The sequence below is a fragment of the Pristiophorus japonicus genome, chromosome 12, assembly GCF_044704955.1.
Source record: "Pristiophorus japonicus isolate sPriJap1 chromosome 12, sPriJap1.hap1, whole genome shotgun sequence".
NCBI lineage: Eukaryota > Metazoa > Chordata > Chondrichthyes > Pristiophoridae > Pristiophorus > Pristiophorus japonicus.
In genome coordinates this window covers 116,641,357-116,713,445 of record NC_091988.1, presented here as the reverse complement: position 1 = coordinate 116,713,445, position 72,089 = coordinate 116,641,357, and positions in this window count along the sequence as shown.

Genomic DNA, 72,089 nt, shown 5'->3' with positions numbered 1-72,089 from the left:
ACTCGCATACTAACCTTGGTTTCTTTCTCTTATCACATTTACATCTTAATTATTGCTACCACATCAATTGAAACATTGGTACACAGACAGATGTATTTTTATCGTTTTCCCTCCCCTGAAGGTGCTGACTCTTCCCCCTCCCCTGAAGATGCTGACTCTCCCCCCCCCTCCCCTGAAGGTGCTGACTCTCCCTCCTCCCCTGAAGGTGCTGACTCTCCCCACTCCCCTGAAGGTGCTGACTCTAACACATGATACCATGATTGTCAGCTGCCATTATACCTTGCCCAACTCAGTGATGCCAACTCTCGCAAATTAATGCTGAGCCACATGATTTTTAATAAAATATTGGCCCAACTCGCGATCGCATGAGCCAACTGTAAAAATTCATGAATTTCTTTTAGAATTTCTCACACCTGCGCTATTCCATGTTTGAGTTTAATGTTGTGACGTCATATTCAGAGAATTTAGACTCTTCCAAGCCAAGCAAACATCCTGCGATTTTAGAAGTGGGGTGAGGGAGCTAGCCTGGATGTTGTACCGGGAGAGGGGTGTTCAGATCCCCCGCCCCTACTGCTGAGAGGTCCCGCATCGTGCCGACGGTGGGGGCTGAGCTCACTTGGCAGTTGGACGGCATGGTGCCCAAAGGAATTGGGGGTGTGGAGGGCTGTGGGGGGTGTGGGTGGGTATTGGGGGTGGGGGTGGGTATTGGGGGCGTGGGGTGTGTGGGTATTGGGGGGTATTGGGGTGTGGGGGGTATTGGGGGTGTGGGTGGGTATTGAGGGTGTGGAGGGTGTGGGTATTGGGGGGTATTGGGGATGTAGGGGGTATTAGGGGTGTGCGGGGTGTGTGGGGTATTGGGGGCATGGGGGTTTTGGGGTGTGGGGGTGTGGGTAGGTATTGGGGTGTGGGGGGGAATTGGGGTGTGGGGTTATTGGGGTGTGAGGGTGTGGGTGGCTAATGGGGTGTGGGGGTATTGGGGTGTGGGTGGCTATTGGGGTGTGGGGGTATTGGGGTGTGGGGGGTATTGGTGTGTGGGGGTGTGGGTGGGAATTGGGGGTGTGGGTGGTATTGGGAGTGTGGGTGGATATTGGGGCTGTGGGGGGTATTGTGGGTGTAGGTGGGTATTGGGGGTGTGGAGGTATTGGGGGTGTGGGGGATGTGGAGGGGTATTGGGGGTGTGGGTGGGTATTGGGGGTGTGGGCGGTATTGGGGGTGTGGGTGGATATTGGGGTGTGGGGGTTGTGGGGGGTGTGGTGGGTATTGGGGGTATGGGTGGGTAGTGGGGGTGTGGGTGGATAGTGGGGGTGTGGGGGTTGTGGGGGGTGTGGGGGGTATTGGGGGTTTAGTGGGTATTGGGGGTGTGGGGGGTATTGGGGGTGTGTAGGTATTGGGGATGTGGGTGGATAGTGGGGGTGTGGGTGGGTATTGGGGCGTGGGGGTTGTGGGGTGTGTGGGGGCTATTGGGGGTGTGGGGGCTATTGGGGGTGTGGTGGTTGTTGGGGGTGTGGGGGGTATTGGTGTGTGGGGTTTATTGGGGTGTGGGGGCTATTGGGGGGTGTGGGGTATTGGGGGTGTGTGGGGTATTGGGGGTGTGGGGGGTATTGGGGTGTGAGGTGTGGGGTTTTGGGGGGTATTGGGGGTGTGGGGGGTATTGGGGGTGTGGGGGTTGTGGGGGGCGTGGGGGGTATTGGGGGTGTGGGGGGTATTGGGGTGTGAGGTGTGGGGTTGTGGGGGGTATTGGGGGTGTGGGGGGTATTGGGGGTGTGGGGGTTGTGGGGGGCGTGGGGGGTATTGGGGGTGTGGGGGGTATTGGGGATATTGGGGGTGTGGGGGTATTGGGGGTGTGGCCGGTATTGGGGGTATTGGGGGTGTGGGGGTCAGGGGGGAGAGTCACACTGGAGCAAAGGGAGGATTTTAAACCGTGCTAAGCTACTCCATCGAAAAAAGCTTCAGATTTGAACCCAATGGACCCCCATCTCGGCCCATTTTAATTTACATTGAACTCAACAGGAGCGATGGTAAATGGATTCCCGATTCACCATCACCATTTCAGACCATTGCACAAAACCAAAAATCAACCCCAGTGAACTCGAACTACCCTGTGGCTGTGGATGGGAGGGAGGTGATCCACCTTCTCTCTCGCTCTCTCTCTCTGGCAAGTACTTGCCCTACGAGTGAGATTGGGGACGTGTTGCCTGGGGTTTATTGGCCATGGACTTGTGCCAAAACACTTGTGGGACCTCTGTACTCCAGGCACTGGACGAGATGCCACTCCATGCTCCATGTGGGAATGCTTCACCAGTATCTGCATCCTGATGCTGGCAAAAAAATTGTAAAGTATTTTCAGATGCAGTTAAAAAGTTCTTGTAAAGAGCTGTGACCTTTTAGAGGTTAAATAAAGTCACTAATGAGATTTATAAGGCAAAAAATACCAACTCATGATTTCTTACCAAATCTCATGATATTTAAGAGTTTGTCTCATGATTTATGAGATGGTGATGTTGTTATTACTGGAAATAAACAGAAAATGCTGGAAATACTCAGCAGGTCAGGCAGCATCTGTGGAGACAAACAGAGTTAACGTTTCGGGTCGATGACCGTTCTGATAAAAGGTCACCAACCTGAAACACTAACTCTGTTTCTCTCTCCACCACAATAATTTGCATTTATGTAGTGTTTTTAACGCAGCAAAATGTAGCTTAACATCATCATCATAGGCAGTCCCTCGAGTCGAGAATGACCTGCTTCCAGGTGTTCACAGGTGTTTCAATGCTCCATCGACCTGAGCACATAGAAAAAAAAATCTAGGCTGACACTCCCAGTGCAGTGAGGGAGTGCGGCCGTCTTTCGGATGAGACGTTAAACCGAGGCCCTGTCTGCTCCCTCAGGTGGATGCAAAAGATCCCATGGCACTATTTCGCAGAAGAGCAGGGGAGTTATCCCGGGTGTTCTGACCAATATTTATCCCTCAACCAACATAACAAAAAAAAATTATCTGTTCATTATCACGTTGCTGTTTGTGGGAGCTTGCTGTGTGCAAATTGGCTGCTGTGTTTCCCTCATTACAACAGTGGCTACACTCCAAAAACACTTCATTGGCTGTAAGGCACAGCGAAATGTCCAGTGGTTGTGAAAGGCGCGATATAAATGCAAGTCTTTCATCGCTGGTCATCATCATCATCATCATAGGCAGTTCCTCATATCGAGGATGACTTGCTTCCACACCAAAAAAGGGATGTGTTCACAGGTGTTTCAATGAAGGACCTAATATTCCAGATCCAGAACTACATCCTGAAGGGTGGAAGATGCTTGTGCGTGGATTTTTTTAACGTGGGGTGGCCATTGCACACCAGCCACCACACGGGCTTGACAGAACTAGGTCTTGGTCCAGTGGCAAGGGTTAACCAGGACGACTGGAGACCAGCTCTGCTGCACGGACCGAGTATCATCTCAGTGAATGTGTGACTCTTCCATAATGGTATGCCCGAGGTCACATCATCAACCAAACCAGTCCAGGACACCGAGATCATATCCATGACAAAAGGCAGAGAAGCACCTCTGAAATTGGCTGTAGATTTATGAGAAACAAGTTGGATAATATCTATCTATTTAAAATAAATGTATTACACCCTCCAGTTAAAATAGCAGCCACATGAGCATCCTATGAATATGTTAAACATCTGCAAGCTGGCATGTCAATGATTTTAAGGCCAATTTTTTGTTTGTCATCTCGCTCCCTTCATTTAGTTAAATATTTCAGAAACAAAAATGTATTTGTGACTAATTCTGCTTACAGTTTCAAAGGATAAAACTAAGGTTTGTCAAGGTTGAATGCTCCACATGCAGGTACCTAACTTAACTTGCATGGGAAAATGAATGGAGACGGGTAAAACCAACAGGTAACAGACACCATCCTATTGAACAGCACTCTTGCTCAGATACATCTTTAAACAAATTGTTCCCTTTTTTATGTCTAACATAACCAAGAGAGAGAGAGAGAGAGCATGATTCCCACACTGTGGGGGAAAATGCGCTTCTGTTCAGTCTTTCGTATTGTTTAAATTTGGCCAACTGCATTGATCAGGATTCAACTGGACACCCTTTATTAGGGTCTGCAACTCTGCGAGTATTCCTGGAGGTTTCATCACATGACCTCCCGCCTCCAATCGACACCTCGCTCCCAGTCAAACAGCCTTAATCTGTTCCCCATCCCCCTCATCTCCAATATTTATTTAACTACAGCATCAGCTGCGGCTCAATGCATCGCACTCTCGCCTCTGAGACAGAAGGTTGTGGGTTCAAGTCCCACTCCAGGAACTTGAGCACATAATCCAGGCTGACACTCCAGTGCAGTGCTGAGGGAGTGCTGCACTGTCAGAGGTGCCGTCTTTTGGATGAGACGTTAAACCGAGGCTCCATCTGCTCTCTTAAGTGGATGGAAAAGATCCCATGGTACTATTTCGAAGAAGAGCAGGCGGGGGACTTCTCCCCAGTGTCCTGGCCAACATCTATTCCTCAATCAACGCAACAAAAAAAAAGATTATCTGGTCATTATCACATTGCTGTTTGTGGGAGCTTGCTGTGCGCAAATTGGCTGCCGCGTTTTCCACATTACAACAGTAACGACACTCCAAAATTATTTCATTGGCTGTAAAGCGCTTTGAGACATCCGGTGATCATGAAAGGTGCTTCTTTGCAAGCAAGTCTTTTTGTAACCGTACCAACTCTCTGAATGCAGTAAACAGGATTTAATGTTGTACTAAACATCAAACTCAACCAAAAAAGGTTTAGTCTCCTTGTTGCACTGGGTGGTTCTCACTCTCAGTCTGCTATCAGCCTTTCCTCGAAGCTGAATGCTGTTATAAAACAAAGTGGTAAATCTTTTAAAGTCACTGTCTTCACTCACATTTGATTGACAGGACCTTTTGTTTTTTTTCGTTCCAAACACAATTATGCAAGAGAACATTGCAGTGACTGTTGCCTGCAGCTGTCTTGGGTTTTCTGTTTGTCACAACAAAATAAGATGTTTAAACATTTTTCTTTTATTAAATGAAAGTCTTCAAAGAAAATGGAAAAAAAAAACAATCTTTTAATGAGCCTATAATTTTACACAAAATATACGGCACAGAAACAGTGCATTCAGCCCAACGCCTTCCCGATCTTAACCCTTTGGGTGAAGAACTTTTTCTCATTTCCTCTCTAGTTTTTTTGCCAAATATTTTAAATCTGTGATCTCTGGTTACCGGCCCACACACCAGAGTTTCTCCCTACTTGCTTGGTCAAAACCCCTCATTATTTTGAATTAGGTCTCTTAACCTACTCTGTTCCAAGGAAAACAATCCCGGCTTCTCCATCCCTGGTGTCATCCCGGTAAACCTCAATCTTTGTGAGGAGGAAAGGAAGCTCCTTGCACTTGGTGTTTGGGGTGAGGGCGAAGGGGCTTAAGGAAGGGGCTGGTTGTAGAAGAATAGAGGCTCAGATTATCTTTGCCCTCCAGTTTAATGCTGGAAGCTAGTGTTTGAGGAGAGTGAAGTCCCATAGAGCTGGGCATAGCTGGTGGCAGATGGCTCAACCTTCCATGTAATAGGAACGAGAGTCGTCCATTCAGCCTCCCGAGTCTGTTCCATCATTCAATCAAAAACTGACATTTATATAGTGCCTTTAACTTATTAAAACATCCCAAAGTGCTTCACAGTAGCATTATCAGAGAAAATGTGACAGTGAGCCACATAAGGAGATATTGGGGCAGCTGACCAGTAGCTTGGCCAAAGACATAGTTTGCAAACAGCGTCTTAAAGGAGGGTAGAGAGGCAGAGAGGCAGCGGGTCTCGGGAGGGAGTTCTAGGCAGCTGAAGGCACGACCGCCCGTGGTGGAACGATTAATATTAGAGATGCTCACGAGGCCGGAATTGGAGGAATGCAGAGATGTCGGAGGGTTGAAGGGCTGGAGGTTACAGAGATAGGATGGGGCAAGGCCATGGAGGGATTTGAAAACAAGGAGAATTTTAAAATTGGGGTATTGGGAGCAAATGTAGGTCAGTGGGCACAGGGATGATGGGGAATCATGGCCGATCTGTGCCTTATTCCATTATTCCTTGATACCCTTACCCGACAAAATCTCGGTCTTGATAGCTTCAATTGACCCCCAACATCCACTGCCTTTTGGGGGAGAGAATTCCTGATTTCTGCTACCCTGCTTCCTGATGTCACTCCTGAACGGCCTGGCTCTAATTTAAAGATTGTGCTGCCTTATTCTGGACTCCTCCACCAGAGGAAATAGTTTCTCTATCCACCCTGTCCAATCCCTTCATCAATTTAAACGCCTCCATTAGATCACCCCTCAAACTTCTAAACTCAAACGAATACAAGCCACATTCTCATAATTTAACCCTTTGAGTCCAGCATCATCCTGGTGAATCTGTGCTGTCCCCTCCCTCCAAGGCCAATATACGCTCCCTGAGGGGTGTTGCCCAGAACGGAATGTAGTGTCCAGGAGGGCTCTGACCGAGGTTCTATATAACTGAAGCTTCACTTCCTACCCTCTGTATTTCAATCCCTTGAGGTAAAGGCCAACATTTCAACAGTCTTTTTGATTACTATTTCTTCATGTGTACGAGCTTTTTGGGATTTCTGTGCATGGACGCGCATATCTCTTTGCTCTTCCACAGTTCCAACTTTCTCACCATTAAGAAAATGTTCTGGCTTGTCTTTCTTGGATCCAAAGTGGATGACTTTCCAATCTTCCAATCTTCCTCAGTTATGGAAGCACTGGGGATTGCAAATGCTACACATGGGTATGGTAGCATAGAGGTAATGTTACTGAACTAGTACCAGAGGTCTGGACCAATAAAAAGGAGATATGAGTGCAAATCCCCACCACAGCAGCTGGGGAATTTAAATTCAGTTAATTAAAATAAATTTGGAATTAAAAAGCTAGCATCAGTACTGGTGACCATGAAACTACTGGATTGTCGGAAAAACCCATCTGGTTTACGAATGTACTTGAGGGAAGGAAATCTGCCGTCCTTACCGGGTCTACATGTGACTCCAGACCCAACTGCCCTCTGACATGGCTCAGCGAGCCACTCAGTTGCATTCAAGGCGGTGGCTCACCACCACCTTCTCGAGGGTGATTAGGGATGGGCAATAAATGCCAGCATTGCCGGCGACGCCCACATCCCGTGAACGAATAAATAATTTAAAAAAACACCCCATTCAAAAAAAAGGGAGAGGGATAAACCCAGCAACTACAGCCCATCAGCCCAACATTGGTGGTGCGGAAGCTTGAAGAGCCATTGGGGGCTAAATTTGTTTGCCCCTGAAAGGAGGCGCAGATATCGCGATTCGCAATTAGCCCACATCTGTTGAGGCCGATGCGGGCTGTAAGTAAACTTCATGCTACCTGGTCATTTTCAGGGCATTAGCGTGCAGCCCAACACCGAGCGGCTGCATTCCTCAGCAGGGGGCCCAAGTTCGTGCCAGGCTTGCACCACTTAAAGACAGCCTGCACCTCTTAAATGGGAGGTGGCTGGGGAAGACATTCAAGGCAGGAGGAAGACCTACTAATGGCACAACAGGGGAGAAAGCAGGCTCCAAGATTTTCCAACTAGAGGTCTTCGTGTAGGAGGTGGACAGGAGGAGAGAGGTCTTCTATGCACAGGGGACCAGGAGGCCCTTCAGCCAAACTGTGAGGAGGCAATGGGAGCAGATAGCCGTCGCGGTCAATGCCAGCAGTGTAGCCCCGAGGAGGTGGATGCAGTGCCGCAAGAAGTTCAATGACGAGTGGTGAAGGTCGGTGAATTCATCTTCAAATGCCATGTCCCACCAACTGCATCGCCAGCCTCACACATTGCTCAATGCACCGCACCCATTCAGTAATCTACCAACAATCTCGATCAACCATGATGCGTACCTCACATTCATAGCTTCAACCCACTCTCTCATATCGAGCCTCACACCCACAGCAGGGGCTTCTCGCAGGGAGAAAGGCACATCTCCTGATCTAGCGCTGGGAGCAGACAGTGCCAGAGAGAATTGGAGCGGCCCATCGCTGAGCCTGTGCATGTGGTGTATCACATCACGTGCTGAAACAGTGCAAAATGATTCTATTCTCAGACCGAATCTTCCTTCTCACACCCCACTTATCCCACAATCTCTTCTGATTTACAGGTGTAAGCATTCACCTCCTGCTTCCTCCCCTCCCTCACTCACAACCCTACCCCCGTGCCTTTCTCCTTTCAGATCGCCAAAAACTCCAAGCTGGCCGGGCAGTGGAGGAGAGATGGAAGAAGACGAGGCAGTGAGGCTGAGGACACAGCACCAGCACTCGATCTCACACTCGCCGCCACTAGCTCAGATTGTGATACCACCATGTACTTTCCAGGTTAGACGCGGGATCTGCACATGGTGAGACACCGGGCACAAGGGCAGGGAGCAAGGATAGCGCAGGTACCAGCTCAACGGAGGGCGAGGTCGCACATGAATTCTGCTGCACAGGACACATATGAGGACTTTGATGGGCGGTCTACAGAAGAATACTGAGGGGTGTGCACAATGAGATGCTTGGTGCAGTGGCAGGCCTGTCAGAAATGTCAGGGAGCGTGGAAAAGTCCGGCACCAACCTTGCTCAGGAGCTTAGAGCCGGTCCTTTGCAGTATGGCGATAGTAGCTAACTCCATTTGCACACTTGTGGACCCAATGGTGCAGGGTCGAATGGCCGATGTCCCAGCTTCCATTGCAGTGCAAGTAGAAGCCAGCCAATGTCTGAGTGCTGCAGTGGGAGCTCCGGGGCCAAATTGCCCCTTCCGATAAGGCCTCGGGCCGCCTGAAAGAGACGGCCACGGGGCGGCGCGCAATGGCTGCTGACTCGCCGCGGAGGCGCCGCCACTTTGGAAATTGACCTTCGTGAGTTTTGGAGCAGTGCCCGGGACAGCCCCGCCCTGTTTTTCCCACCGTGGCACACACACACCGACCCCTTACCGACTGGCAGAGACCCCTTCACGAAATTGCCCCAGGGAAATTTCCCCTATCCCGGTATTGCCCCACGGGAGTGGTGCCCCACCGTCGGTCGGTGCCACTGACGGGTTTTACTGTTGGTACACTCTCTGTGGCTTGGCGGCACAGCCATCCTTAAAGGGGAGGGCGCACTGCCGCAGCCGCCATGTGAATGTTTTTTGTTGGCCGACTGCCAGGTCGGTCCGATGATTATGGCCATGAGTTCGGCCTGGTGGGCCAGTGTTTGCCACCAAAGTGACTGCAGAGCTCACAACGGATCTCCCCTTTAACGGACGGGCCAGCGCGATGACATCATCAGCACGGAGTTGATGACTGACAGCCTCGGCCACTCTGCCCAGCCCCCATTATGAGACTACTTCCACCCCGCTTGAAAAAAACCCCCAAGTGCTGAATTTCGATGGTAATGCCGCCCCAATGAATGGGACGGCAAGAATACATCGAAACCGGGCCTCGTTTCGGGAGGTGGACAATTTCGGCCCCTCAGACCTGTGTCGTGCATGGTCAGTGGCAGGCCAGGGCCATAAAAGGAGCGGTGAGCAGCGGCCATGGGCAGCGTGGCGGCGTACCATGGCAAGGTACAGCGCGAGCTGGTGCAGGAGGGCGACGGCAGTGAAGAGGGACGTCATCAAGGTCCAGGTCGGTGATTGGAGCGTGGGCAAGTACAGCAGGAGCGGCGAGGTCGGGGCGAAGGAGCGGCCAGAGACTATAGAGGGATGTGATTGGGGCCCAGGAGAGGCGAGGGCCCAGGGGCAGTACGGGCCCAGGGGCAGCACGGGTCAGCCCACACTGCGATATGTGTGCGCACTAGGTCCGTGCAGCAGAGCAGGTCTCCAGTCATCTTGGTTAATCCTTGCCACTGGACCAAGACCTCGCTCTGTCAAGCCCGTGTGGTGGCTGGTGTTAAAAAAATCCACACACAGGCATCTTCCACCCTTCAGGATGTAGTTCGGGATCCGAATATTAGGTCCTTCATTGAAACACCTGTGAACTCATCCCTTTTTGGCGTGGAAGCAAGTCATCCTTGCTTCGAGGGACTGCCTATGATGATGATGATGATGCAAGGGGCTTGCAGTGTTTCACAGCAATCCAGCAATCTGTCCTCCAACAAACTGGTAGGATTGCTGAGGCACCACCCCGGGGGGATTGACTCCATGGAGCACGAACCTGCTGTCCTCTCTCACAATGACAGCATTTGTCCTCCCATCACGGCGGCTCTGCCAGTGCCCTTGCCTTTGGCCCGTCACCCAGCCAGCCCAGACTGCTGCTGCTCCCAGGTGTTGGGTAGCTCCTGCTTACCCTGAGATGGTGCAGTCCGAAGCCAGGTCTTCGAAGCCCAGCAGTGCTCAGGGTCGATCTCCAAGGCCGTCTGCAGTCTCCCCCACTGAACGTCAGCAGCCTTCCCTGTTCAGCATGCCCATCTGTGGGTCTTGGAGAGAGGACCTTATCTGGAGCATTGAGTTCAAAGTGACAGCACTGATGGTGAAGCTCCTCTGGACCTCGCGTGAGTGAGGATTCTGGAGTCAGGTTGGAGATTTCACCAAATGTCTGCCAAGTCAAAGGACCCGACCAGATCCCACAACATCCCCATCACCACCGAGCTGCACGGAATACCGGAGCGGTCCCTCGCCTCGAGGGAGCTTTTGAAATCCCCCCCACCCTCCACCTGATGATAATGAACTTGCCGACATCAGAGAAGCCTAAAGGAACGGATTCTTCTTCAAAGAAGCGCACTTGCTGCACACCGGTCTGGGGAGCGTACACGTTCACTAGATGGAGAAGCACATCCCCCAGATGAACCAACACATGGAGCAAGCGGCCTGACACAGGCTCCTTGACCCCCCCCCCGCCATCCCACCCCCAGATCGGCAGCCAAAAAAGTAGGGCCAGTCAGATAGTCACCCCACAGGAAGTGGCAGGGAGGTGGCTCATGTGGACTCCTCCTTTCCATTTCAGGAGCCACGTGACCTCGCCTCCCAGAACGGTGTGGGTTCCCTGCAGGAAGCACACTGCATATTTCCCCTCCTTAAGGATAAAGAAGTTAATAAAGCTGCGGCACGCCTCTCTGCTGCCGTTGATGTTGAGGCTGGCTATCATCAACATCTAGGATGGACGGCAGAGGGGTCCTCCCTCCCTGGCCTGGTCCAGTGGGCTGCGGAGGACGGCAGGTCAGGCCCCCGCCACCTCGTGCACCCAGCTGTACGGCGAAACCTGGGGAACAAACCATCCCAGGTTCCTCCAGCAGTCCCTCAAAATCGAGGAACACTTGCTTCCACTCTAAAAGTGAGTTCTCAGGTGACTGAACAGCCCAATACGGGAATTACAGTCTCTGTCACAGGTGGGACAGACAGTGGTTGAGGGAAAGGGTGGGTGGGACAGGTTTGCCGCACAATCCTTCCGCTGCCTGCGCTTGGTTTCTGCATGCTCTCAGCGACGAGACTCCTGGTGCTCAGTGCCCTCCTGGATGCACTTCCTCCACTTAGGGCAATCTTTGGCCAGGAACTCCCAGGTGTCAGTGGGGATGTCGCACTTTATCAGGGAGTGATAATGGATATGGTCATCTTCATGACAAGGCATCCACCACCTCATTCCCAACCATCGCTAGTGCCCTCCACCGAGCCCCTGTCCTCTTCCAGGAGGTTGTTCGCAGTGGCCGACATGCCCACCGCACAGGGCGCAGCGATTGGCTCAGCCCCACCTCGGTACGATCCCACCCCCACCCCTAGGATGGACGGCAGAGGGGTCCTCCCTCCCTGGGCTGGTCCAGTGGGCTGCGGAGGACGGCAGGTCAGGCCCCCGCCACCTCGTGCACCCAGCTGTACGGCGAAACCTGGGGAACAAACCATCCCAGGTTCCTCCGGCACTCCCAGCATAAAAGTGAGCGACGGAGAAGGAGGGGCCTCCCCTCTCCCACCATCACCTCGGTGGTGGGGGAGTTTCTGTTACAATCATCGAGACGTCGGGGTGTGGCTGGGCGAGCTTAGCCTCATCGGCCTCGCCGCCCCAGCCTCCTTGATGCCCGACCCGGCAACGGGTGTCAGTGTATATTTGGGCTTCCTTCCCACCCCCGGGTGGCACAGGCTTGGACAAACACATCTGTCTCATCCTCTTGAGGGATGGCTGACTCGCACTGCCTGTGCGAGGTGGCAGGGCGGCTGCAGGACTGGCAACGGGTGCCGTCTCCTCTCCCACGGACGGACATGGGGCCTCCTCCGCTTCCAAGGAGCAGTGCCTTTGTCTCCTCTTCTCGGAGGGGTGCAGAGGGAAAGGGACTTCCTTGTCAGCAGAGGCCTCCATAATCCTGCTTCCGTTCCTGGCTCCCGAGCCCGAGCCCGATCGCTCGTGGGCACAGGATCAAGATCCTGAATGAGCACGGGTATGGGACCGTTCACGCTCTTGGGGACTCAGCCCAAGATCTTTAGTCTTCCTCCCCGCCCTCCCTCCGCACAGACCCTCTCCACCCTCCCTCCGCACAGACCCTCCCCGCCCTCCCTCCCTCCACACAGACCCTCCCCGCCCTCCCTCCCTCCACAGACCCACCCCGCCCTCCCTCCGCACAGACCCTCCCCACCCTCCCTCCGCACAGACCCTCCCCACCCTCCCTCCGCACAGACACTCCCCACAGTCCCTCCCTCCGCACAGACCCTCCCCACCCTCCCTCCGCACAGACCCTCCCCGCCCTCCCTCCGCACAGACCCTCCCCGCCCTCCCTCCGCACAGACCCTCCCCGCCCTCCCTCCGCTCAGACACTCCCCGCCCGCTGGAGGCCGCGATGACAACGGCCTCAAATGCCGATCGCGAATTTGGTCACTGGGGTGGAGGCGGGGCCAGTGACAGTGCCAGCCTTGGCAGTTTTGGCAGCGAGATGGTTTTTATGTGCCGGCACCACACCGAACATCGCCCGATGTGCAGAAGGCGCTGTGGGGAGTCCCCAGGTTGGATAACCACAAATCCACCCTCCGTACTCTCCTCCCTCGCCTCAAATGTAAAGCTGGTGCTGGAAGAACACATGACGGAGGCTGGCCTCCCTGAAGCCGAGTGGGATCAGTGCTATTGCCCAACCCACCTCCCCAGTTGCCATAGGTGGGGGGGAGGAGGAGCTAACCGGGGCAAAGGCCGAGACATTGGATAAAGTTTTTCTCTGTGCAGTGCCCTGGAGAGGATGCACCAGCTGGAAGATCCTGTCCACTGTGAGCCCCTTCTAAAGGGCCAGAAAGATCGCCCGCCCGCCCGCTCCGACCGCAGCAACACAAGCTTCGAGGCGGCATCGATCGCTGAAGAGCCAACTACCCAGCCATGGCTTTGAAGGTCACAGAGGTGAAAGGTGAGAGGGCAGCAGGAGCTGCAGGAGTGGCTGTCGCTGCTCTGCCCCATCACCGGCGAAGATACAGTTAATAAAGGGTTACACTCAGCACAGGCTTTCGATCCCGGACTAATATGGCCTCTCTTTCAAACAGAGGCATTTTATAAAAGGAAAGGAAAAAAACGCAGCTCGCCCCATGATGTCAGGATGGGAGGGGCGCCTTCTCCCCTCTGCCCAAAAAACAGGGCAAGATTGAGAGAGGGAAGGAAGGAAGGAAGGAAGGAAGGAAGGAAGGAAGGAAGGAAGGAAGGAAGGAAGGGTTGCAGAGGTGGGGTAACCGCTCACAATGAGCTCAGTGGGTGGGTGAGTGGTGGGTGTGTTGCAGGGGTGCACTTCCTAGTTGTTAAATAAGTCTTTAGGATCTTCCAGGTAGGGAGAGGAGAAGTCTTCATCCGGGACAGCTGGGTGTCCAGACACTAAGGGGCCGAAATTCCCCTATTCTACATCTCCCGTTAGCACCTCCAGGGGGCACTAGCAGGACTCGGCGGGTGAGGGGGGGAGGGGACGGCGCGTTACTGGCTCTGTGAAATTGCGCAGGGTTTAGCGTAGGTGCGTATACGGTAGTGCACCCGCCCCTCCCCCCACCCCAGTAACGCCCCAACCGGCCCCCCCCTCCCCCAGTAGCACCCCAGACCACTGTGCCAGCGGAGATGATGTCATCGCCATGCGCAGCGACCCTTTTCCGCCCCACAACGGAAATTGGCTGGCGCCCCATGAGGCCGCCGAGGACGATGCCCATGCCATCCTCGCGGGTCACGAACGGGGCCGGTGACCCATCGGGGGGGTGGGGGGTGGCAAGCCTTAAAGGGGAGGTGTGCTGCGCCATGCGCCGTCATCTTTGCTTTATCCTGACTCGGCGGTCAGGCCGTTGGCCGCTCCTTTCGCGGGGTCCGGGATTCCGTCACGCTGCCCGTCACTCCGTCTCAATGCCAGGCAGTGGCCACCGCTCCCCTTAGCCCTGGTGGCCCTGTGGAGGCCATCAAATGGCTGCAGAGTTCGCAGTGTGCGTCCCCTTTAACAGAAGGGGAGGGGCGTTGGAATGCGTCGCCGCTACGTGGAGACGGTGTGGAGCGCTGCCGAACCCACCCACGTAGCAACCCCGTACCCGCCCCCCCAAAGGGAAGTGGTGCGCGTGACATTGCACTCCACTTCCTGTGAGGGCCAGTAACAGGGAGTTCGCAGCCGGTCGCAGGAAATCCTGCCTCACCTCCGTTACAGCCCTCTGACACTTGTTAATGGGAATGGAAAGAAAACCTTCACCCAGGCAGATCGAGCTGTCCCAGGCCAGGCCATGGTGGGTGGGGGGCAGTGTTTATATGTGTGTGCGGCCTAGTTGATTTTGAAAGAGCACGCGCACACACAGATACACCCCTCATCATCTTTCAGCCTTTATCTCCTTCCCTCCCCCTCAACTACAGGTAATAGTCTTGAAGAGAAAATGCACCAACACCCACCTTGCGTTGATCTTTGACTGGTAGACTCCCTCCTTCCAAGTAACTTTTATCTTCTTCCAGTTGTTGTAGAAGTTGCAGTTGTGATTCTCCCTCACTCTCCCGCTCCTAATACAGAGAGGCAACAAGCAAGCAAGCAAATTGCTGCCCTTCTCCCCACTTAGAGCCAGCAGGAATACAGTACTAAAGTCTATTCTCTAGAAGCTTTTATTCACAGAAATCCACTTTACATACCATGCATCCCCAAGATAAGCTTGCAACCCTTCCCCAGTGTGTTCCCATATGTATGAGAGCATGAAAGGCTCCAATTCATTCCCACCACTTGCATACAATTAGCACTCAATTGCAATACACCACTTCACGACAATTAACACCCAACCGCAGAAAAATGGCATCCAGCGTGACCTGCACTGGAAATGCGGACACCATTTCGGACACAAAACGGCACCTGTAATGCCAGAAAACTGGGCCCTACAGAGCTGAATTTCACAGCCAAAAATCCAAGACAAAATTGTTTGTCACTTGGAAAAAGTTGAATTAATGACAACTAACAAGAGAAATTAAAATAGTATTAGATTAAAGGCTGATATTGTTGCTAAAAAAGAGCAGTAAGCCTGAGGATTGGGAGGATTTTAGAATTCAGCAAAGGAGGACCAAGAAATTGATAAAGAAAGGAAAAATAGAATACGAGAGTAAACTAGCGAGAGACATAAAAACAGACTGTAAAAACATCTATAGGTATGTAAAAAGGAAAACATTAGCAAGAGTAAATGTGGGTCCCTTACAGGCTGAGACAGGAGACATTAGAATGGGGAATAAGGAAATGGCAAAGAAATTAAACAAATACTTTGTGTCTGTCTTCATGGAAGAAGACGCAAAAACCTCCAGAAATAGTGGAGTACCAACGGTCTAGTGAGAATGAGGAACTGAAAGAAATTAGTATTAGTAAACAAATAGTACTGGAGGAATCAATGGGACTGAAAGCTGATAAATCCCCTAGACCTGATGGCCTACAGCCTCGGGTTTTGAAAGAGGTGTCTATAGAGATGGCCAAAATTGACCCCCGACTAAGAATAGGCGCGCTGACCGATATTAACGATTTATACTTCCCCAATCCATGGGGTGGATCTTGCGTCGATATTCGGCTCTTTGTTGTCTATTTCCAGTCAGGGCAGTGATGAGGGGATGGGTCGGTTGCCCCAATGAGTCGTAGGACTGTCAGTTAAAGGGGAGGGCTGCTGCCAGCTCTGCCAGAGGTTTAGTTCAGCCCACTGGGCATCCAGGGAGGGTTTCGGCTGGGCCAGCGGCCTGGTGCGTGGACGGTGTGGTTGTTGCCCCGATGGTGTTGAGTGGAACAGGCTGGTTACGGCCAATTGGCAGCCAGTCTCTGCCATCCCGGTGCACACCATCGGGTGAAACCCCGGTATAGATATGTACCGAGACTTCCCAGAATTAAGAGGAAGAGTCCTCCTCTGGCAGCAGCTGGCTCTGAGCGTGAGCCAACAGGGAAGGTTGATCACAACCTCCAGTCGTTGCGGCTTTTTCACGTATTTCACACGAGGGTGACTGAGTCTGAATCTACGGGTTCCGGAAGACCCTTCACTTCGGAGGGGGATAAGTTTTTACTTGGGGTCTTGCAAAGGCCTCAGGCTATTGCTGTATTCATCCTACCAATTTCCAGGACAGTTTGGGTGGACTTAATGGCCTAACTATTAGCCGAGCCCGTTTTTCGCCGCACTTACCAGAGTTGAGGTACTTAAATATTAGCCGAGCCCGTTTTTCGGCGCACTTACCAGAGTTGCGGCGCTTATCTGCGTTCCGAGGTGCGCTGAAAAACGTTGTTGCCACTTTGGCCACTGTCCGGCCTCTTCACTGCAGTCGCGCAGGTGGCCGGTCAAGTCAGGGGTGGAGCCAGCGTTCTGCGCCAAAAACTGTGCCGGGATGTCTGCACATGCGCAGTGGAGTCCGCTGGTGATGTCCACACATGCGCAGTAGTGCTGCGAGTCTGCGACAACAGTAGGTCTCTCTCACTTTCAGAGCGTGGCGATGGCCTCCTTCAGGTAAAGTTCTCTGCATTTATTCTGTCTCCTTTGTTGGGCTAGGGGCGGGTAGGAGAACCGATAGTGCTCCTGCCTGCCGGTGATTTCTATCAGTTCTCCTGCCCGCCCCTAGCCCAGGCCGAGTGGTCTCCCGGTGCGATCGATCTCTTCGTATTTCTCTACCCCAGAGGGTTGTGGAGGCTCAGTTGTTGAGTGTACTCAAGGCAGAGATGGATAGAATGGTGGATAGTAAGGGAATCATGAGATATGGGCATAGTGCAGGAAAGTGGAGTGAGGTAGAAAATCAGCCGTGAGCTTATTGAATGGCGGAGCAGGCTAGAGGGGCTGAATGGCCTACTCCTGCTCCTATTTCTGTCCTTATGTTCTTAGCCAGCGCGGATTTGTTAAAGTCAAATCAGTTACATGGAGAGACTAGAGAGACTGGGCTTGTTCTCGTTAGACCAGAGAAGGTTAAGAGAAGATTTGATAGAGGTGTTTCTCATTGTGAAGGGTTTTGATAGAGTAAATCAGATCGATGTTAATGCCTTTGATAGACTAAACATTGTCTGATTGAATGGTGGAAGAGGTTTGAGGTGCTGAAAGGCCCACATCTACGTTCCTGAGTTGATCAAGGGATATGGATCAAAGAGGGGTAATTGAAGTTGACGGTCAGATCAGCCATGTTCCAATTAAATAGTGGAGCAAGCTCGAGGGGCTGAATGGCCGACTCCTGTTGCTGTAAATGTATACAATTATTTATCATTGGTAAAAGGCAAACAATGCCACCTCTACCCATCACCCATGCTCCTGTTCTCTGGGTCACAACCTCATGGAAGCCTGTTATTGCATTATAGTGCGTCAATCATTGTAACCTAAATAAAGCCCAAGGGAAACACTGTTTCATTGACGTATGACACCTTTAACTGGACAGGTCACACCATGACATCACAGCGCAAGTCTAACCTTCACACAGTGCATCACAGTGAGATCAGACATCACAATAGGTTTGTATGATGGGGTGAAGGAAAGGGAGCACTGACTGTTACTAACTGGCTGATCTATCCAGGAGTGATTGTGGTCAGTTAGAACATCTGAACATCTTTGCTTTGTGAGGAGAGCACAAACAAGCAAAACACAAACATCATCAACCAGCAGATTAGAGAGATGGTTGTGAGCTTTGAAAGGTTGGTCTTAACCTGTTGATCTTGTGTCATCTGTTGTCAAAGTCATAACAAGCAATATAATAGATACAGTAACACTGATGCACAGTTGGGTGCAATAGTTCATTTTGTTATTGGTAGATCTTCCCTGGCATTGCTGATAGATAGTCTGGGGCCCACAGCCTGGTTCCTGAGCCCCATTCTCAGATCCCTCACTGACAAGCTCCTCCCAGCCCGAGAGTTAGGTGCTCTCTCCCTGCTCTGTAAATGCGGACAGCCACTGATCGTTGGTAGCTCTCCCATGTATTGCTCAGGATAGTCTGGCAGGTGGGCAATAGTCACAAATGTTTACTAGGCCCCACTCTAAAGTCCCAGACAGACATTTACCCCCAGCTACCTGCAGCTACAGAGCAGAGATTAAAGGAATTGGTTCATCCCCTGTGACCTTTCTCTCGGGCAAAACGTGTTGAAAAACCTTGGCTCCAGCAACACGTCGAGCGCAGCAAGAATTGTTCTCGGCTCCATATAAAGCCTCCCCTCACTCACCAGCTCTGACCTGATCCTCCATCTCCCTGGCACCAACACAGCATCAGTGTGTCCTGATCAATGGAATGCTGCACCACCGTTGATCTGAGCATCCAGCTCTACAGTGCTCCAAACCTGTTGTGTATGCAATAACCGTTAGACTGAGTATTGCTTAACTCCAAGAGGTAATTACAACATAATTCTAAAAGGACAAAGAGTGTTAAAAAAACAAGCCTGAAGGCTCTGTGTCTCAATGCGAGGAACGTTCGTAATAAGGTAGATGAATTAACTGCGCAGATAGCTGTTAACGGATATGATGTAATTGAGATTACGGAGACATGGCTCCAGGGTAACCAAGGCTGAGAACTCAACATCCAGGGGTATTCAATATTCAGGAAGGATAGACAGTCAGGAAAAGGAGGTGGGGTAGCATTGCTGGTTAAAGAGGAAATTAATGCAATAGAAAGGAAGGACATTAGCTTGGATGATGTGGAATCTAAATGGGCAGAAAACGTTAGTGGGAGTTGTGTACAGACAACCAAACATTAGTAGTGAGGTTGGGGATGGCATCAATCAGGAAATTAGGGATGCGTGCAATAAAGGAACAGCAGTTATCATGGGTGATTTCAATCTACATATAGATTGGGCTAATCAAATTGGTCGCAATACTGTGGAGGAGGATTTCCTGGAGTGTATAAGGGATGGTTTTCGAGACCAATATGTCGAGGAACCAGCGAGAGAGCAGGCCATCCTAGACTAGGTCTTGTGTAATGAGAGAGGATTAATTAGCAATCTTGTCGAGCGAAGCCCCTTGGGGAAGAGTGACCATAATATGGTAGAATTCGTCATTAAGATGGAGAGTGACACAGTTAATTCAGAGACTAGCATCCTGAACTTAAAGAAAGGTAACTTCGATGGTATGAGACATGAATTGGCTACAATAGACTTAAAGCGATGATGGTAGATAGGCAATGGCATGAACTTAAAGATCGCATGGATGAACTACAACAATTGTACATCCCTGCCTGGCGTAAAAATAAAACGGGGAAGGTGGCTCAACCGTAGTTAACAAGGGAAATTAGGAATAGTGTTAAATCCAAGGAAGGGGCATATAAATTGGCCAGAAAAAGAAGCAAACGTGAGGAGTGGGAGAAATTTAGAATTAAGTAGAGGAGGACGAAGGGTTTAATTAGGAGGGGGAAAATAGAGTATAAGAGTAAGCTTGCAGGGAACATATAAACTGACTGGGAAAGCTTCTATAGATATGTGAAGAGAAAAGGATTAGTGAAGACGAATGTAGGTCCCTTGCAGTCAGAATCAGGTGAATTTATAATGGGGAACAAGGAAATGGCAGACCAATTGAACAAATACTTGGTTCTGTCTTCACTGAGGAAGACACGAATATCCTCCAGAAAATACTAGGGGGACTGAAGGTCTAGCGAGAAGGAGGAACTGAAGGAACTGAGGAAAATCCTTATTAGTCAGGAATGGTGTTAGGGAAATTGATGGTATTGAAGGCCGATAAATCCCCAGGTCCTGATAGTCTGCACCCCAGATTACTTAAGGAAACATCGAAACATAGAAACATAGAAAATAGGTGCAGGAGTAGGCCATTCAACCTTTCGAGCCTGCACCACCATTCAAAAGATCACGGCGGATCATTCCCTCAGTACCCCTTTCCTGCTTTCTCTCCATACCTCTTGATCCCCCTAGCCATAAGGGCCATCCCTCTTGAATATATCCAATGAACTGGCATCAACAACCCTCTGCGGCAGGGAATTCCACAGGTTAATAACTCTCTGAGTGAAGAAGTTTCTCCTCATCTCAGTCCTAAATGGCCGACCCCTTATCCTAAGACTGTGTCCCCTGGTTCTGGACTTCCCCAACAACGGGAACATTCTTCCCGCATCTAACTTGTCAGAATCTTATATGTTTCTATGAGATCCCCTCTCATCCTTCTAAACTCCAGTGTATAAAGGCCCAGTTGATCCAGTCTCTCCTCATATGTCAGTCCAGCCATCCCGGGAATCTGGTGAACCTTCGCTGCACTCCCTCAATAGCAAAAACGTCTTTCCTCACATTAGGAGACCAAAACTGAACACAATATTCCAGGTGAGGCCTCACCAAGGCCCTGTACCACTGCAGTAAGACCTCCCTGCTCCTGTACTCAAATCCCCTAGCTATGAAGGCCATTTGCCTTCTTTACCACCTGCTGTACCTGCATGTCAACTTTCAATGACTGATGTACCATAACACCCAGGTCTCGTTGCACCTCCCATTTTCCTCTTAGCATCCTCCTCACAGCTCACACCGCCACCCAGTTTAGTGTCATCTTCAAACTTGGAGATATTACACTCAATTCCTTCATCTAAATCGTTAATGTATATTGTAAAGAGCTGGGGTCCCAGCACTGAGCCCTGAGGCACCCCACTAGTCACTGCCTGCCATTCTGAAAAGGACCTGTTTATCTCGACTCTCTGCTTCCTGTCTGCCAACCAGTTCTCTATCCATGTCAGTACATTACCCCCAATACCATGTGTTTTGATTTTGCACACCAATCTCTTGTGTGGGACCTTGTCAAAAGCCTTTGTAAAGTCCAAATACACCACATCCACTGGTTCTCCCTTGTCCACTCTACTAGTTACATCCTCAAAAAATTCCAGAAGATTTGTCAAGCAAGATTTCCCTTTCATAAATCCATGCTGACTTGGACCGATCCTGTCACTGCTTTCCAAAATCGCTGATATTTCATCTTTAATAATTGATTCCAATATTTTCCCCACTACTGATGTCAGGCTAAATGTTCTATAAGTACCTGTTTTCTCTCTCCCTCCCTTTTTAAAAAGTGGTGTTACATTAGCTACCCTCCAGTCCAGAGGAACTGATCCAGAGTCAATAGACTGTTGGAAAATGATCACCAATGCATCCACTATTTCTCGGGCCACTTCCTTAAGTACGCTGGGATGCAGACTAACAGGCCCCAGGGATTATTGGCTTTCAATCCCATCAATTTCCGAACACAATTTCCCGCCTAATAAGGATTTCCTTCAGTTCCTCCTTCTCACTAGACCCTCGGTCCCCTAGTGCTTAAGGAAGTTTATTTGTGTCTTCCTTCGTGAAGACAGAACCAAAGTATTTGTTCAATTGGTCTGCCATTTCTTTGTTCCTCATTATAAATTCACCTGAGTCTGACTGCAAGGGACCTATGTTTGTCTTCACTAATCTTTTTCTCTTCACATATCTAGAAAAGCTTTTGCAGTCAGTTTTTATGTTCCCGGCAAACTTCCTCTCATACTCTATTTCCTCCCTCTTAATTAAACCCTTTGTCCTCCTCTGCTGAATTCTAAATTTCTCCTCGTCCTCAGGTTTGCTGCTTTTTCTGGCCAATTTATATGCCTCTTCGTTGGATTTAACACTATCCTTAATTTCCCTTGTTAGCCACGGTTGAGCCACCTTCCCCGTTTTATTTTTACTCCAGGCAGTGATGTACAATTGTTGAAGTTCATCCATGTGATCTTTAAATGTTTGCCATTGCCTATCCACCGTCAACCCTTTAAGTATCCTTTGCCACTCAATTCTGGCCAATTGACACCTCATACCATCGAAGTTACCTTTCTTTAAGTTCAGGATGCTAGTCTCTGAATTAACTGTGTCACTCTCCATCTTAATGACGAATTCTACCATATTCTGGTCACTCATCCTCAAGGGGCCTCGCACAACAAGATTGCTAATTAGTCCTTTCTGATTACTCATCACCCAGCCTTGGATGGCCAGCCCTCTAGTTGGTTCCTCGACATATTGGTCTAGAAAACCATCCCTAATACACTCCAGGAAATCCTTCTTCCCTGCATTGCTACCAGTTTGGTTAGGACAATCAATATGTAGATCAAAGTCCCATGATAACTGCTGTACCTTTATTGCATGCATTCCTTCTTTCTTTATTGATGCTGTCCCCAACCTCACTACTACTGTTTGGTGATCTATACACAACTCCCACTAGCGTTTTCTGCCCTTTGGTATTCCGCTGCTCCACCCATACCGATTCCACATCATCCAAGCTAATGTCCTTCCTTATAATTGCATTAATTTCCTCTTTAACCAGCAATGCCACCCCACCTCCTTTTCCTTTCTGTCAATCCTTCCTAAATGTTGAATACCCATGGATGTTGAGCTCCCAGCCTTGGTCACCCTGGAGCCATGCCTCCGTGATGCCAATTACCTCATAACCGTTAATTGTTATCTGCTCAGTTAATTTGTCCACCTTATTCCGAATACTCCTCGCATTGAGCCACAGAGCCTTCAGGCTTGTCTTTCAAACACACTTTGCCCCTGCAGAATTTTGCTGTAATGTGGCCCTTTTTGCATTTTGCCTTAGGTTTCTCTGCCCTCCACTTTTACTTTTCTTCTTTCTATCTTTTGCTTCTGCCCCCATTCTACTTTCCTCTGTCTCCCTGCATAGGTTCCCATCCCCCTGCCATATTAGTTTAACTCCTCCCCAACAGCACTAGCAAACACTCCCCCTAGGTCATTGGTTCCGGTCCTGCCCAGGTGCAGACCGTCCGGTTTGTATTGGTCCCACCTCCCCTAAGTGGCCCTAGAAATAGTAGATGCATTGTTGGTCATTTTCCAACATTCCATGGACCCTGGATCAGTCCTATGGATTGGAAGGCAGCTAATGTAACCCTACTTTTTAAAAAAGGAGGGAGAGAGAAAACAGGGAATTATAGACCGGTTAGCCTGACATCGGTAGTGGGGAAAATGCTAGAATCAATTATTAAAGATGTAATAGCAGCGCATTTGGAAAGCAGTGACAGGATCGGTCCAAATCAGCATGGATTTATGAAAGGGATATCATGCTTGACAAATCTTCTAGAATTTTTTGATGATGTAACTAGTAGAGTGGATAAGGGAGAACCAGTGGATGTGGTGTATTTGGATTTCAAAAGGCTTTTGACAAGGTTCCACACAAGAGATTGGTGTGCAAAATTAAGGCACATGTGATTGGGGGTAATGTATTGATGTGGATAGAGAACTGGTTGGCAGACAGGAAGCAAAGAGTGGGAATAAACGGGTTCTTTTCTGAATGGCAGGCAGTGACTAGTGGGGTACCGCAAGGTTCAGTGCTGGGATCCCAGCTATTTACAATAGATATTAATGATTTAGACAAAGGAATTGAATGTAACATCTCCAAGTTTGTAGATGACACTAAGCTGAGTGGCAGTGTGAGTATAGGAGCAGGGAGGTCTTACTGCAGTTGTATAGTGCCTTAGTGAGGCCTCACCTGGAATATTGTGTTCAGTTTTGGTCTCCTAATCTGAGGAAGGATGTTCTTGCTATTGAGGGAGTGCAGCGAAGGTTCACCAGACTGATTCCCGGGATGGCAGGATTGACATATGAGGAGAGACTGGAAACTTCTTCACTCAGAGAGAATGCTAAGAGACTGCAGGTTGAATTGGACAGGTTTTGTGAGTGGGCAAATACATGGCAGATGTATTATAATCTGGATAAGTGTGAGATTTGGTGGCAAAAACAGGAAGGCAGATTATTATCTGAATGGTGACAGGTTAGTAAAAGGGGAGGTGCAACGAGACCTGGGTGTCTTGGTAAATCAGTCATTGAAGATAGGCATGCAGGCATAGCAGGCAGTAAAGGAAGCAAATGGCATGTTGGCCTTCATAGTGAGAGGATTTGAGTTTCGAAACATAGAAACATAGGGCCCAAGTTTCCTCAAGAAAAAAAACGGGCGCCCCTCCAAGCTGGGCGCCCGTTTTTCGCGCCTAAAACGGTGCCTAAAAAAATCCTCGGTAGTCTCCACCGACTTACAGGTCCTGTGGCACTCGGCGCAGCCGGCACGAGCTGTGGGGGGGGGGGCGGAGCCAGGTCCCTGCGCTGAAAACAGTGCCGGGACCTCTGCACATGCGCGCTACAGTCGGCACGCAAGTGCAGTAGCTCCAGGCGTCGAACTGTGTGGGAGGGGCCCGAAGCACGCAGCCCCAAGCCCTATGGCCTCACTGGGGCTGCGTGAATGAGGCTCCTCCCACGGCCAGCTCCTGCTCCCCGCCCGATCAGACCCAACACTCGCTCCCCCGCCCTCCCCCCCCCCCCCCCCGCCCCGACCGAGACCCGACACCCGCTCCCCCGCCCCGGCCCGACACCCGAGACCCGCTCCCCCTCCCCCCCCGCCCCGACCCGACCCGAGACCCACTCCCCCCCCGCCCCGACAGAGACCCGAGACCCGCTCCCCCTCCCCCCCCGCCCCGACCCGACCCGAGACCCGCTCCCCCCCCGCCCCGACAGAGACCCGAGACCCGCTCTCCCCCCCCCCCGCCCCAACCCGAGGCCCGCTCCCCCCCCGACCCGACACCCGCTCCCTCCCCCCGACCCGACACCCGCTCCCCCGACCACCCCTCTCTCTCTTTCCCGCCCTTTCTCCCCTCTCCCCTCTCCCCTCTCTCTCTCCCTCCCTCCCTCTCCCTCCCTCCCCTCTCTCTCTCCCTCCCTCCCCTCTCTCTCTCCCTCCCTCCCCTCTCTCTCTCTCTCTCTCCTCTCTCTCTCTCTCTCCCTCCTCTCTCTTTCCCTCCCTCCCTCCCTCCTCTCTCTTTCCCTCCCTCCCTCCCTCCTCTCTCTTTCCCTCCCTCCCTCCCTCCCTCCTCTCTCTTTCCCTCCCTCCCTCCCTCCCTCCTCTCTCTTTCTCTCCCTCCCTCCCTCCTCTCTCTCCCTCCCTCCCTCCTCTCTCTCTCTCCCTCCCTCCTCTCTCTCCCTCCCTCCTCTCTCTTTCTCTCTCTCCCTCCCTCCCCTCTCTTTCTCTCTCTCCCTCCCTCCCTCCTCGCTCTCTTTCTCTCCCTCCCTCCCTCCTCTCTCTTTCTCTCTCTCCCTCCCTCCCCTCTCTCTCTCCCTCCCTCGCTCAGCGGCACGAACAGCTGCAGAATTCTCCCTGGCTGAAGCACTTTCACACAGGTAGGAAGATGGTTTATTTAATCTTTTCTTGGCTTATAAGTGTTTATTCAGGTTGGATTTATTTGTATAATATTTGTAGAAGTATAAATAAGGATTTATTGTCCAATTTAATGAGTTCCCTTCCCCCCCACCTCGTTCTGGGCGCTTAATTTGTTACCTGCGCCTGATTTTTTAATGTGTAGAACAGGTTTTTTCAGTTCTACAAAAATCTTCACTGGCGCCATTCTACTTTAGTTTGGAGTACATTTTCACTGTGGAAACTTTCAAATCAGGCGTCAGTGGCCGGACACGCCCCCTTTTGAAGAAAAAATTCTGTTCTAAACTAGAACTGTTCTACCTGACTAGAACTGCAGAAAAAAAAATGTGGAGAATTGCGATTTCTAAAATAGTCCGTTCTCCACCAGTTGCTCCTAAAAATCAGGCGTGAATCATGTGGAAACTTGGGCCCATTGAAACTAGGTGCAAGAGTCGGCCTTTTGGCTCTTCGAACCTGCACCACCGTTCAATAAGATTGTGTCTGATCATTCACCTCAGTACCCCTTTCCTGCTTTCTCTCCATACCCCTTGATCCCATTAACTGTAAGGGCCATATTTAATTCCCTCTTGAATATATCCAATTAACTGGCATCAACAACTCTCTTCGGTAGGGAATTCCACAGGTTAACAACTCTCTGAGTGAAGAAGTTTCTCCTCATCTCAGTCCTAAATGGCTTACACCTTATCCTTAGACTATGTCCCCTGGTTCTGGACTTCCCCAACATCAGGAACATTCTTCCTGCATCTAACCTGTCCAGTCCTGTCAGAATTTTATATGTTTCTATGAGATCCCCTCTCATCCATCTAAACTCAAATAGATACAGCCCAGTCGATCCAGTCACAATATTCCAGGTGAGGCCTCACTAAGGCACTGTACAACTGCAGTAAGACCTCCCAGCTCCTATACTCAAATCCCCTAGATATGAAGGCCAACATACCATTTGCCTTCTTCACTGCCTGCTGTGCCTGCATGCCAACTTTCAATGACTGATGTACTATGACACCCAGGTCTCGATGCACCTCACATTTTCCTAATCTGCTACTATTCAGATAATATATAGGATGGGAGCAGGGAGGTCTTGCTGCAGTTGTACAGGGCCTTGGTGAGACCACACCTTGAGTATTGTGTGGAATTTTGGTCTCCTAAACTCAGGAAGGACATTCTTGCTATTGAGGGAGTGTAGCGAAGGTTCACCAGACCACTTCCAGGGATGGTAGGACTGACATATGAAGAAAAATTGGATCGACTAGGCTTATATGCACTGGAATATAGAAGAATGAGAGGGGATCTCATAGAAGCATATAAAATTCTGAGTGGATTGGACAGGTTAGATGCAGGAAGAATGTTACTGATGTTGGGGAAGGCCAGAACCAGGGGTCATAGAAACATAGAAACATAGAAAATGGGTGCAGGAGTATGCCATTCAGCCCTTCGAGCCTGCATCGCCATTCAATAAGATCATGGCTGATCATTCCCTCAGTACCCATTTCCTGCTTTCTCTCCATACCTCTTGATCCCCTTTGCCGTAAGGGCCATATCTAACTCCCTCTTGAATATATCCAATGAACTGGCATCAACAACCCTCTGCGGCAGGGAATTCCATTGGTTAACAACTCTCTGAGTGAAGAAGTTCTCCTCACCTCAGTCCTAAATGGCCTACCCCTTATCCTAAGACGATGTCTTCCCCAACATCGGGAACATTCTTCCTGCATCTAACCTGTCCAGTCCAGTCCTGTCAGAATTTTATATCTTTCTATGAGATCCCCTCTCATCCTTCTCATCCTTCTCAGCTCCAGCGAATAAAAGCCCAGTTGATCCAATCACTCCTCATATGACAGTCCAGCCATCTCTGGAATCAGTCTGGTGAACCTTCGCTGCACTCCCTCAATAGCAAGAACATCCTTCCTCAGATTAGGAGACCAAAACTGTACACAATATTCCAGGTGAGGCCTCACTAAGGCCCTGTACAACTGCAGTAAGACCTCCCTGCTCCTATACTCAAATCCCCTTGCTAGGAAGGCCAACATACCATTTGCCTTCTTCACCGCCTGCTGTACCTGCATGCCCACTTTCAGTCTAAGGATAAGGGGTAAGCCATCTAGGACCGAGATGAGGAAAAACGTTTTCACCCAGAGAGTTGTGAACCTGTGGAATTCTCTACCACAGAAAGTTGTTGAGTCCAGTTCGTTGGATATATTCAAAAGAGAGTTAGATGTGGCCCTTATGGCTAAAGCGATCAGGGGGTATGGAGAGAAGACAGGAGTGGGGTACTAAAGTTGCATGATCAGCCACGATCATATTGAATGGTGGTGCAGGCTCGAAAGGCCGAATGGCCTGCTCCTGCACCTATTTCCTATGTTTCTATGTTTCTACACTCTCTGATGTTAAGAAGAATGAGAGGTGATCTCACTGAAACATATAAGACTCTGAGGTGGATTGACAGGGTAGATGCTGAAAGGTTGTTTCCCCTGGCTGGAGTGTTTAGAACCAGGGGGCGCAGTCTCAGGATAAGGGGTTTAGCCATTTAGGACTGAGATGAGGAGAAATTTCTTCACTCAGAGGGTGGTGAAACTCTGGAATTCTCTACCCCAGAGGGCTGTGGATGCTCACTCAATGAGTATTTCCAAGATTGAGATGTTAGCCTTCATTGCAAGAGGATTTGAATACAGGAGCAAGGATGTCTTACTAAAGTTATACAGGGCCTTGGTGAGACCGCACCTGGAGTATTGTGTGTAGTTTTTGGTCTCCTTACCTAAGAAAGGATATACTTGCCATAGAGGGAGTGCAGCGAAGGTTCACCAGACTCATTCCTGGGATGGGAGGACTGTCGTATGAGGAGAGATTGGGTCGACTAGGCCTGTATTCACTCGAGTTTAGGAGAATGAGAGAGGATCTCATTGAAACGTATAAAGTTTTGGCGGTGTTGGATAGACTGGATGTAGGGAGGATGTTTCCCCTGGCTGGGAAGTCTAGAACAAGGGGTCACAGTCTCAGGATATGGGGTAGGAAATTTAGGACCGAGATGAGGAGAAATTTTTTCACTCAGAGGGTGGTGAACCTGTGGAATTCTCTACCACAGAAGGCTGTGGAGGCCAAGTCATTGAATATATTTAAGAGGAAGATAGATAGATTTCTAGACCCAAAAGGCATCAAGGGGTATGGGGAGAAAGCACGAATATGGTGTTGAGATAGAGGATCAGCCATGATCATATTGAATGGCGATGCAGCCTCGAAGGGCCGAATGGCCTGCTACTGCTCCTATTTTCTATGTCTATGTTGTTATGTATGAACTTGGCTCTGTTTTATTAAGGCCCAAAGTGAATAATATACAAATTGTTTGGCCTTTTATACTTGGGCTGCACACACATGCGTGCAGCCCAATGGCCTCTAACAGTGACGCCATCTAGTGGCTAGTGATCCCAAAAGTACATACATGACAATAACCCCCCTCTGAGATATTAATACAGTATTTTACAAATTGAGTCGGTCTGGTGTTTTACGCTCCAGGGCTAACTGTTTCAGTTCAACTCCAGTCTTGGGTGAGTGTTCAGAGTCTGTTGTGATTGGTGGCTGGGTGGCTGACCTGGTGGGAGTGGCAATGGCCATGTCAGGGATTGAAAGACCATTTTCATTGAACATGTCGGTGATTGTAAGTCCCAATTCACTGATGACCACTGAGTCCTCTGATGACTGGGGGTAGGTTGGTTGGTCGTCGATTGTCTCTTCCTCCAACTGTTCTGGTTTGTCTGTGTGTCGCAGCTTTGTCTGATCCATATATTTCCTGGATGTTTGCCCATTTTTGAGCTTGACAATAAATACTCTATTGCCCTCCTTGGCAATGACAGTACCAACGATCCACTTGGGACCCTGACCATAATTCAGAACATATAAAGGATCACTTACAGAAATATTGCATGACACAGTTGCGCGATCGTGATACCCTTGCTGAGTTTGTCTTCTATATTCAACATGATTATTGAAGTCAGGATGTACAAGAGGTAGCTTGGTCTTCAGACCTCTCTTCATCATTAGTTCAGCAGGCGAGACCCCGGTAAGCATGTGTGGTCTTGTCCTGTAACTAAGCAGTATGCATGACAGGCGAGTCTGTAGTGACCCTTGGGGTACTCATTTCATACTCTGCTTTATGATTTGGACAGCACGTTCTGCTTGCCCATTGGCTGCAGGTTTGAATGGTGCTGACCTTATATGTTTGGTACCATTGAGTTTCATGAACTCTTGAAACTCTTGACTGGTGAAGCACGATCCGTTGTCGCTAACAACGATGTCAGGCAGACCATGTGTTGCGAGCATTACACTAAGATTCTCAATGGTAGCTGTGGATGTGCTGGATGACATGATTATACACTTAAAATATGCATCAACCACAACTAAAAACATCTTCCCCAGGAAGCGATCTGCAAAGTGTCTGTGGATCCTGGACCATGGTTTGGACGGCCACGACCACAGACTCAGCGGTGATTCCGCTGGTGCTTTGCTGAGCTGCATGCAAGTGTTGCACTGATGCACACATGATTCAAGCTCAGAGTCGATTCCCAGCCACCATACATGAGAGCTTGCGATGGCTTTCATGATTACAATGCCGGGATGTGTGCTATGTAGCTCACGTACAAATTTCTCTCTCCCTTTCTTGGGGATAACAACATGATTGTCCCACAGTATACAATCCGACTGAATAGACAGTTCGTCTTTGCGACGAATGTAAGGATTGGTCTCCTCACACATTTGCTTAGGTATGGCAGACCAATCACTTTTGAGGATGCAACTCTTCACCACCGATAAAATCGGGTCCTGGCTGATCCAGGTCTTAACTTGTTGAGCTGTGACAGGGGTTCCTTCACTCACAAAAGCATCCATAACTAAAAATATGTCCGCCTCTGGTGTGGGCAACGGCAGAAGGCTCAAAGCATCAGCACAATTCTCAGTGCCAGGTCTATGGCGAATAACATCATCATAAGCGGATAATGTCAGCGCCCACCTCTGGATGCGGGATGAAGCATTGGTATTGATACCTCCGTTTTCAGAGAACAGTGAAATGAGCGGATTGTGATCTGTCTCCAGTTCAAACCGAAGACCAAACAGGTACTGATGCATCTTTTTAACCCCATACACACAGGCTAGTGCTTCTTTCTCTACCATGCTGCAGGCTCTTCCCGTTTTAGACAAACATTTTGAAGCATACGCGACTGGTTGAAGTTTACCCGACTCATTAGTTTGTTGGAGTACGCAACTAATTCCACATGACGAAGCATCACAGGCCAATACTAAACGTTTGCATGGGTCATAATGTACCAGCAGCTTGTTAGAGCAAAGCAGATTAATGGTTTTCTCAAAATCTCTGTCTTGAGACGCACCCCACACCCAGTTGTTGCTTTTTCTTAGCAGCATGTGCAGTGGCTCTAATAAGGTGCTCAATTTCGGTAGGGAATTACCGAAGTAGTTGAGTAGACCCAGGAATGAATGCAGCTCCGTCACATTCTGTGGCTGGGTGCATTCTTGATGGCTTTGGTTTTCACGTCCGTGGGCCTGATGCCATCATCAACAATTTTCCTCCCCAGGAATTCGACCTCTGGTTCCATGAAGACGCACTTCAAGCATTTCAGTCTGAGTCCACTTTGTCCAGATGATGTAGAACCTCCTCCAGATTGTTCAGATGTTCCTCGGATTCACAACCTATGATCAGGATGTCATCTTGGAACACGATGGTTCTTGGAACGGACTTCGATAGACTCTCCAAGTTCCTCTGAAATATTGCTGCAGCCGAGCGAATTCCAAAAGGGCACTTGTGATAAACATAGAAACATAGAAACATAGAAAATAGGTGCAGGAGTAGGCCATTCGGCCCTTCGAGCCTGCACCGCCATTCAATGAGTTCATGGCTGAACATGCAACTTCAGTACCCCATTCCTGCTTTCTCGCCATACCCCTTGATCCCCCTTGTAGTAAGGACTACATCAAACTCCTTTTTGAATATATGTAGTGAATTGGCCTCAACAACTTTCTGTGGTAGAGAACTCTCTGGGTGAAGAAGTTTCTCCTCATCTCGGTCCTAAATGGCTTGCCCCTTATCCTTAGACTGTGACCCCTGGTTCTGGACTTCCCCAACATTAATAAGAACATAAGAACATAAGATTTAGGAACAAGAGTAGGCCATCTAGCCCCTCGAGCCTGTTCCGCCACCCAACAAGATCATGGCTGATCTGGCCGTGGACTCAGCTCCACTTACCCGCTCGCTCCCCATAATCCTTAATTCCCTTATTGGTTAAAAATCTATCTATCTGTGATTTGAATATATTTGATGAGCTAGCCTCAACTGCTTCCTTGGGCAGAGAATTCCACAGATTCACAACCCTCTGGGAGAAGAAATTCCTTCTCAACTCGGTTTTAAATTGGCTCCCCCGTATTTTGAGGCAGTGCCCCCTCGTTCTAGTCTCCCCGACCAGTGGAAACAACCTCTCTGCCTCTATCTTGTCTATCCCCTTCATTATTTTAAATGTTTCTATAAGATCACCCCTCATCCTTCTGAACTCCAACGAGTAAAGGCCCAGTCTACTCAATCTATCATCATAAGGTAACCCCCTCATCTCCGGAATCAGCCTAGTGAATCGTCTCTGTACCCCTTCCAAAGCTAGTATTTCCTTCCTTAAGTAAGGTGACCAAAATTGCACGCAGTACTCCAGGTGCGGCCTCACCAATACTCTGTACAGTTGCAGCAGGACCTCCCTGCTTTTGTACTCCATCCCTCTCGCAATGAAGGCCAACATTCCATTCGCCTTCCTGATTACCTGCTGCACCTGCAAACTAACTTTTTGGGATTCATGCACAAGGACTCCCAGGTCCCTCTGCACTGTAGCATGTTGTAATTTCTCCCCGTTCAAATAATATTCCCTTTTACTGTGTTTTTTCCCAAGGTGGATGACCTCACATTTTCCGACATGGTATTCCATCTGCCAAACCTTAGCCCATTTGCTTAACCTATCTGAATCTCTTTGCAGCCTCTCTGTGTCCTCTACACAACCTGCTTTCCCACTAATCTTTGTGTCATCTGCAAATTTTGTTACACTACACTCTGTCCCCTCTTTCAGGTCATCTATGTATATTGTAAACAGTTGTGGTCCCAGCACCGATCCCTGTGGCACACCACTAACCACCGATTTCCAACCTGAAAAGGACCCATTTATCCCGACTCTCTGCTTTCTGTTAGCCAGCCAATTCTCGATCCATGCTAATACATTTCCTCTGACTCCTCGTACCTTTATCTTCTGCAGCAACCTTTTGTGTGGCACCTTATCGAATGCCTTTTGGAAATCTAAATATGCCACATCCATCGGTACACCTCTATCCATCATGCTCGTTATATCCTCAAAGAATTTCAGTAAATTAGTTACACATGATTTCCCCTTCATGAATCCATGTTGAGTCTGCTTGATTGTCCCGCTATTTCCTCCTTAATGATAGCTTCAAGCATTTTCTCCACTACAGATGTTAAACTAACCGGCCTATAGTTACCTGCCTTTTCTCTGCCCCCTTTTTTAAACAGAGGCGTTACATTAGCTGCTTTCCAATCCGATGGCACCTCCCCAGAGTCCAGAGAATTTTGGTAGATTATAACGAATGCATCTGCTATAACTTCCGCCATCTCTTTTAATATCCTGGGATGCATTTCATCAGGACCAGGGGACTTGTCGACCTTGAGTCCCATTAGCCTGTCCAGCACTACCCCCCAAGTGATAGTGATTGTCTCAAGGTCCTCCCTTCCCACATTCTCGTGACCAGCAATTTTTGGCATGGTTTTTGTGTCTTCCACTGTGAAGACCAAAGCAAAATAATTGTTTAAGGTCTCAGCCATTTCCACATTTCCCATTATTAAATCCCCTTTCTCATCTTCTAAGGGACCAACATTTAGTCACTCTTTTCTGTTTTATATATCCGTAAAAGCTTTTACTATCTGTTTTTATGTTTTGCGCAAGTTTACATTTGTAATCTATCTTCCCCTTCTTTATTGCTTTCTTCGTCATTCTTTGCTGTCGTTTAAAATTTGTCCAATCTTCTAGTTTCCCACTCACCTTGGCCACCTTATACGCATTGGTTTTTAATTTGATATTCTCCTTTATTTCTTGGTTATCCATGGCTGGTTATCCCTTCTCTTACTGCCTTTTTTTTTCACTGGAATATATTTTTGTTGAGCACTATGAAAGAGCTCCTTAAAAGTCCTTCACTGTTCCTCAATTGTGCCACTGTTTAGTCTGTGTTCCCAGTCTACTTTAGCCAACTCTGCTCTCATCTCACTGTAGTCCCCTTTGTTTAAGCATATTACGCTCGTTTGAGACACTACTTCCTCACCCTCAATCTGTATTACAAATTCAACCATACTGTGATCACTCATTCCGAGAGGATCTTTTACGAGGAGATCGTTTATTATTCCTGTCTCATTACACAGGACCAGATCTAAGATAACTTGCTCTCTTGTCGGTTCTGTAACATACTGTTCTAAGAAACAATCCCGGAAGCATTCCATGAATTGCTCCTCCAGGCTACCCCGTGCGATTTGATTTGACCAATCGATATGTTGATTAAAATCCACCATGATTATTGCCGTTCCTTTTTCATATGCCTCCATTATTCCCTTGATTATTGCCCGCCCCACCGTGAAGTTATTATTTGGGGGCCTATAAACTACGCCCACCAGTGACTTTTACCCCTTACTATCTCTAATCTCCACCCACAATGATTCAACATTTTGTTCATTAGAGCCAATATCGTCTCTCACAACTGCCCTGATATCATCCTTTATTAACAGAGCTACCCCACCTCCTTTCCCTTTTTGTCTATCTTTCCGAATTGTCAGATACCCCTGTATGTTTAATTCCCAGTCTTGGCCACCCTGCAACTACGTTTCTGTAATGGCCGCCAAATCATACCCATTTGTAATGATTTGTGCCATCAACCATTTACTTTATTTCGAATGCTGTGTGCGTATAGGTAGAGTGTTTTAATACTAGTTTTTAACCATGATTTTTAGTTTTGACCCCTCCTGCAGCCCCTTTATATTCATACATATTGTCCCTTCCTATCACCTTGTGGTTTACACTTACCCCAGTGCTACTCTGCTCTGTTGCCTCCTGCCTTTTGCATTCTTTCTTGGGGTCCTGTTCATCTGAGCTCTCACCCACTCTAACTTGCTCAGAGCCCTCTCCTGGGTTCCCATCCCCTGCTAAGCTAGTTTAAAGCCCTCCCAACCATACTATCAAAACCACCCGCGTGAACATTGGTCCCATCTCTGTTGAGCTGTAACCTGTCCGACTTGTACAGGTCCCACCTTCCCCAGAAGCTGTCCCAATTGTTCAGGAAACTAAAGCCCTCCCTCCTATACCAACGGGAGAGTGGAGAGTACCAGTTCCAACTGTCACAGGACGGGAGAGTGGAGAGCACCAGTTCCAACTGTCACAGGATGGGAGAGTGGAGAGTAAATAAACAGTCCTTTATGTGTGTTAATGCACGTAAGTCTTTTCGACGTCTCGACCAGCTCCTGTGTCATGTAGGCCGACGTCAAGTCCAGTTTGGTGAACGACTTCCCCCTGGCTAGCGTTGCAAACAAGTCATCAGTCTTCGGTAACGGGTACTGATACTCTTTCAAAACCTTGTTGATCGTAGCCTTGTAGTCTCCACAAATTCAGACTGTGCCATCATTTTTCAGCACAGGAACAATGGGGCTGGTCCATTCATTAAATTCAACCAGTGATATGATCCCTTCATGCTGGAGTCTGTCCAGTTCAATTTCGACCTTCTCCCTCATCATATACGGAACTGCCCGAGCTTTATGATGGACGGGTCTTGCATCCGAGTCCACGTGGATCTTCCCGTGAAGTTGCCGATGCCTGGTTCGAACAGCAAGGGGAACTTGCTCAGTGCTTGGGCACATGTATCTTACTCCGATAACAACGTCTTGATGTTGTTCCAATTGCATCTGATGTTTTCAAGCCAGTTCCTGCCGAACAGTGATGGGCCATTGCCTGGGACAATCCATAGCGGTGAACCGCACCGTCATACGACACTTTAATTTTGGCACTGCCAATCACCGTTCTGAGTTCTTTGGTGTACGTTCGCAACTTGGCATTGACTGGACTCAGCCTGGGCCTCACAGCCTTAGTATCCCACAGCTTGTCGAATGCCCTGTGGCTCATTATCGATTGACTCGTCCCTGTGTCCAGTTCCATCGATACCGGCACCCCATTCAATTTCACGTTGATCGATATCGGTTTGCTCAGTTAGGAACGCGTACAGTTCATACACTTCCTCCTCTGGTATCTCGTATTGCACATCCGGATCCACACTAGTCTGACCATCATCCTCCATGTGATGTGTCACAGCAGGCTTGCTCACCTGCGGGCACTTGCGCTGGAGATGCCCCACTCTCAGACAGCCTTTGCAACTATATTGCTTAAATCGGCACTGCTGGTGCCGATGATTTCCCCCACAACGCCAACATGGAGAAATTGGATGCATTCCCGCTGGTGGACTTTGGGCAGCCACAGGTTTTGCGTACGCAGTCGGGTAGGCCCTACCATGTGCTGCTCTGCCGAACGCCGAATCAATCGTATTTACAGCACTTGCCGAGTTTCGATTTTTCATTGATATCTGCTTTAGACTTCTATCCGTCCTCATGCACGATTGAGTGATGGCCCTGTTCAAATCCAACGTCTCCACAACCAGCAATTTATGCAGGATCACCTCGTGGTTGATGCCGAGTACAAAGAAGTCCCGCAGCATGTCTGCCAACACAGCCCCGAACTTACACGGTCCCGCTAGACGTCTCAGGTCGGCAACGAATTCCGCCGCGTTCTGTCCTCTGAGCGAACGTGCGTACAAAATCTGTATCTCGAGATGATGATGCCTTCGTCTGGCTTAAGGTGGTCCTGTACCAGTGTACACAATTCTTCATACGTCTTCTCTGTTGGACTCACAGGCAGGAGTAGATTCTTTATCAGACCATAAATATTTGGACCGCAAACCGTGAGGAACACCGCCCGGTGCCGATCTGCGTCGCCGACCTCCTCCATTTTGTTGGCCACGAAGAACTGGCTCAAACGGCTCACAAAGTCTATCCAATCTTCTCCTTCCACAAATCACTCCAACAATCCAAGTGTGCTCATTTTTGCATGCAAAGGTTCTTGTTGCCTTGTCGCCAAATGTTGTGTATGCAATAACTGTTAGACTGAGTACTGTTTAACTCCAAGAGGTATAATCTTGGCTCTGCTTTAATAAGGCCCAAAGTGACTAATATACAAAATGGCTAGCCTTTTATATTTGGGCTGCACACACATTCGTGCAGACCAATAGCCTCCAACAGTGATGCCATCTAGTGGCTAGTGATCCCAAAAGTACATACATGACAAAAACCAAGAAACACAAACGCTGTTTCAGAAGGAGATTGGAGTGCTAGCATCATCCTCCACCCAGAGGTGGGGGCATGGAGAAGGCAAACAAGCTTATCATTGCCCATCGCCCTACACCCTCTTCTCTGGGTCATAACCAAGTGCAATGCTGTTACTGCATTCTAGTGCATCTAGTCATTGTAACCTAAAGCGCAAGGGTTTTTGGCCAACACAGTTGCACCAAGGTGAGGCCCCTTTAACTGGACAGGTCAAACCATGACATCACAAGGCAAGTCTGACCCTACCATGTGCTTCACAGTGAGATCAGACATTACAATAGGTTTGTAACCCTGGGGCAACGAGGCAGGATGTTAGACAACCAGTTTAAGTGAAAGTAAGCGAGCTGCACTGACTGTGACTAATGGGCCAATCTATCGGGGAGTGAATGTGGCCAGCCATAATATCGCAATATCTTTGCTTTATGAAGAGAACACAAACAATGAAAACATCATCAACCAGCAGATTAGAGGGAAGGTTGTGAGCTTTGAAAGGTTGGTATTAACCTATTGATCTTGTATAATTTGTGAAAGTCAGAATGAGCAATATTAACAGTTTAACAGATACAGTAATACTGATGCACAGCAGCTTGGAACAGTTCATTTTGTTGTTGGTAGATCTTCTGTGGTGTTGTTAATAGATAGTCTGGGGCCTGCAGCCTGCTTACAGATGGTTACTGAGCCCCACTCTCTGGTCCCTCACTGACCAGCCCCTCCCAGCCCGAGAGTTTGGTGCTCTCTCCCTGCTCTGTAAATGTGGACAACCACTGATCGTTGGTAGATCTCCCATGGCATTGCTCGGGACAGTCCGCAGGGTGTGCAATAGTCAACCTGATGAAGGGAGTGTGAACAATGGAATCATCGTTCACCAGCTGACAGTCGGAAGGGTGTTGCTGCAGAAGGTTTGTTTATTCCAGCTTGTATAGAGTGTGTAACAGGATAATCCACTGCAGTGAGCATGCAGACATCAATGCTCAAACCCTGAAAATCCAGTGATTTTTTAAAAATCTGTAATTTCTTCTTCATATACACGGTTGGTGTCAGGATGAGAGAGAGGAAATGGGTGGTTTTATCAAACTACCTACAGACGAAAGTTGTGAGTAATAAAACCACAAAGACAAGTGGATCAGACACACAAGACAGAGCGCATCGTGACAGAAATCCATTCAATGCCAGCAGAGATATCACTAAAGGAGGGGAACAGTGCACCTGAAATTCTCCTCACACCGTCCCCCTGTGTCCCATCCATTTCTCAGTGCCAACTCCACACCTTGCATTTGTTGGCCAATAACCAACACCCCCCCACAGACCCATCTAGCCCTCATGTCACTGCATCGGCATCAAGCACCAACCCTGCTCCAACTCCAAGCTCAATTCGGCACTGGTTGGGGTTAACTGCACTGGCACTGGGTAAAGCCCATTCTGTGCCGTCATCTCCAACCAGTGCTGGCCAGGGGTCCACCTCGACACTAAACAGGAGAGCCTCAAGCGCCGACACTCTGGTCATTGCCCCAATGGTGTTGAGTGGAAGAGGCTGGTTATGGCCAATTGGCAGTCAGTCTCTGCCATCCCAGTCCATACCATCGGGTGAAACCCCAGTACAGATATGTACCGAGACTTCCCAGAATTAAGAGGAAGGTTACTCCTCTGGCAGCAGCTGGCTCAGAGGTGTCTACTGGTCCAGGATCGCTCCCAATTCCTATGGAGTATCTTGGTTCCAAGGGCTGTCACTCCCAGGGAGGATATGTGTGCCTCAGTGGTACCTCCCCCGAGAGGCTGGGATTCATGTCTGGAAGGTCGAACTCAATCAGCCTTTGTATACATGAGCTTGGAGCTAATCGCTTCCGAAAGCGGGATGCCTCTGTGAAGCCTCCTCGGGCTGAGCCGACAGGGATGGTTGATAGTGAGGCCCTCCTCTCTGTGCCCAGAGCCTCACTATCAACGTTCCCTGTCGGTTCAGGCCGAGGAAGCTTCTCAGTGGCATCCCGCCTTTGGAAGCCAAGCTGGGAGCCTGAGTCAGACCATAACCTCCAGTCAGACTGAGGACCACCTTCAGAGAGCGTCTACTGCAACAACAAGCTGTGTGGGTGCACTCAATATCGGAGCAGGGCCCAGCATCCAGTGGATGTTACATCGCCAATGAGCTTGGCCATGCAACCTGGGGCTTTCAGGTACTGCAGGTGCCCGTTGGTGCTGAGGGCTTCTTTGGTGAGCAAGTGGAGGAGCTGCTGCAGCAGAACCTTCAGCTATTCCCAGAATCGATGGAATGAATCCCAGAGCCACTCATCCTCCAGCAGCAGGATGTTAAAATACCAATACGCAGGCCCCACCCGTGCACGGAGCGGAGCGGGCGGTGGTCTGAGCACGGCACCAGCTGTATGGAAGCCCCCGAATGCGGGAGAGGTACGCCCAGGAAATGTAAAGGAGCTTGTTTCTGGACCTTCCTCCTCTAGATGATGGAGCCCATCCCATCTATAGACCCATTGCTCTAACCACCACCAATCCACTCACCATCACCAATCCACTCGCCACCAATCCACTCACCAACGATCCTCTCACCACCACCAATCCTCTCACCACCACCAATCCTCTCACCACCACCAATCCTCTCACCATCACCAATCCACTCACCACCAATCCTTTCACCACCATCGATCCACGCACCATCACCAATCCACTCACCTCCACCAATCCACTCACCATCACCAATCCACTCACCATCAATCCACTCACCATCACCAATCCACTCACCACCACCGATCCACTCACCACCACCGATTCACTCACCACCACCGATTCACTCACCACCACCAATCCTCTCACCACCACCGATCCTCTCATCACCATCGATCCACTCACCACCACTAATCCTCTCATCACCACTGATCCTCTCACCATCACTGATCGACTCACCATCACCGATCCTCTCACCATCACCGATCCACTCACCACCACCGATCCTCTCACCACCATCGATCCACGCACCATCACCAATCCACTCACCACCACCGATCTACTCACCACCACCGATCCTCTCACCACCACCGATCCTCTCACCATCACCGATCGACTCACCATCACCAATCCACTCACCACCACCGATCCACTCACCACCACCGATCCACTCACCACCACCGATCTACTCACCACCACCGATCCACTCACCACCACCGATCCTCTCACCACCACCAATCCTCTCACCACCACCGATCCACTCCTATATTTAAGAAAGGAGATAGAACATGTCCAGGGAGCTAGAGACCAGTCAGCTTAACATTGGTGGTAGGAAAAATAATGGAATCCTTACTAAAGGGGAAACTAGAAGAACATCTAGAAACCAACAATATAATAATGAATAGTCAGCATGGATTGCAAAAGGGAAAGCCTTACTTGACCAACCTCATCGAAAGTTTTGAGGAGGTAACAGAGAGAGTAGACAATGGTAATACAGTAGATGTAATTTATCTAGATTTTCAGAAGGCCTTCAATAAAGTACCACTTAATAGACTGATGAACCAGGATGGAGAATGTGGAGTCGGGGGACAAGTAGCAGAATGGATCGCTAGCTGGCTTCAAGACAGAAAGCAGAGAGTGGGGTAAAGGGTAGCTATTCACAGTGGCAGAAGGTGGGTGGTAGTGTTCCACAAGGATCAGTGCTGGGACCACTGTTATTCACAATTTATTGAATTGATTTGGACTTTGGAATCAAAAACACCATTTCTAAATTTGCCGATGACACCAAATTGGGGGGATAGTCAATTCTGAGGACTGCAACAAATTACAAGAGGACATTAATAAACTTGCAGAATGGGCATATAATCGGCAAATGAAGTTCAACACAGATAAATGTGAGGTGTTACAGTTTGGTAGGAAGAATGGGGAGGTCACTTGTTACTTGGAGGGTGTGAGTCTGGGTTGGGTAGAGGAACAAAGGGATCTCAGAGTACAGATACACTAATCACTAAAAGTTGCGACACAGGTTAGCAAGGCCATAAAAAAGCAAACCCAGCACTAGGGTTTATTTCAAGGGATGAAATTGAAAAGTAGGGAAGTTCTGCTGAACCTGTATCGAACTTTGGTTAGACCATACTTGGCGTACTGCGTACAGTTCTGGTCACCATATTGTAAAACAAATATAGAGGCACTGGAGATGGTGCAGAGAAGATTTACAAGGATGATATCAGAAAAGAAACGCGAGGGTATAAATATCAGGAAAGGATGAACAGGCTGGGTCTCTTTTTGCTTAATAAAAGAAGGCTGAGGGGTGAATTAATAGAGGTCTTCAAAATGATGAAAGGTTTTGATAGAGTGGATACAGAGAGAATGTTTCCACTTGTGGGGAAGAGAAAAGCCAAAGGCCATTAATACAAGATAGTCACCAAGAAATCCAATAGGGAATTGAGAAGAAATTTCTTTACCCAGGTGGTGGTGAGAATGTGGAACCCACTACCACAGGGAGGGGTTGAGGTGAATAATATAGCTGCATTTAAGGGGAGGCTCGATAAACATATGAGGGAAAAGGGAATAGAGGGTTATGCTGATCGATTTAGATGAGGAAAGACGGGAGGAGGCTCAAGTCGAGCATAAGCGCTGCATGGACTGGCTGGGCTGAATGGTCTGTTTCTGTGCTGTATACCCTATGTAATCATTCACTTCCATATGCCTTTACAAGGCTTTATCCGGACCGCAGTGTCCTTTGTACCATGCTAGCCCGTCATTCCAGATTAGGACCTGGAATGCAGAGAGCTCACAACAAGTAACCTTCGATATCCTGTCCAGCTCCACCTCCCCAGGCAGAGACCGCCTGATAGCCCACCACAGAGCTGGGTCACTTCCTGTGGAAGTGGATCACTCTGGATGCTTGGATCCAGGAGACCAGAAGTAGTGAGTATCCTCTGTATTAGCAGCTTGTTTTTCACAACGTGGTTTGGTTTGACCATCAGAGGAAACATTTACTTATGGGCATACTGCTCACCATCCACACTGAGAGTGACAGTCATCCAGAAGGCTCAACTGATGAGGATTGTCTCCAGTTGAGCGTTCATGATGACTATCACTCGGCCAGTAATGTTCCCACAGTTGTCCTTTGTTGCAGCATCTGAACGAGAGATGGTGGTCTTGGGGCACAGTGTCCTCCAGGCATTTGGGCTACAGCCATCAGGCTCTTCAGGTAATGCTGCGACATATCAGTGGGGGGCACATTTAGGATGGATGGGCTTCAAGGCCAGTGGACATGGATGAGTTCACTTGGCATTGCGGCAGACTCGGGGTGTGAACGGTATAATCGGACATTGTACACTTTCAGACTCGGTGCGGGGTAAGTCAGCATGTCTACAGACAGACAGTATGACAGTAGTCGGGTATTTCTACAGTCTGGGGCCCCCTCCTGGGTCTCGGTGTGGGGTAAGTCAGCATGTCTACAGACAGACAGTATGACGGTAGTCAGGTATTTCTACAGTCTGGGGCCCCCTCCTGGGTCTCGGTGCGGGGTAAGTCAGCATGTCTACAGACAGACAGTATGACAGTAGTCGGGTATTTCTACAGTCTGGGCCCCTTCCTGGGTCTCGGTGTGGGGTAAGTCAGCATGTCTACAGACAGACAGTATGACAGTAGTCGGGTATTTCTACAGTCTGGGGCCCCCTCCTGGGTCCCTCTGTCAAGTTGACGTGTTGCTTCCCATTGGTGCTTGAACGACGGGGTGACACTCTTGCTGCACATTAGGCTGGGGTGGACAATACTATAGTCGGTACACTCAGCCGCTCTGGGGTTCACCCTGACCTGTGGATGGTCCACACTGAGGTAGTCCAGAATATCTTCAGCACTTTGGGGTTACCAGATCGATGGACTTGCCCGTATCAGCAGACAATCACCTCTCTGCTCGAGGACCTCAGGCAGTCAGGGCGGAGGCTGGACAGTCCTTCGTTCTTTCGTTTCTCGATTCTCTTGCTCAGGGTTGCCGGATCTCCAGGATGCTACAGAACATCGCAGCAGAAGGTGGTTCTGGTTAACCCTTTCCTTACCTCACAAACCGTGCTTCTCATACACTCTGGTGTTGATTATTGCTGGTCTGACTTCAGAACCTCACAGGAGTCATTTGAAGATTTAAGACAGGCCTACTGTTTTTTTTAGGGAATCTTTATTTCTCATTCCAACATCCTGCACACACTGTTGGACACTGTCCAACTGGTACTCAGGGTGAGAAGGGCGGACCCTGCAAGGGAACAGACTCTCCGGCTCCCAGGACACATTGATCAAAGTCAGTGTTATTCACAGGCGCCAGCGTCAGATACAAACAGTAAACTGAACCATTAGGAACAGGATTTGGATCTTACCGGCTTCTGATTGGTGTCCTGGCTGTCGAGATGGAATGCCCATCAGATCAGGGTGTCCCAGCAGTGTGGCATTCATGGGTAATGATCACTTTATCATGTCTGTCCTGGTCACTTAAGCCTCTGTTCCCATCCTCCTCGACTACTTGCTTAGTCGCCAGAAAGGGTGGGGGGAGATGAGTTCTCAGATTGGGGGTTGCAGACTGATGATTGTCCTTGGGCTCAGCTACTGACTGGGTGAACTTTCTGAGCCACACACCAGCAGGGCCCAGAGACAATCTCCAGTCTGCACATACAAATATACAAAAGATTATCAGTAGATGAAGACTAACAGAATAACCTCAAATGCTCCTATCCCATCTCCCAGTAACGCTATCTCTTGGAACATACAAAGAAACGTGGCCAATTCAGGAAAAGCCTCTGGGCAATTGCTCTCCAACTCGCTGAAGCCCCAAGAGGTCACTGCTGCTCCCGACACACCACAATCTAAACTGACTCCCTGTAACTAGCAACATCCTCTCAGAAACCTTTCAAGTTCCTCTTTAAAAGGCCTATAGTGACTGCACACTCACCATATGTTACTCACCATATGTTGCACACATTGCTCCAGAGGGTGATGGCTCTGTGACAAGTCATGGAGTCATACAGCACAGGAGGCCATTCGGCCCAACGTACCAGTGCTGGGTCTTTGACCGAGCCACACAACCAGTCCCACTCCCCCTTCTCTCCCCATAAACCCCTCCCTCCCCGCTCCCTCCCCACAGCCCCCTCCCTCCCCGCTCCCTCCCCACAGCCCCCTCCCTCCCCACTCCCTCCCCACAGCCCCCTCCCTCTCTGCTCTCTCCCCACCACCTCCTCCCTCCCAGCATACGTCCAGTTCCCTTCTGAAAGTTCCAGTGGAATTCTGTAATATGATCACCAAAGTTCCAGTAACCAAATCCCATGTCACCAAAAACTGAATTTAGCTTAGTTAGTCACTGAAGAAGCAGTGGCACTTTCTAAGTCCCCGGCCATGTCAAGGAATAGCGCCAAATTCCCCTATACTTGCCATTAACTCAGAAAACCCGTGAGTTGAACGGTTGATTAATTCCAAACCAGAACTTCTGCACAGAAAAAAACCCAAACTCTGCCTGCGTGCCCCACACACCTCAACAACAACTTGTGTTTACATAGCGCCTTTAACGTAGTGAAACGGCCCAAGGTGCTTCACAGGAGCATTATAATAAAAAATTTTACACCGAGCCGTATAAATAGAAATTAGGACAGGTCTTGGTCAAAGAGGTAGGTTTTAAAGAGCATAAGAACATAAGAAATAGGAACAGGAGTAGGCCATTCTGCTCCTCGAGCCTGCTAAGCCATTTAATAAGATCAGGGCTGATCTGATCATGGACTCAGCTCCACTTTCCCGCCTGCTCCCCATAACCCCTTATTCCCTTATCGTTTAAGAAACTCTATTTCTGTCTTAAATTTATTCAATGTCCCAGCTTCCACAGCTCTCTAAGGCAGTGAATTCCACAGATTTACAACCCTCTGAGAGAATAAATTTCTCCTCATCTCAGTTTTAAATGGGTGTCCCCTTATTCTAAGATCATGCCCTCTAGTTCTAGTCTCCCCCATCAATGGAAACATTCTCTCTGCATCCACCTTGTCAAGTGCCCTCATAATGTTATACGTTTCGATAAGATCACCTCTCATTCTTCTGAATTCCAATGAGTAGAGGCCCAACCTACTCAACCTTTCCTCATAAGTCAACATCCTCCTCTCCAGAATCAACCTAGTGAATCTTCTCTGAATTGCTTCCAAAGCAAGCATATCCTTTTGTAAATATGGAAACCAAAACTGCACGCAGTATTCCAGGTGTGGCCTCACCAATACCCTGTATAGTTGTAGTAAGACCTCCCTGCTTTTATACTCCATCCCCTTTGCAATAAAGGCCAAGATTCCATTGGCCTTCCTGATCACTTGCTGTACCTGCATCCTATCCTTTTATGTTTCATGCACAAGTACCCCCAGGTCCCGCTGTACTGCAGCACTTTTCAATCTTTCTCCATTTAAATAATAACTTGCTCTTTGATTTTTTTCTGCCAAAGTGCATGAGCTCACACTTTCCAACATTATACTCCATCTTCCAATTTTTTGTCCACTCCCTTAACCTGTCTATGTCCTTTTGCAGATTTATTGTGTCCTCCTCACACATTGCTTTTCCTCCCATCTTTGTATCGTCAGCAAATTTGGCTACGTTACACTCAGTCCCTCTTCCAAGTTGTTAATATAGATTGTAAATAGTTGGGGTCCCAGCACTGATCCCTGCGGCACCCCACTAGTTACTGGTTGCCAACCAGAGAATTAACCATTTATCCCACTCTCTGTTTTCTGTTCGTTAGCCAATCCTCTATCCATGCTAATATATTACCCCCAACCCCGTGAACTTTTATCTTGTGCAGTAACCTTTTATGTGGCACCATGGCCTTCTGGAAGTCCAAATACTCCACATCCCCTTTATCCACCCTGTTTGTTACATCCTCAAAGAATTCCAACAAATTTGTCAAACATGATTTCCCCTTCATAAATGCTGACTCTGCCTGACCAAATTTTGCTTTTCCAAATGTCCTGCTACTGCTTCTTTAATAATGGACTCCAACATTTTCCCAACCACAGATGTTAGGCTAACTGGTCTATAGTTTCCTGCTTTTTGTTTGCCTCCTTTTTTAAATAGGGGCGTTGTATTTGCAGTTTTCCAATCTGCTGGGACTTCCCCAGAATCCAATGAACTTTGGTAAATTACAACCAATGCGTCCACTATCCCTGCCGCTACTTCTCTTAAGACCCTAGGATGCAAGCCATCAGGTCCAGTGGATTTATCTGCCTTTAGTCCCATTATCTTACTGAGTAGCACCTCCTTAGTGATTGTGATTGTGTTAAGTTCCTTCCCCCTATAGCCCCTTGACTATCCACTGTTGGGATATTGTTAGTGTCCTCGACCGTAAAGACTGATATAAAATATTTGTTCAGAGTTTCTGCCATCTCCATGTTCCCCATTACTAATTCCCCGGTCACTTCCTCTAAGGGACCAACATTTACTTTAGCCACTCTTTTCCTTTTTATATACCTATAGAAACTCTTGCTTTCTGTTTTTATATTTTGTGCTAGTTTACTTTCATAATCTATCTTCCCTTTCTTAATCATTTTTTTAGTCATCCTTTGCTGGCTTTTAAAAGCTTCACAGTTTTCTGTCCTCCCACTAGTTTTGGCCACTTTGTATGCCCTTGTCTTTAATTGGATACTATCCTTTATTTCTTTAGTTAGCCAAGGATGGCTATCTTTTCTCTTACACCCTTTCCACCTCACTGGAATATATTTTTCTTGAGAGTTGTGAAATATCTCCTTAAATGTACATCACTGTTCATCAAATGTCCTACACTTTAATCTATTTTCCCAGTCCACTTTACTCAACTCTGCTCTCATACCTTCATAGTCTCCTTTATTTAAACTTAGTACGCTGGTTAGAGATCCAACTTTCTCACCCTCCATCTTAATTTGAAATTCAACCATGCTATGATCACTCAGTCCAAGGGGATCCTTTACAAGGAGATTGTTTATTAATCCTGTCTCATTACACAGGACCAGAATCTAAGATAGCCTGCTCCCTGGAGCATATTGAAGGAGAAAAGAGAGGCAGAGAGGCGGAGAGGTTCAGGCAGGGAGTTCCAGAGTTTGGGAACCACCTGCAAAGCATAAAGCAGGTGTGACCATGCCAGTAAGACACTGACTGATTGGCCCTGCAGGATGATCTGGGGGGAGAAGGCGGGGCTAACTGCTTGTCTGCTGGTTGCGGAGATTTGACCTTTCTTCTATGGTGTCAGATTTTCAATTTCTTGTATTCTTATGCCAGTAATCGGTTAGTGACGGACGATTATGCTACCTATCCGAGAGTAATGGTCACAGAATGTGCTTCATGCCTGGAAGCAAAGGTCAGCGAGGGGTCGGGTCGGGAAAAAAGATTTCTATACCCAATCTCCTGAATTTAAAGATTTTGTCAGATGATCTATGAGATGGTGGGGTTGGATTTACTGCCAGCTGCTCACTCCTGTCAGAGCCCGGACATGAAACGCAGCAAGATATTGGACCGTGGGAGGCATTGTGGCCATGTCTGACACCTTTCGGCAGAGGTCACAGGGTCGCGATCAACAGCTACTGGAGCCCTGGCTCTTCCAGAGGCATTGTGGGAAATTGGCCCATTTTACATCCCTGACCGAGACTACCCAACCCAGCACTGACCCTGTTACATCCATGACCGAGACCACCCAGCCCAGCACTGACCATGTTACGTCCCTGACCACCCAGCCCAGCACTGACCATGTTACGTCCCTGACCGAGACCATCCAGCCCAGCACTGACCATGTTACATCCATGACCGAGACCATCCAGCCCAGCACTGACCATGTTACATCCCTGACCGAGACCTCCCAGCCCAGCACTGACCATGTTACATCCATGACCGAGACCACCCAGCCCAGCACTGACCATGTTACATCCCTGACCGAGACCTCCCAGCCCAGCACTGACCATGTTACATCCATGACCGAGACCACCCAGCCCAGCACTGACCATGTTATATCCCTGACCACCCAGCCCAGCACTGACCCTGTTACATCCCTGACTGAGACCACCCAGCCCAGCACTGACCATGTTATATCCCTGACCACCCAGCCCAGCACTGACCATGTTACATCCCTGACCGAGACCTCCCAGCCCAGCACTGACCATGTTACATCCATGACCGAGACCACCCAGCCCAGCACTGACCATGTTATATCCTGACCACCCAGCCCAGCACTGACCCTGTTACATCCCTGACTGAGACCACCCAGCCCAGCACTGACCATGTTACATCCCTGACCACCCAGCCCATCACTGACCATGTTACATCCCTGACCAAGACCATCCAGCCCAGCACGGACCAGGAACCGGACCTGTGGGAGCGAGCTCTACATTCTCACCCCTCTCTGGGGAAAGAAAATTCTCCTGAATTCCTCATTGGATTTATTAGTGACCATCTTATATTTTGGTCCCTTTTAAATAAAGAGAGTTCCATCCCTCTGACTGTTCCGTCTCTCCGACTGTTCCGTCCCTCCGACTGTTCCATCCCCTCCGACTGTTCTGTCCCTCCGAGTGTTCCATCCCTCTGACTATTCAATCCCTCCGAGTGTTCCTTCCCTCCGACTGTTCCGCCCCTCCGACTGTTCCGCCCCTCCGACTGTTCCGCCCCTCCGACTGTTCTGTCCTCTTCTACTTTGGGAGAGGTTGGTGCCATTAAATCCGCAGGGCCGGCCGTAACTGAGTGGCAGCACCATCATCTCTGCCTCAGACAGCTGTGAGTTCAAGTCTCACTTGGGACACGTCAGCACATAATCTAGGCTGAGACTAAGTGCAGGAGTGCGGGAGTGCCGCACTGTGAAAAATACTGCCTTTCGGACCAGACGTTAAACTGTCCTTTCAGGTGGATGTAAAAGACCGCACAGCAATATTTTGATGAAGAGCAAGGGAGGTGTCCCTGGTGTCCAATATTTATCCATCATTGAAATAGAATATCTGGTCATTTATCTCATTGCCATTTGTGGGAGCTTGCTGTGTGAAAATTGGCTGCTGCGATTCCTACATTACAACAATTAAGTTCTTAATTGGCTACAAAGGGTAGTGGAAACATGAAGAGAGTGGTTAAAATGTGGAATTCACTACTACAAGGAGCTTTGGGACGTCCTGAGTTTGTGAAATACACTATTGAAATGCCAGTTTTTCTTCCTGTTCCTAATGTGATAATACTTAGATATTTGGGGATCCCCCTCACTCACTCCCAGTTGCTGACATTTCCTTGAATTAGGAGCGAATCTCTCCTGCCGTTTACGGGATGTTTGTGTGGGCCTGAGAAGGGAAGTTTTACGATCATTATCTAAAAGCTAGTGCTGAGGTACGCAGTAATCAAACGTGTTGATGGGATGTCGGCCTTTATATCGGGGCGGCGGGGTAACGAAGGGAGGAAGTGAAGCTTCAGTTGTATCCAGCCTCGGTCAGACCCGTCCAGGGGAACTGCACTCAGTTCTGGACTCGCCTCTCAGGAGGCATAGGTTGGCCGTGGAGTGGGCACACAGCAGATTCACCAGGATGATGCTGCGGCTTAAAGGGTGAAACGATCAGGATGGGTTGCACCATCTTGCTTTGTATTCCCTCCAGTTTTGAAGGTTGAAGGATGATCCCGTTGAGGTGTTGAAAATGTTAAAAGCATTCGATGGGTATATAGAGAGAAGTTACTTCCTCTGATGGGGAATCCACAACAAGGGGCCATCACCTTATCTTGGAGCTAGGCTGGCCAGTGAAATCAGGAACCATGTTCTCACACAAAGGGTAGTGGAAATGTGGTGAGAGTGGTGAGGTTGTGGAACTCGCTACTGCAAGGAGCGGTTGAGGTGAATAGCACAGATGCATTTAAGGGTAACATAAGAACATAAGAAATAGGAACAGGAGTAGGCCATATGGCCCCTCGAGCCTGCTCTGCCATTCAATAAGATCATGGCTTATCTGATCATGGACTCAGGTCCACCTCTCTGCCCACTCCCCATAACCCTTTATCCCCTTATCGTTTAAGAAACTGTCTATTTCTGTCTTAAATTTATTCAATGTCCCAGCTTCCACAGCTCTCTGGGGCAGCGAATTCCACAGATTTACAACCCTCAGAGAAGAAATTTCTCCTCATCTCAGTTATAAATAGGGGGCCACTTATTCTAAGATCATGCCCTCTAGTTCTAGTCTCCCCCATCAGTGTAAACTAGATACGTGCGTGAGGGAGGCAGGAACAGAAGGATATTCTGGTAGGGTTGGGTGAGGAAGGGTTGGAGGAGACTCATGAGGCCCATAAGCATTGGCACAGACCAGTTCGGCCGAATGGTCTGAATCTGTGCAGTAAATGCGATGCAATTCTGTGAAAGCCCTTTGAAGCCTGCTAAAGACAACAGACCCAGCCCGACCAGCAACTTCCAAACGATTCAGCAACACCAGAGTAAATCGGCGTGAAGGCAGTGTAGTGGGATTAGACAGTCTCAGCAGTGGGCGGGAGTGTTCCCTCCCATTTTATTTCTTATTGTGTTGCAAATTCAGAAACCGTCTTAATTACTCATTACAGCAACGCACAACTTAAAATGAAGGTACGACAAAGCCACTTTCAATCTGGGTGTTTAAATGGTGTGTGAAATTGAACCATCAGCGGTAATAACAAGTTTTGCACATCCACTCTTTCTACACACTTTGTCATTTAGATGGTTTAATGGTAAATGAACAATGATGTCACACCCATTGAGATGCGGAGATGAATCCAAATAAACAGACAATTTATTTGGGAGCGAATCCAAGCCCTAAGACTGAATCATGTTTGAAGAGCTTAAAAGCACAAATCGGAATATTTTGTGTTCAGAAAACGAATTCAGAAAATGATGTGCCTCAAGTCACCTAATATCGTTCAAAATTGTTCCCGTGGCTCTCGTTACTGTAATAGCTGTAATAAAAACTTCATTTTGCTTTTATTCATTATTCCTTCCTCTCTGAAAGAGAGGTGTTGACGAAGCAGTGTGGTGGGGAGGAGTCCATTCAACCCCATGACCCTTGGTCCAGGCAGGAAGGTGTGAGGGAGAGAGTGAGAGCTCCATCTCCGCGATGCACCATTTCAATGGAGAGAATTTACCGCTGCCTCCTGGCCTGAGAGGGACCACGTTGCTCATCCTATCAAGCACAGGAACAGGAGGCCATTCAGCCCCTCGAGCCTGTTACACAGGAACCGGAGGCCATTCAGCCCCTCGAGCCCGTTACACAGGAACAGGAGGCCATTCAGCCCCTCGAGCCTGTTACACAGGAACCGGAGGCCATTCAGTCCCGAGCCAGTTACACAGGAACAGGAGGCCATTCAGCCCCTCGAGCCCATTACAAAAGAACAGGAGGCCATTCAGCCCCTTGAGCCTGTTACACAGGAACAGGAGGAGGCCATTCACCCCTCGAGCCTGTTACACAGGAACAGGAAGCCATTCAGCCCCTTGAGCCTGTTACACAGGAACAGGAGGAGGCCATTCACCCCTCGAGCCTGTTACATAGGAACAGGAGGCCATTCAGCCCCTCGAGCCCGTTACACAAGAACAGGAGGCCATTCAGCCCCTTGAGCCTGTTACACAGGAACAGGAGGAGGCCATTCACCCCTCGCGCCTGTTACACAGGAACAGGAGGCCATTCAGCCCCTCGAGCCCATTACAAAAGAACAGGAGGCCATTCAGCCCCTTGAGCCTGTTACACAGGAACAGGAGGCCATTAAGCGCCTTGAGCCTGTTACACAGGAACAGGAGGGGGCCATTCACCCCTCGAGCCTGTTACACAGGAACAGGAGGCCATTCAGCCCCTTGAGCCTGTTACACAGGAACAGGAGGAGGCCATTCACCCTTCGAGCCTGTTACACAGGAACAGGAGGCCATTCACCCCTCGAGCCCATTACACAGGAACAGGAGGAGGCCATTCAGCCCCTCGAGCCTGTTACACAAGAACAGGAGGCCATTCAGCCCCTTGAGCCTGTTACACAGGAACAGGAGGCCATTCAGCCCCTCGAGCCCGTTACACAAGAACAGGAGGCCATTCAGCCCCTTGAGCCTGTTACACAGGAACTGGAGGAGGCCATTCACCCCTTGCGCCTGTTACACAGGAACAGGAGGCCATTCAGCTCCTCGAGCCCATTACAAAAGAACAGGAGGCCATTCAGCCCCTTGAGCCTGTTACACAGGAACAGGAGGCCATTCAGCTCCTTGAGCCTGTTACACAGGAACAGAAAGAGGCCATTCACCCCTCGAGCCTGTTACACAGGAACAGGAGGCCATTCAGCCCCTTGAGCCTGTTACACAGGAACAGGAGGAGGCCATTCACCCTTCGAGCCTGTTACACAGGAACAGTAGGCCATTCACCCCTCGAGCCCATTACACAGGAACAGGAGGAGGCCATTCAGCTCTTTGAGCCTGTTACACAGGAACAGGAGGCCATTCAGCCCCTCGAGCCTGTTACACAGGAACAGGAGGCCATTCAGCCCCTCGAGCCTGTTACACAGGAACCGGAGGCCATTCAGCCCCTCGAGCGCGTTACACAAGAACAGGAGGCCATTCAGCCCCTCGAGCCCGTTACACAGGAACAGGAGGCCATTCAGCCCCTCGAGCCTGTTACACAGGAACCGGAGGCCATTCAGTCCCGAGCCTGTTACACAGGAACAGGAGGCCATTCAGCCCCTCGAGCCTATTACAAAAGAACAGGAGGCCATTCAGCCCCTTGAGCCTGTTACACAGGAACAGGAGGAGGCCATTCACCCCTCGAGCCTGTTACACAGGAACAGGAGGCCATTCAGCCCCTTGAGCCTGTTACACAAGAACAGGAGGAGGCCATTCACCCCTCGAGCCTGTTACACAGGAACAGGAGGCCATTCAGCCCCTCGAGCCCGTTACACAAGAACAGGAGGCCATTCAGCCCCTCAAGCCCGTTACACAGGAACAGGAGGCCATTCAGCCCCTCGAGCCTGTTACACAGGAACCGGAGGCCATTCAGTCCCGAGCCTGTTACACAGGAACAGGAGGCCATTCAGCCCCTCGAGCCCATTACAAAAGAACAGGAGGCCATTCAGCCCCTTGAGCCTGTTACACAGGAACAGGAGGAGGCCATTCACCCCTCGAGCCTGTTACACAGGAACAGGAAGCCATTCAGCCCCTTGAGCCTGTTACACAGGAACAGGAGGAGGCCATTCACCCCTCGAGCCTGTTACATAGGAACAGGAGGCCATTCAGCCCCTCGAGCCCGTTACACAAGAACAGGAGGCCATTCAGCCCCTTGAGCCTGTTACACAGGAACAGGAGGAGGCCATTCACCCCTCGCGCCTGTTACACAGGAACAGGAGGCCATTCAGCCCCTCGAGCCCATTACAAAAGAACAGGAGGCCATTCAGCCCCTTGAGCCCATTACACAGGAACAGGAGGAGGCCATTCAGCCCCTCGAGCCTGTTACACAAGAACAGGAGGCCATTCAGCCCCTTGAGCCTGTTACACAGGAACAGGAGGCCATTCAGCCCCTCGAGCCCGTTACACAAGAACAGGAGGCCATTCAGCCCCTTGAGCCTGTTACACAGGAACTGGAGGAGGCCATTCACCCCTTGCGCCTGTTACACAGGAACAGGAGGCCATTCAGCTCCTCGAGCCCATTACAAAAGAACAGGAGGCCATTCAGCCCCTTGAGCCTGTTACACAGGAACAGGAGGCCATTCAGCTCCTTGAGCCTGTTACACAGGAACAGAAAGAGGCCATTCACCCCTCGAGCCTGTTACACAGGAACAGGAGGCCATTCAGCCCCTTGAGCCTGTTACACAGGAACAGGAGGAGGCCATTCACCCTTCGAGCCTGTTACACAGGAACAGGAGGCCATTCACCCCTCGAGCCCATTACACAGGAACAGGAGGAGGCCATTCAGCTCTTTGAGCCTGTTACACAGGAACAGGAGGCCATTCAGCCCCTCGAGCCTGTTACACAGGAACAGGAGGAGGCCATTCACCCCTCGAGCCTGTTACACAGGAACAGAAGGCCATTCAGCCCCTCGAGCGCGTTACACAAGAACAGGAGGCCATTCAGCCCCTCGAGCCCGTTACACAGGAACAGGAGGCCATTCAGCCCCTCGAGCCTGTTACACAGGAACCGGAGGCCATTCAGTCCCGAGCCTGTTACACAGGAACAGGAGGCCATTCAGCCCCTCGAGCCTATTACAAAAGAACAGGAGGCCATTCAGCCCCTTGAGCCTGTTACACAGGAACAGGAGGAGGCCATTCACCCCTCGAGCCTGTTACACAGGAACAGGAGGCCATTCAGCCCCTTGAGCCTGTTACACAAGAACAGGAGGAGGCCATTCACCCCTCGAGCCTGTTACACAGGAACAGGAGGCCATTCAGCCCCTCGAGCCCGTTACACAAGAACAGGAGGCCATTCAGCCCCTCAAGCCCGTTACACAGGAACAGGAGGCCATTCAGCCCCTCGAGCCTGTTACACAGGAACCGGAGGCCATTCAGTCCCGAGCCTGTTACACAGGAACAGGAGGCCATTCAGCCCCTCGAGCCCATTACAAAAGAACAGGAGGCCATTCAGCCCCTTGAGCCTGTTACACAGGAACAGGAGGAGGCCATTCACCCCTCGAGCCTGTTACACAGGAACAGGAGGCCATTCAGCCCCTTGAGCCTGTTACACAAGAACAGGAGGAGACCATTCACCCCTCGAGCCTGTTACACAGGAACAGGAGGCCATTCAGCCCCTCGAGCCCGTTACACAAGAACAGGAGGCCATTCAGCCCCTCGAGCCTGTTACACAAGAATAGGAGGCCATTCAGCCCCTTGAGCCTGTTACACAGGAATAGGAGGAGGCCATTCACCCCTCGCGCCTGTTACACAGGAACAGGAGGCCATTCAGCCCCTTGAGCCTGTTACACAGGAACAGGAGAAGGCCATTCACCCTTCGAGCCTGTTACACATGAACAGGAGGCCATTCACCCCTCGAGCCCATTACACAGGAACAGGAGGAGGCCATTCAGCTCTTTGAGCCTGTTACACAGGAACAGGAGGCCATTCAGCCCCTCGAGCCTGTTACACAGGAACAGGAGGAGGCCATTCACCCCTCAAGCCTGTTACACAGGAACAGGAGGCCATTCAGCCCCTTGAGCCTGTTACACAGGAACAGGAGGCCATTCAGCCCCTTGAGCCTGTTACACAGGAACAGGAGGCCATTCAGCCCCTTGAGCCTGTTACACAGGAACAGGAGGAGGCCATTCACCCCTCGAGCCTGTTACACAGGAACAGGAGGCCATTCAGCCCCTTGAGCCTGTTACACAGGAACAGGAGGAGGCCATTCACCCCTCGAGCCTGTTACACAGGAACAGGAGGCCATTCAGCCCCTCGAGCCCGTTACACAAGAACAGGAGGCCATTCAGCCCCTTGAGCCTGTTACACAGGAACAGGAGGAGGCCATTCAGCCCCTCGAGCCCGTTACACAGGAACAGGAGGCCATTCAGCCCCTCGAGCGTGTTACACAGGAACCGGAGGCCATTCAGTCCCGAGCCTGTTACACAGGAGCAGGACGCCATTCAGCCCCTCGAGCCCATTACAAAATAACAGGAGGCCATTCAGTCCCTTGAGCCTGTTACACAGGAACAGGAGGAGGCCATTCACCCCTCGAGCCTGTTACACAGGAACAGGAGGCCATTCAGCCCCTTGAGCCTGTTACACAGGAACAGGAGGAGGCCATTCAGCCCCTCGAGCCCGTTACACAGGAACAAGAGGCCATTCAGCCCCTCGAGCGTGTTACACAGGAACCGGAGGCCATTCAGACCCGAGCCTGTTACACAGGAGCAGGACGCCATTCAGCCCCTCGAGCCCATTACAAAATAACAGGAGGCCATTCAGCCCCTTGAGCCTGTTACACAGGAACAGGAGGAGGCCATTCACCCCTCGAGCCTGTTACACAGGAACAGGAGGCCATTCAGCCCCTTGAGCCTGTTACACAGGAACAGGAGGAGGCCATTCACCCCTCGAGCCTGTTACACAGGAACAAGAGGCCATTCAGCCCATCGAGCCCGTTACACAAGAACAGGAGGCCATTCAGCCCCTTGAGCCTGTTACACAGGAACAGGAGGAGGCCATTCACCCCTCGCGCCTGTTACACAGGAACAGGAGGCCATTCAGCCCCTCGAGCCCATTACAAAAGAACAGGAGGCCATTCAGCCCCTTGAGCCTGTTACACAGGAACAGGAGGCCATTCAGCCCCTTGAGCCTGTTACACAGGAATAGGAGGAGGCCATTCACCCCTCGCGCCTGTTACACAGGAACAGGAGGCCATTCAGCCCCTTGAGCCTGTTACACAGGAACAGGAGGAGGCCATTCACCCTTCGAGCCTGTTACACAGGAACAGGAGGCCATTCACCCCTCGAGCCCATTACACAGGAACAGGAGGAGGCCAATCAGTTCTTTGAGCCTGTTACACAGGAACAGGAGGCCATTCAGCCCCTCGAGCCTGTTACACAGGAACAGGAGGAGGCCATTCACCCCTCGAGCCTGTTACACAGGAACAGGAGGAGGCCATTCACCCCTCGAGCCTGTCCCACCATTCAATTAGATCCTGGCTGATCTGTATCTCAACTCTATTTCCCTGATTTAGTTCCATGTCCCTCAATACCCTTGCTTAACAAAACTAAACACAGCAATCAAACAATTAAAACTCAGTAAACCTGAGCAAACTACTTGGAATAACACAACTGCTGGGGTCCAAAACATGCAGGGCTGAATTTTCAGTCTTCTGCTGCACCGCTTAATGCCCCAGAGGGGTGGCAATGGTGGCGGAAAGCACTTGTGCCTGGCAGTCCGAGCTGTAGCTCGACCATTCAAAGTTGGTTTACTCTTCGGTCGGCATGTCTTCGCAAGATGCTCAGTTTTCTTGCAAAAGAAACACTCTGCCTTCACATATGGACAACTTTAAGCAATGTGTTTTGCGAAAATTATTTTCTTCATTTGGCCTCCCAGAAGAAATTGGGTCTGATAATGGGCCGCAATTTTGTGCAGAAGAATTTGCTTGCACAATTCACAAGCAGAAACAGTGTGAAACATACCAAAGTTCTGCCGAAACTCCTTGCTTCAAATGGTGCAGCAGAGCGCACAGTACAAATTGTAAAACGTGCCCTCATCAAACAAATGTTGGATCAAATCCAAAGAATCGACAGTTATCATTGGACCACAAGCTAGCCAACTTTCCAATTACTTATCGTAATACTCCTCATACAACTACTGGTAGAGCACCAGCAGAGTTGTTTCTCAAACGATAGCCACGAACCAGGTTCTCGTTGCTAAATCCAAACTCGGCACAGTCAGTAGAAGAGAAACAATTAATACAGAAAGAGAATCATGATAGAGGTAGAGTAAGAGAGACAAGTGTGAAATTAAATCAGAACGTGAGAGTGAGGAATTATCACCATAAATGGTTAAAGTGGTTACCAGGAAGAGTGGTGATATGTGGTCCTCGCACAAGTTTGGTCAAGATGTTTGATCATGGACAGGTTAGGTTTGTTCACATTGATCATATTTTACCTACAGATGTGGAAGGAGTTGAAAGTTGGAATGATTCGATTATTTCTGATGAGTCAGATAGTCTTGTTACAAGTAGAGTACCAGCAGCAAATCCTACATCAGATGTATTAGAAACAAGTCCAAGAGAAAGTTAGGGATATAAGCCTGAGTCCGAGTCAGGCAGACAAACAGTCTGAAGTTGTAGAGAGTTCAAATGTAATTCAAGGGCATTCCTTGGAGAAAAACTTTCCTCAGGAGCAGCCTAGAATGAGTCTAAGTTTAACATGATGTTTGGAAAGCTCTGTTCAAGCGCAAATGTGTCCTCTTCGATACAGTGGTTAGGCTTGATTTGTAAATATGCCAAAGTAAGTCCAGGGGGCTGAAATTGATGGCCTTACCGCCAATTGCCGCTGACTGCCACTGAGATCCACCAACATTCCTCTCCGGGTTGTGCCCAGTGCCAGTTTGCACTTGGGTTGGAGCGGGCAGGAGGGGAGAACCGCCAGGAACTGCTCCCTGACATCAGCGGGCGGCCAAGTGGCGCAAGTGACCTCCCGGGATGCCAGATTGGTGCAGGCAGGAGGAAGGACCACTGCGAGGAGGCTGGTCTAACCCCCAAGGTAAGTTTAAAAAACTGAAAAAAAAGGTTTTAATAAGTTTATTTTCACAGTGACTCACCTTATTGGGTTCCTCTGAAGGTCTTCCGGGTATTTTTTTTTCCAATTATTTTTATTTGATCATCTTTGACCCTCCGTGGGCCCAACTCCATCCTCGGCGGTACTTTGGCGCAAGCGCTTTTGCCGTCGGCCCAACTTTTACATTATTTTTCATCAATTTCCTGCCCAAAGTGCCGCCCGGTCTTTCGGCAGCCATTGGCGGCATTTTGGGCAGCACTTGGGCGGGACTTCGCTTTCACCAAGTTCGACTACCCTATCTTTTGTTGTGTAAGTTATATATGATGATTATTTTGATAAAATTACTTCTTCATTAAGGAGGGAGAATTGTAATATATAGCTCCATCTAGTGGACTAATGCTCAAACTAGCGGACAACTGTGGTAATGCAACTGCTGATGTATAATAATGCAAGGGTCATGTGACCAGGTTATCTGACAAGTACCTGTGTAATGGAGCCATCTTGTAAGTGTTTATGATGTCATACAGAAGATACATGGACATCGTGTAATGGACTGGTACCCGGAAAGGGTAAAGGGTTCTGGAAAGCAGATACCTATGCAGTAGAGCAGCTAGAAACTGCATAAATGGCGAACAATTGTGGTTATAGGTTGAGGCTTGAGCTGCAATATTTGCATCTTCTGCGACCACATCTTATGTCAGCCATGATTATGTCGGTGCATTTAACCTTTAATAAACCTTTGAGTGTTTGTGTGTTTAACTCATTCTTGGTGTACAGGCGCAGGACTGCTGACATTGTCCATATTACAAAATTTACATTCCTAACAGAATGCCGTGGGATCTCTAATGTCCACCTGAAAAGGCACAAGCAGCCTTGGTTCAACATCTCTTTCAACAGATGGCACCTTCGACAGTGCAGCAGTCCCTCAGTACTGCACGAAAGGGCCAGCTTAGAGTAGTTGCTAAGTAGAGAGTGGGGCTATGAACCCACAACCTTCTGACTCAGAAGCTTAAGGTGAAATGTGTACAGCATGGGTTTTATACAGGGTAAAGCTCCCTCTACACTGTCCCATCAAACACTCCCAGGTCAGGTACTGCACGGGGTTAGATACAGAGCAAAGCTCCCTCTACACGTTCCCATCAAACACTCCCAGGGCAGGTAAAGCATGTGTTAGATACAGAGCAAAGCTCCCTCTACACTGTCCCATCAAACACTCCCAGGGCAGGTATAGCACAGGGTTAGATATGGAGTAGGCCATTCGGCCCTTCGAGTCCACACCACCATGATCATGTACCCCTTTCCTGCTTTCCCTCCATACCCCTTGATCCCTTTAGCCATAAGGGCCACATCTAACTCCCTCTTGAATATATCCAACGAACTGGTATCAACAACTCTCTGCGGTAGGAAATTCCACAGGTTAACAACTCTCTGAGTGAAGAGATTTCTCCTCATCTCAGTCCTAAATGGCCTACCCCTTATCCTTAGACTGTGTCCCCTGGTTCTGGACTTCCCCAACAACGGGAACATTCTTCCCGCATCTAACTTGTCAGAATCTTATATGTTTCTATGAGATCCCCTCTCATCCTTCTAAACTCCAGTGAATAAAGGTCCAGTCGATCTAGTCTCTCGCCAAATGACAGTCTAGCCATCCCGCGAATCAGTCTGGTGAACCTTTGCTGCACTCCCTCAATAGCAAGATAGTCCTTCCTCAGATTAGGAGACCAAAACTGAACACAATATAACAGGTGAGGCCTCACCAAGGCCCTGTACAACTGCAGTAAGACCTCCCTGCTCCTATACTCAAAACCCCTAGCTATCATGGCCAACATATCATTTGCCTTCTTCACCACCTGCTGTACTTGCATGCCAACTTTCAATAACTGATGTACTATGACACCCAGGTCTCGTTGCACCTCCCATTTTCCTAATCTACCGCCATTCAGATAATATTCTGCCTTCGTGTTTTTGCCCCCAAAGTGGATAACCTCACATTTATCCACATTATACTGCATCTGCCATCCTTTTGCCAACTCACCTAACCTGTCCAAGTCACCCTGCAGCCTCTTAGCATCATCCTCACAGCTCACACCGCCACCCAGTTTAGTGTCATCTGCAAACTTAGAGATATTACACTCAATTCCTTCATCTAAATCATTAATGTATTTTGTAAATAGCTGGGGTCCCAGCACTGAGCCCTGCGGCACCCCACTAGTCACTGCCAGCCATTCTGAAAAGGACCCGTTTATCTCGACTCTCTGCTTCCTGTCTGCCAACCAGTTCTCTATCCACGTCAGTACATTACCCCCAATACCATGTGCTATAATTTTGCACACCAATCTCTTGTGTGGGACCTTGTCAAAAGTCTTTTGAAAGTCCAAATATACCACATCCACTGGTTCTCCCTTGTCCACTCTACCAGTTACATCCTCAAAAAATTCCAGAAGATTTGTCAAGCATGATTACCCTTTCATAAATCCATGCTGACTTGGACCGATCCTGTCACTGCTTTCCAAAATCGCTGATATTTCATCTTTAATAATTGATTCCAATATTTTCCCCACTACTGATGTCAGGCTAACTGGTCTATAATTGCCCGTTTTCTCTCTCCCTCCTTTTTAAAAAAGTGGTGTTACATTAGCTACCCTCCAGTCTATAGGAACTGATCCAGAGTCAATAGAATGTTGGAAAACGATCACTATTGCATCCACTATTTCTAGGGCTACTTCCTTAAGTACTCTGGGATGCAGACTATCAGGCCCCGAGGATTTACCGACCTTCAATCCCATCAATTTCCCTAACACAATTTCCCGCCTAATAAGGATTTCCTTCAGTTCCTCCTTCTCGTTAGGCCCTCGGTCTCCTAGTACTTCCGGAAGGTTATTTGTGTCTTCCTTCGTGAAGACAGAACCAACGTATTTGTTCAACTGGTCTGCCATTTCTTTGCTCCCCATTATAAATTCACCTGAATCTGACTGCAAGGGACTAACGTTTGTCTTCACTAATCTTTTTCTCTTCACATATTTATAGAAGCTTTTGCGGTCAGTTTTTATGTTCCTGCCAAGCTTCCTCTCATACTCTATTTTTTCCCCTCCTAATTAAACCCTTTGTCCTCCTCTGCTAAATTCTAAATTTCTCCCATTCCTCAGGTTTGCTGCTTTTTCTGGCCAATTTATGTGCCTCTTCCTTGGATTTAACACTATCCCTAATTTCCCTTGTTAGCCACGGTTGAGCCGCCTTCCCCATTTTATTTTTACTCCAGACAGGGATGTACAATTGTTGAAGTTCATCCATGTGATCTTTAAATGTCTGCCATTGCCTAATCACCGTCAACCCTTTAAGTATCATTCGCCAGTCTATTCTAGCCAATTCACATCTCATACCGTCGAAGTTACCTTTCCTTAAGTTCAGGACCCTAGTCTCTGTCACTCTCCATCTTAATTAGGAATTCTACCATGTTATGGTCACTCTTCCCCAAAGGGCCTCGCACAACAAGAATGCTAATTAGTCCTTTCTCATTACACACCACCCAGTCTAGGATGGCCAGCCCTTTAGTTGTTCCTCGACATATTGGTCCAAAAAACCCATCTCTAATACACTCCAGGAAATCCTCCTCCATCGTATTGCTACCAGTTTGGTTAGCCCAATCTATTTGTAGATTAAAGTCGCCCATGATAACTGCTGTATCTTTATTGCACACATCCCTAATTTCTTGTTTGATATTGTCCCCAACCTCAGTACTACTGTTTGGTGGTCTGTACACAACTCCCACAAGCGTTTTCTGCCCTTTGTTATTCCGCAGTTCCACCCATACCAATTCCACATCATCCAGGCTAATGTCCTTCCTTACTATTGCATTAATTTCCTCTTTAACCAGCAATGCTACCCCATCTTCTTTTCCTTTCTGTCTATCCTTCCTGAATGTTGAATACCCCTGGATGTTGAGTTCCCAGCCTTGATCACCCTGGAGCCATGTCTCCGTGGTGCCAATTATATCATATTCATTAATTGCTGCCTATGCAGTTAATTCATCCACCTTCTTATGAATGCTCCTCGCATTGAGGCACAGAGCCTTCAGGCTTGTCTTTTTAACACACTTTGCCCTTTTAGAATCTTGCTGCTATGTAGCCCTTTTTGATTTTTGCCTTGGGTTTCTCTGCCTTCCACTTTTACTTTTCTTCTTTCTATCTTTTGTTTCTGCCCCCATTTTACTTCCCTCTGTCTCCCTGCATAGGTTCCCATCCCCCTGCCATATTAGCTTAACCCATCCCCAACAGCACTAGCAAACACTCCCCCTAGGAGATTGGTTCCGGTTCTGCCCAGGTGCAGACCTTCCGGTTTGTACTGGTCCCACTGTTATATATGTGGATTTGTATTTACTCTGTACAACCACCAGAAGGGTTCATTCCCCAGAGTCCCAAGGGATCCCATAATCCCTTTGTAGAACAGGTATTTAAGAAGGCTTCACAGGTTGGAAAGGAACTCTGGAGACCTGCAATAAAAGATGAAGGTCACATTTTACTTTGAGCTCACAGTGTTCAGTCTGACTCTTTCTCCATACACAATAACTGGCGACGAGATACAGATAGCAAAACCAAAGATGCAGAGAACAGTGGGCATCCTGGAGAGATTTTTGGAGGGAGATGATTGGGAAACATTTGTCGAGCGACTCGACCAATACTTAATGCCCAACGAGCTAGATGGGGAAGAGAGCGCTGCCGAATGCAGGGCGATCCTCCTCACCGTCTGTGGGGCACCAACATGTGGCCTCATGAAGAATCTGCTCACTCCAGTGAAACCCACGGAGAAATCGTCCGACGATTTGTGCACACTGGTCCGAGAGCATTTGAACCCGGAGGAAAGCGTTCTGATGGCGAGGTACCGGTTCTACACCTACAAAAGGTCTGAAGGCCAGGAAGTGGCGAGTTATGTCGCCAAGCTAAGACGCCTTGCAGGACATTGTGAATTTGAAGGACATTTGGAGCACATGCTCAGAGACTTTTTCGTACTTGGCATTGGCCACGAAACCATACTTCGCAAACTTTTGACTGTAGAGACCCCAAACCTGAGTAAGGCCATAGCAATAGCCCAGGCGTTATTAGCCACAAGTGATAATACGAAGCAAATCTCTCAGCACACAAGTGCTGCTAAAAGTACTGTGAACAAAGTGTTGTTGTTTTTGAATCGTAACGTACAGGGCAGGTCACACATACCTGCAGCTGCACATCCGCAGATGTCTCAGAGTCCACCATCAGGGTGATGAATGCTAGGCCATTAACACCTTGTTGGCGCTGCGGGGGTGATCATCGTTTCCATTCATGCCGATTCAAAGGATACGTTTGCAAGGGCTGTGGAACAATGGGACACCTCCAACGAGTGTGCAGGCGAGCTGCTAAGCCTGTTAAACCTGCAAACCACCAGGTTGCAGAGGAGGATCACGACGAAACAGAGCCTCAGATAGAGGAGGCAGAGATACATGGGGTGCACACATTCACCATGAATTGTCCCCCGATAATGCCGAATGTTGAACTAAATGGACTCCCGGTGTCAATGGAGCTGGACACGGATGCAATCCAGTCTATCATGGGCAAAAAGACTTCCGAAAGGTTGTGGTGCAACAAGGCCTCAAGGCCAGTCTTAACTCCAATTCGCACAAAACTAAGAACTTACACAAAAGAACTGATTCCTGTAATCGGCAGTGCTACCGTAAAGGTCTCCTATGGTGGAGCGGTGCACAAGTTACCACTCTGGGTGGTACTGGGCGGTGGTCCCATGCTGCTCGGCAGGAGCTGGCTGGGAAAGATACGCTAGAACTGGGACGACGTCCGAGCGCTATCGCCCGCTGACGACACTTCGTGTGCCCAGGTCTTAAACAAATTTCCTTCGCTCTTCAAACCAGGCATCGGGAAATTCCAAGGAGCAAAAGTGAAGATCCACCTAATTCCGGGGCGCGACCCATCCATCACAAGGTGAGAGCAGTACTGTACATGATGAGAGAAAGGGTAGAGATTGATCTAGACCGGCTGCAACGAGGGGGCATCATTTCACAGATCGAGTTCAGCGAGTGGGACAGTTCCATTGTCCCAGTCCTCAAGCGAGATGGCACCGTCAGAATCTGTGCCGATTACAAAGTAACTATCAATCGTTTCTCCCTGCAGGACCAATATCCACTACCAAAAGCCGACGTCCTCTTTGCAACACTGCCGGGAGGAAAGGCGTTCACAAAGCTGGATCTGACTTCAGCCTACATGACGCAGGAACTGGAGGAATCATCAAAGGCCCTCACCTGCATCAACACGCACAAAGGTCTTTTTGTTTATAACAGATGCCCATTTGGAATCCGATCAGCGGCGGTGATATTCCAGAGAAACATGGAGAATTTACTGAAGTCCTTCCTGCACACCGTGGTCTTCCAGGACGACATCTTGGTCACAGGTCGTAACACAGTCGAGCATCTGCAGCACCTGGAGGAGGTTCTTAGTCGACTCAACCACGTGGGGCTCAGGTTAAAATGCTCAAAGTGCGTTTTCCTGGTGCCTGAAGTGGAGCTCTGGGAAGGAGGATTGCGGCGGACGGCATCAGGCCAACCAACGCGAAAACAGAGGCAATCGATAACGCACCGAGACCACAGAACGTGACGGAGTTGCGGTCATTTCTGGGACTCTTGAACTACTTTGATAACTTCTCACCGGGTCTTAGCACACTGTTAGAACCACTGCATGTCTTACTACGAAAAGGGGGTGAATGGATTTGGGGAAAAAGCCAAGAAAATGCCTTTGTAAAAGCGAGAAAATTGTTATACTCAAACAAATTGCTTGTGTTGTATGATCCGTGCAAGCGTTTGGTACGAGCATGTGAGGCATCGTCATATGGCGTCAGGTGTGTATTGCAACAAGCTAATGATTTCGGGAAACTGGAACCGGTTGCTTATGTATCCAGGAGTCTGTCTAAGGTTGATAGAGCCTACAGCATGATTGAAAAAGAAGCGTTAGCGTGTGTCTATGGAGTAAAGAAAATGCATCAATAACTGTTTGGGCTAAAATTCAAATTGGAAACTGACCATAAGCCACTTATATCCCTGTTTTCCGAGAGTAAAGGAATAAATACCAACGCATCGGCCCGCATCCAGAGATAGGTGCTCACGTTGTCCGCATACAACTACGCCACCCGCCACAGGCCAGGCACAGAAAACTGTGCCGATGCTCTCAGTAGGCTGCCATTGCCCACCACGGGGGTGGAAATGGCGCAGCCCACAGATCTAGCCATGGTTATGGAAGCATTCAAGAGTGACCAATCACCTGTCACTGCCCGGCAGATCAAAACCTGGACAAGCCAGGACCCCATATTATCTCTAGTCAAAAGCTGTGTGCTTCAGGGGAGCTGGTCCAGTGTTCCAGTGGAAATGCAGGAAGAGATAAAGCCGTTCCAGGGGCGCAAAGATGAAATGTCTATACAGGCAGACTGCCTTCTGTGGGGCAATCTGCCCAAAAAGGGCAGAGACACCTTCATCAATGACCTCCACAGTGCCACCCAGGCATCGTAATGATGAAAGCAATAGCCAGATCCCACGTGTGGTGGCCCGGTATCGATGCGGACTTAGAGTCCTGCGTTCACAGATGTATTACATGCTCGCAGTTAAGCAATGCACCCAGCGAGACGCCGCTAAGTTTATGGTCTTGGCCCTCCAAATCGTGGTCTAGGCTACACGTTCACTATGCAGGCCCGTTCTTGGGTAAAATGTTCGTTGTGGATGTAGACGCGTACTTCAAGTGGATTGAATGTGAGATAATGTCGGCTAGCATGTCCGCTGCCACTACTGAAAGCCTGCGGTCCATGTTTGCCACTCACGGCTTACCCGATGTCCTGGTGAGCGACAACGGGCCATGTTTTACCAGTGCTGAGTTCAAAGAATTCATGACCCGTAACGGGATCAAACAATTCACATATGCCCCATTTGAACCAGCGTCCAATGGTCAGGCAGAGAGAGCAGTGCAAACCATCAAGCAAGGCTTGAAAAGGCTCATTGCAGACTCACCTATCCCGAGTCCTGCTTAGCTACCGCACGAGACCCCACTCACTCACTGGGATCCCACCTGCTGAACTGCTTATGAAAAGAGCACTTCAGGAAAGGCTCTCGTTAGTTCACCCTGATCTACATGAACAGGCAGAGAGCTGGCGGCTTCAACAAAGTGCATACCATGATAGCGCAAATGTGTCACGCGAGATTGAAGTCAATGATCCTGCATTTGTATTAAATTATGGGCAAGGTCCCAAGTGGCTTCCCGGCACTGTCGTGGCCAAAGAGGGGAGCAGGGTGTTTCGGGTCAAATTTTCAAATGGACTCATTCACCGGAAACACTTGGGACCAAATCAAACTCAGATTCACGGACTATCCTGAACAACCTACCTTGGACCCGACCTTTTTTGATCCTCCAACACACACCAGTGGCAACCGACACCACGGTTGACCACGAAGCAGAGCCCATCATCCACAGCAGCCCTGCAGGGCCCAACACACCAGGCAGCCCAGCAAGGCCAGCTACACAGCAGCCCAGCGAGGGCCCAACAAATGATTCAACAATACCAGCATTCACACCGAGACGATCAACCAGAGCAAGAAGGGCCCCAGATTGACTCATATTGTAAATAGTTACACTATTGAATTTTGGGGGGAATGTTGTTATATATGTAAACTTGTATTTGCTCTGTCCAGCCACCAGAGGGCTCATCCCTTGGAGTCCTAAGGGATCCCATAATCCCTTTGGAGCACAGGTATTTAAGAAGGCTTCACAGGTTGGAGACGCACTCTGGAGACCTGCAATAAAAGACTAAGGTCACACTTTACTTTGAACTCACAGTGTTCAGTCTAACTCTTTCTCCATACACAATACCCACCTCCCACAGAACCAGTTCCAATGTCCCAGGAATTTGAATCCCTCCCTTTTGCACCACTCCTCAAGTCAAGTATTCATCTGAGCTCTCCTGCGATTCCTACTCTGACTAGCATGTGGCACTGGTAGCAATCCTGAGATTACTAACTTTGAGGTCCTACTTTTTAATTTAACTCCTAGCTCCCTAAATTCAGCTTGTAGGACCTCATCCCATTCTTTTACCTATATCGTTGGTACCTATATGCACCATGACAACTGGCTGTTCACCCTCCCTTTTCAAAATGTCCTGCAGCTGCCCCGAGGCATCCTTGACCCTTGCACCAAGGAGGCAACATACCATCACGGAGTCTCAATTGCGGCCGCAGAAACGTCTATCTACTCCCCTTACAATAGAATCCCGTACCACTATAGCTCTCCCAGTCTTTTTCCTGCCCTCCTGTGCAGCAGAGCCACCCACGGTGCCATGAACTTAGCTGCTGCTGCGTTCCCCTGATGAGTCATCCCCCTCAACAGTACTCAAAGCGGTGTATCTGTTTTGCAGGGGGATGACCGCTGGGGACCCCTGCACTACCTTCCTTGCACTGCTCTTCCTGTTGGTCACCCATCCCCTATCTGACTGTGTACCCTTTACCTGCGGTGTGACCAAATCATTAAACGTGCTATTCACGACATCCTCAGCACCGTGGATGCTCCAGAGTAAATCCACCCACAGCTCCAGTGCCGCAATGCGGTCTGTCAGGTGCTGCAGGCGGATATGCTTCCTGCACATGTAGTAGTCAGGGACGCTGTTCCCACAGGGCATAGCACGTGTCCAAGCACTTCTGCCATGACTTAACCCCTAGATTAACATAATTTGGCATCAACAATGCTAAAGGTTACCTACTGATAGGGAAAAGAAAAAGAAAAACTACTTACCAATCACCCGCCAATCACTTAACCCCTTGGCTGTGATGTCACCTTTCGATTTCTTTCTACTTCTTTGTTTACCTTCTGCCCCTGCACCAGCTGACCTCATGAACTCCCGCTCCGCCTCTCTGATACTGCCGCCGATCCCCGGACTCTCACTGGGCCTTTATAGCCCTCACGAACACCCGCTCCGCCTCCTCAACGCTACAGGGTAAAGCTCCCTCTACATTGCCTTATCAAACACTCCCAGGGCAGGTACAGGATGGGGTTAGATACAGAGTAAAGCTCCCTCTACACTATCCCATCAAACACTCCCAGGGCAGGTACAGCACAGGTTAGATACAGAGTAAAGCTCCCTCTACACTGTCCCATCAAACACTCCTAGGGCAGATACAGCACGGGGTTAGATACAGAGTAAAGCTCCCTCTACACTGTCCCATCAAACACTCCCAGGGCAGGTACAGCACAGGGTTAGATACAGAGTAAAGCTCCCTCTACACTGTTCCATCAAACACTCCCAGGGCAGGTACAGCACGGGTGAGATCCAGAGTAAACCTCCTTCTACACTCTGGAGGCTGTGTTGATGTTACCTGAGCAGACGCAGAAACAGGAGACTTTCATCAGGTGGTAACTGATAAGGAGAAGTGGGTAAGAGCCGGACGATTTGATTCTGCAATGAAGTTGTAAACTCTCGTATAGACTATAAAAGCAGAACTCTCCCCACTCGCAGTGCCTGAGCGTTAATCCGGCCCCAGCACCACTCGTGTGGTTCCTCCCATTCACATAGAGTCGGCGTAACAAGTTTGGATCTTGACTGGAACAAAGATACGAGATTTCATTTGCTCTTTTAATGTGGCAGTGGTGCCTGACTCTGCAGGAGGAGGTTTACGAGAGTCTCGCTTTGCTGCTCAAATTCACACTAGACTCTATCCTCCCTGGTACGGTCTCCTTACTCCCACCCGATCCCAATGCTGTCCTTACCCGCCCCCCCAACCCGGTACTGATCTCTGTGGCACCCCACTAGTTACAGTTTGCCAACCGGAAAATGACCCAATTATCCCAACTCTCTGTTTTCTGTTAGTTAGCCAATCCTCTATCCATGCTAATATATTACCCCCAACCCCATGAGCTCTTATCTTATGCAGTAACCTTTTATGTCATCATCATCATAGGCAGTCCCTCGGAATCGAGGAAGACTTGCTTCCACTCTTAGCATGAGTTCTTAGGTGGCTAAACAGCCCAATACGAAAACTACAGTCTTTGTCACAGGTGGGAAAGATAGTCCCACCTGTGACAGGGTGGGAAAAGGTGGGTGGGACTGGTTTACCACACGCTCTTTCCGCTGCTTGCACTTGATTTCTGCATGCTCTTGGTGACGATACTCAAGGAGCTCAGTGCCCGCCCGAATGCACTTCCTCCACTTAGGGCGGTCTATGGCCAGGGACTCCCAGGTGTCAATGGGGATGTCGCACTTTATCAGGGAGGCTTTGAGGGTATCCTTGTAACATTCCCTCTGCCCATCTTTGGCTTGTTTGCCGTGGATAAGTTCTGAATAGAGCGCTTGCTTTGGGAGTCTCATGTCTGGCATGCGAACTATGTGGCCTGCCTAGCGAAGCTGGTCAAGTGTGCTCAGTGCTTCCATGCTGGGAATGTTGGCCTGGACGAGGACTCTAATGTTTATGCGTCTATCCTCCCAGGGGATTTGCAGGATCTTGCGGAGACATCGCTGGTGGTATTTCTCCAGCGACTTGAGGTGTCTACTGTACATGGTCCATGTCTCTGAGCCATACAGGAGGGCGGGTATTACTATGACCTTGTAGACCATGAGCTTGGTGATAGTTTTGTGGGACTGGTCTTCAAACACTCTTTTCTTCAGGCGGCCGAAGGCTGCACTGGAGGCGGTGTTGGATCTCGTTGTCAATGCCTGCTCTTGTTGATAGGAGGCTCCTCATTGAATGCCTTCTGCAAATCCAAATACACGATATCTATTAGTTCCCCTTTATCCACCCTGCTCGTTACATCCTCAAAGAACTCCAGCAAATTTTTCAAACATAATTTACTTTCATAAAACCATGCTGACTCTTGTTTGATTGTATTATGATCTTCTGAATGTCCTGCTACTACTTCCTTAATGATGGACTCCAGCATTTTCTCAATGACAGATGTTACGCTAACCGGTCTATAGTTTCCTGCTTTCTGTCTCCCTCCTTTCTTAAATAGGGCCGTTACATTTGCGGTTTTCCAATCCGCTGGGACCTCCCCCGAATCCAGGGAATTTTGGTAGATTACAACCAATGCATCCACTATCTCTGCAGCCACTTCTTTTAAGATCCAAGGCTGCAGGCCATCAGGTCCAGGGGACTTTACCATGTTAGTCCCACTAGTTTGCTGAGTACTTTTTCTCTAGTGATAGTGATTGTTTTAATTTCCCCCCTCCCAATAGCCCCTTGATTATCACTTATTGAGATGCTTTTAGTGTCTTCCACCGTGAAGACCGATACAAAATATTTGTTTAAAGTCTCTGCCATTTCCCTGTTTCCCATTATTAATTCCCCAGTCTCATCCTCTACAGAACCAATGTTTACTTTAGCTACACTCTTCCTTTTTATATACCTGTAGAAACTCTTACTGTCTGTTTTTATATTTCTTACTAGTTTACTCTCATAAACTCTGTATTATTTTTTTAGTCGTCCTTTGCTGGTTTCTAAAAATTTCCCAAACCTCTGGCCTTCCACTATTCTTCTGGCCTTAGTTAGCCACAGATGGTTCATCCTTCTCAGAGTCTTTCTTTCTCACTGGAATATATCTTTGCTAAGAGTTATGAAATATCTCCTTAAATGTTTGCCACTGCTTAACTACCGTCTTAAACTTTAATCTACTTTCCCAATCCACTTTAGCCAACTCTGTCTTCATAACTTTGTAATTACCTTTATTTAAGTTTAGGACTTAAGTTTGAGACCTAGCTTTCTCACCCTCCAACTGAATTTGAAATTCTACCAAGCTATGATCACTCTTCCCAAGAGGATCCTTCACTATGAGATCATTAATTAATCCAGATTCATTACATTACCAGATCTAAAGTAGCCTATTCCCTGGTTGGTTCCACAACGTATTATTCTAAGAAACCATCCAAATACTCTCTGTGAACTCATCCTCAAGGCTATCTTTGCCAATTTGATTTGTCCAATCAATATGAAGATCTAAATTATTGCCATACCTTTCTTACAAGCCTCCATTATTTTTTGATTTATAATATCTCCTACAGTGTAGCTACTGTTAGGTGGGCTATAGACTACTCCCACCAGTGACTTCTTTCCCTTATTATTTCTTATCTTCACCCAACCTGATTCTACATCTTTGGAGAGGAAACAGAGTTAACATTTTGGGTTAACAGCACCTCATCTTTGGTTTGCACACTTTACAGCCATTTTCTGGACTCAACATCGAGTTCAAAAATTTCAGAGCGTAACCACTGCCCCCCACCCCCCACCCCCTCAGAGCCTGTTTCTTTCTTTTTTCCCCTTTGTCTCCAATGGCAGTTGGTCATTATCCCACCATTCACACCCTAACTTGACTAATGTTTTTCTAACTCCTGGCATTACCATTTGAATTCGGCCCATCATTCCTTTTGTCTCTCTAATCTCTCCTGCCTTCCACCCTATCACAGACCTTCCCTTCTGTATTTTCCTCCCCTCCCCCTTTCAGTGCTTGTTAAGAATCTGTTCTTCCTGAACACTCTCCAGTTCTGACAAAGGGTCATCGACCCTAAACATTAATTCTGTTTCTCTCCACAAATGCTGCCTGACCCGCTGAGATTTCCAGCATTTTCTGTTTTTATTCCAGATTCCAGCATCCGCAGTATTTTTGCTTTTGATTCTACATCTTGATCTTCTGAGTCAATATAATTTCTCACTACTGCACTGATCTCATCCCTTATTAACAGAGCTATCCCATCTCCTTTTCCTTTCTGTCTATCCTTCAGAAATAACAAAATAACCCTGAATATTCAGTTCTCAGCCTTGGTCACCTTGCAACCACATATCTGTTACGGCTATCAGATCATACCCATTTATTTCTATTTGTGCCGTCAACTCATCTATCTTGTTACGAATGCTGCGTGCATTCAGATAAAGATGCTTTTTATTTTGTCTTTTTACCATTTTTCCCTTCTCTGACCCCGCTTTCT